Consider the following 72089-nt stretch of genomic DNA (forward strand, 5'->3'; position numbering starts at 1 on the left):
TTCCTACCTTACCTCCTAATCCTATAACATTCTTCCCCATGTCACACTTCCCAACAACTTCAATCTCTCTTCCCAATTACCCTCTTCACCACTCACATCCATCCACTCTTCCCTATAAACCCCACCTACCTTTAAAATTCAAAAACATTTTCCCACCCAAACCCACCCTACATGGTCGAACCTACCCTCTCCCCTTTCCCTATATATACCCTTCCATTCTACTTCATTTTCACACAACACAAACCCCCTCTTCTACACCTTGGCTGAAACACCATCCCTCACTCTCATCCATATTTTCTTCTTCTTCTTCTTCTCTTCTTTCTTCTCTTGCTCGAGGGCGAGCAATATTTTAAGTTTGGTGTGGTAAAAGCATAAGCTTTTTGTTTTTCCATTACCATCAATGGCACCTAAGGCCAGAGTATCCTCTAGAAAAGGAAAAGGGAAGATAAAAGCTTCCACCTCTGAGTCATGGGAGATGGAAAGATTCATCTCCAAAAGCCATCAAGACCACTTCTATGATGTTGTGGCAAAGAAGAAGGTGATCCCTGAGGTCCCTTTCAAGCTCAAGAAAAATGAGTATCCAGAGATCCGACATGAGATCCGAAGGAGAGGTTGGGAAGTCCTAACCAACCCCATGCAACAAGTCGGAATCTTAATGGTTCAAGAGTTCTATACCAATGCATGGATCACTAGGAACCATGATCAAAGTATGAACCCGAGTCCAAAGAATTATCTCACAATGGTTCGGGGAAAATACTTAGATTTTAGTCCGGAGAATGTGAGGTTGGCGTTCCACTTGCCCATGATGCAAGGAGATGTACGCCCCTACACTAGAAGGGTCAACTTTAATCAAAGGTTGGACCAAGTCCTAATGGACATATGTGTGGAAGGAGCTCAATGGAAAAGAGACTCCAAAGGCAAGCCAGTTCAACTAAGAAGACTGGACCTCAAGCCTGTGGCTAGAGGATGGTTGGAGTTCATTCAACGCTCCATCATTCCCACTAGCAACCGATCTGAAGTTACTGTGGATCGGGCCATCATGATTCATAGCATCATGATTGGAGAGGAAGTAGAAGTTCATGAAGTCATCTCCAATGAAATCTACAAAATAGTCGAAAAGCCCTCCACCATGGCAAGGCTAGCTTTTCCTCACCTTATTTGCCATCTATGTTACTTAGCTGGAGTTATCATAGAAGGAGACATCTCCAATGAGGAGGATAAGCCCATCACCAAGAAGAGGATGGAGCAAGCAAGAGAGACCCTCCACGGATCTCAAGAGATACATGAGGAAGCTCATCATCAAGAAATCCCTGAGATGCCTCAAGGGATGTACTTTCCTCCCAACAACTATTGGGAACAACTCAACACTTCCTTAGAAGATTTGAGCTACAATGTGGAACAATTAAGGGTGGAACATCATGAGCACTCCATCATTCTCCATGAAATAGGAGAAGATAAAAGAGCAATGAGGGAGGAGCAACAAAGGCAAGGAAGGGACATAGAAGAGCTTAAGGACATTGTTGGTCCTTCAAGAAGAAGACGCCACTAAGGTGGATTCATTCCTTGTTCTTATTTTTTTCTGCTTTTTGTTTTTTATGTTGTGTTCATTTATGTTTTGTGTCTCTACTTCATGATCATTAGTGTTTAGTAACTATGTCTTAAAGTTATGAATAATTCCATTAATCCTTCACCTCTCTTAAATGAAAAATGTTTTTAATCAAAAGAACAAGAAGTACATGAATTTCGAATTTATCCTTGAATTTAGTTTAATTATATTGATGTGGTGACAATACTTTTTGTTTTCTGAATGAATGCTTGAACAGTGCATATTTTTGATCTTGTTGTTTATGAATGTTAAAACTGTTGGCTCTTGAAAGAATGATGAACAAAGAGAAATGTTATTGACAATCTGAAAAATCATGAAAATTGATTCTTGAAGCAAGAAAAAGCAGTGAAAAGTAAAAAGCTTGCGAAAAAAATGGCGAAAAAAATAGAAAGAAAAAGAAAAAGCAAGCAGAAAAATCCAATAGCTCTTAAAACCAAAAGGCAAGGGTAAAAAGGATCCAAGGCTTTGAGCATCAATGGATAGGAGGGCCCAAGGAAATAAAATCCAGGCCTAAGCGGCTAAATCAAGCTGTCCCTAACCATGTGCTTGTGTCATGCAGGTCCAAGTGAAAAGCTTGAGACTGAGTGGTTAAAGTCGTGATCCAAAGCAAAAGAGTGTGCTTAAGAGCTCTGGACACCTCTAACTGGGGACTCTAGCAAAGCTGAGTCACAATCTGAAAAGGTTCACCCAGTCATGTGTCTGTGGCATTTATGTATCCGGTGGTAATACTGGAAAACAAAGTGCTTAGGGCCACGGCCAAGACTCATAAAGGTAGCTGTGTTCAAGAATCAACATACTTAACTAGGAGAATCAATAACACTATCTGAAATTCTAAGTTCCTAAAGATGCCAATCATTCTAAACTTCAAAGGAAAAAGTGAGATACCAAAACTGTTCAGAAGCAAAAAGCTACAAGTCCCGCTCATCTAATTAGAATTAATATTCATTGATATTTTGAAATTTATAGTATATTCTCTTTTTTTTATCCTATTTGGTTTTCAGTTGCTTGGGGACAAGCAACAATTTAAGTTTGGTGTTGTGATGAGCGGATAATTTATACGCTTTTTGGCATTATTTTTAGGTAGTTTTTAGTAAGTTCAAGCTACTTTTAGGGATGTTTTCATTAGTTTTTATGTTAAATTCACATTTCTGGACTTTACTATGAGTTTGTGTGTTTTTCTATAATTTCAGGTAATTTCTGGCTGAAATTGTGGGACTTGAGCAAAACTCTGAAAAAGGCTGACAAAAGGACTGCTGATGCTGTTGGAATCTGACCTCCCTGCACTCAAAATGGATTTTCTGGAGCTACAGAACTCCAAATGGCACGCTCTTAACGGCGTTGGAAAGTAGACATTCATAGATTTCCAGCAATATATAATAGTCCATACTTTATTCGGGAATTGATGACGTAAAGTGGCACTCAACGCCAAGTACATGCTGCTGTCTGGAGTCAAACGCCAGAAACACGTCACGACCCGGAGTTGAACGCCAGAAACACGCTATAACTCGGCGTTCAACTCCAAAAGAAGCCTCAGCTCGTGGATAGATCAAGCTCAGCCCAAACACACACCAAGTGGGCCCCGGAAGTGGATTTATGCATCAATTACTTACTCTTGTAAACCCTAGTAGCTAGTTTATTATAAATAGAACTCTTTACTAGTGTATTAGACATCTTTTGATCACTTTAGATCTTAGGATCATCCTGGGACGATTAGTTCTCAGATCATGGGGGCTGGCCTCTTGGCCATGCCTGGACCTCTCACTTATCTATTTTCAACGGTGGAGTTTCTACACACCATAGATTAAGGGTGTGGAGCTCTGCTGTACCTCAAGTTTTAATACAATTACTACTCTTTTCCTATAAACTTCATTTATTCCTGTTCTAAGATATTCGTTGCACTTCAACTTGATGAATGTGATGATCCGTGACACTCATCATCATTCTCACCTATGAACGCGTGTGACTGACAACCACTTCCGTTCTACCTTAGACCGGGCGCATATCTCTTGGATTCCTTAATCAGAATCTTCGTGGTATAAGCTAGAATTGATAGCGGCATTCATGAGAATCCGGAAAGTCTAAACCTTGTCTGTGGTATTCCGAGTAGGATTTCGGGATTGAATGACTGTGATGAGCTTCAAACTCCTGAAGGCTGGGCGTTAGTGACAGACGCAAAAGAATCAAGGGATTCTATTCCAACCTGATTGAGAACCGACAGATGATTAGCCGTGCTGTGACAGAGCATTTGGACCTTTTTCACTAAGAGGATGGGATGTAGCCATTGACAATGGTGATGCCCTACATACAGCTTGCCATGGAAAGGAGTAAGAAGGATTGAAGGAAGAAGTAGAAAAGTAGAAAAAGAAAGGGCACAGTATCTCCATACGCTTATCTGAAATTCCCACCATTAATTTACATAAGTATTTCTATCCTTTTTATTTATCTTTTAAATATCTAATCCAAATACATTTGAATCCGCCTGACTGAGATTTACAAGGTGACCATAGCTGCTTCATACCAACAATCTCCGTGGGATCGACCTTTACTCACGTAAGGTATTACTTGGACGACCCAGTGCACTTGCTGGTTAGTTGTGCGGAGTTGTGAATTGAATTTTAGACACCGTGATATTGAGCACCAAGTTTTTGGAGCCATTACCGGGGATTGTTTCGAGTTAGAAAAGAATGAATCATAATTTCGTGCACCACTACCAAGAGGTCTTACGTCAGTGAGAAAAGTTTAGATTTGACTAGGACTCGTCCTCCGAGTCATTGCTGAACCAGAGGCATTTTGGACCCATGGTTGACTCTGGATGAGGCCCAAGCGCATTGACACATGTTTCCTCACTGTAGAAGCTAGAGCTTGGGTCCAGATCTTATCTCACTATGTGCTACCTAGCACCCACAAGTTGTCCTTCACGGCGGATCTCGCTTTGCTTGTCTGGTGTGTTCTCACGGAGAGACCAGTGAACATTCCGCTTCTTGTCAAGCAAGTGATGGGTCAACTCCACGCCCGAGGCAATTTGCCATTTCCAGCATTGGTATCTGATTTAGTTGCTACTGCGGGTGTTCCTTGGGAAGCCATGGACACGAAGGCTATAATTCCGGCTAAGGGCGATGTGGTCCCAAGCGGAAAATACTTACATCTTCCCATGAACAACCCAAGCCTTAACATATCCCTTCCATCTATTATTCCTTCCACCTCATCATCACCACCGCGGCAAAGATCCACCCATCAAAGGATAGAAGATCTACACCGGAAGATTGATAGATATGAGCAGTGCAACCAACGCCAATACACTTACATCAAGAAGTTTCTGTGTTGTGTTACCCCTAGCATGGAGGAACCTGAAATATTCACATCCACCTCAAACCCAAGTGATGGGAGCTCTGCTGAAGGGGATAGTGAAGGTTCTGGTCCCAACCATCCTTTGTACATTGTTGGTAGCACGGAGGACCGTGCTAAATTCTAAGTGTGGGGAGGTCGTTCGACTGATCTCCATGGGTAACAATCTCTTCCTTTCAACACCCATGGATTTATCTTTTGCTTAGTAGTTAGTACATTGCATGTGTAGTTAGTCTTGCTTGTAAATACCCTTTGCATGATAGTTAGTCTCTATAGAGTTGCTTGGTCAAATAATAACTTCTTCCCCAAGAAACTGTGTTTTGGGGTACCCTACCAATTTTGAAAATTTTTTTGCAGAAAACTTGCTTCAAGAATGTATTTTGGAACATAGTGATTGAGCTAAGAACACAAGCATGTAAGTTTTGAGCCTATTGTGTGGTTATGTCTTCGAACCACCATTTCCCATTCTTGTTTGCATTATTCTCTCTCTATGATTGTAATCCTTGCTTTGTCTGATTCTATATGTCCATTACTTTATGTATGAATGCATTTACATGATTGAGGCCATCAATTCAATAGTCACTTTTCCCAAACGGCCTTAACCCTTTTATCTACCATTGCTAACCAATTTTGATCCCATGATAAACCCTCTTTGTTCTTAATTAGAGCACATCAACAACCCTAAGTGATAAATAATGAATGTCCCTAGATTTGGATACTTGATTAGCTTAGGTAAGTGGAGGGGTGTATCATTCAAAGGGAGGGTGTGCTTAGGAACTTAGGTAGATGTAAAGAGGTGTATTGTAATTATAATTGGAAATTTTGGGAAGTGGGAAGATACTCATGTATTGAATGATTGAGCCATATGTATTGAAACTTTTATACATAAAACCCCAAGAAAAAAAGGGGACCAAAAAGAAAGAAAATTTTATGTGTGTATATGAGAATGTAAGAAAAAGAAATAGAAAAAAAATAAATATAGAAGAAACAAAAATATAAAAAAAACACCCCAAGACAAAGTAATAATAACAATGCATATGGGATGTGAATTGAAAAGAATGCATGAGTATGCGAAAAAGTGAAACGCAAGGGCAGCTAGGTATTGTATTATAGTTGTATGGGTTGTTCTATATGTCTAGTGGGATCTTAGTTTAATCAAGGATTCAAATTTTAAGCTCACTTGACCATATGCATCTCTACCTTCACCCTAGCCCTGTTACAACCCATGAATAAGACCTCATGATACTTGTATGCATGCATTAAGTAATTATTGATTGTTAGATGAAAGACAAATCTTGGAAAGCATGATTAGGAGAGGATTGAGTGACGAACCCTATACACTTGAGCGAATAGAGCGGATACACTTCTGGTGAAGGTTCGATGCTCAACTCCTTGTTTTCGGCTTTCAGAAGCGTTCATCTAGTAAGTTATATGCACTTCATAGTAATGTTCAATTTGGTAGGATTTATGAATTACATATCACTTTTACCCCGTATGCTCATATGTGTTCTTGGAGGATAGATTTACCCTTGACCAAGTAGATAGATGATTTTACATTAGTTGCATGCATTCACTTAGGAAATTTACATTTCATAAACCCTTTCTTACTATGATCTTTGGTCTTTTTATTTTTAGCATGAGGGCATGCTTGGTTTAAGTGTGGAGAGATTTGATAAACCCCAATTTTGTGGTTTATATTGTGTAGAATTTGGGGGTTTTGTCAATATTTTTCACACTTATTCACAAGAATTGCATAGTTTTGTGTTCCCTTCCTAATATTGCACCATGATGGAAAATATGCTTCTTTTCCCTTAAAAATGCTATATTTTGATCCTCTTTTAATACCATTCGATGCCGTGACGTGTTTGTTGAGTGATTTCAGAATTTATAGGGCAAGAATGGCCTAGAAGAGAGAAAGAAAGCATGCATAAGAGGAAGGAACACGAAGATTTAGATTTTGGGAATTTCAGCATGGGCGCGCACGAGTGGATGTGGACAGCTGGAAGCGGCGCGCAAGGATGGACGTATCCGCGTAGATTAGGAAAATCCACACCAGCGCGCACGCGTACGTGCCGCGCATGCATGGATCACAAAAGCAATCGGCGCGCACGCACGCATGGCGCGTACGCGCGACAAGATGCACGTGACCTCATTAAAGAAAATCATGCCTGGCGATTTCTAAGGCTGAAGAGGCCCAAATTCAAGCTGTTTCTGCATGGAAAAGACCCAAGGATGCTAGGGGAGAAAGGAGGGATCAATCATTTTACACTTAGACACAATTTTTTAACTAGTTTTTTGTTCTTGTTATTTTAGAGAGAGAAATACTTTTTCTTCTCTAGATCTAGCTTTGATTTGATCTTCTCTTGTTGAATTCTGAATTGGATCTTGCTAATTACTAGTTTTGATTGCTTAATTTGAATTTCTTAGCATAATTTTGTTTAGATCTTGTGTTAGATTTATGTTTTCTTGTCAATTGTCATCTTATACCCATCTCATGAATCTTGTGAATCTTGAATTGCTAATGTTACATAGATGATTCTCATGGTTAATTGTGTTGTTTGAGTGATTGTATGTTGATAATTGTTAGTGGGTACTTGCTAATTTCAATTTAATTGCATTTTGAATATGTCCTTTAGTAATGCTTACCATGTGTTTGATGAAATGTTTCCTTTGATTATGGAGTAGTTTTCTTTACTCTTGGCATAAGCTAAAAGAATTGAGTGACCTTGAGTCATTGGGTCTCATTGAATTAGTGATTTGAGAACCCTAGGTGATCAATTTGATACCCATTGACACCAACCCACTACTAATCTAGTTAGTAGGTAGGTTAGGACTTATGGGTTGATGTGATCAAACCTATTTAACGTACTTCAAGCCTAGGAGTAGGCAATACATACTTAAGGCTTTTGAGAAGTAGACTTAATGGGTTGGTACCTCATAATGATCAATATTCGATATGTAGACAAGGATGGCAATCTCAATTCCCATGCTTAGCCAAGAGTTGCTTTTATCATTCATATTTGAAAACCCAAAAATCCTAATTGCTTTGTCTTAATTATAGTTATTTGTTTAGTTTTAGAGTAAAATTCTATTGGATGTTATCTTACTAGTTTGGAATTGCTCACTTCTTGCTTAGTTATTTGAATTAGTTTCTTGCATTTCAAGATTACTTGCGTATTAAGATTCCGAGTTTAATTTCTTGTTTATGACTTGCAACCCCGGAATTCTAACCAATGTGGATGCATATGTTTGCCCATTCCTTGTGAGATGATCCGAGGTTTGAATACTTCAGTTACTTTATTGGGGTCGAACTTGTGACAACCAATTCCTTCTAAATTTGATTTGCGAATTATTTGCCAGTTGAGGACAATACTTACAATGCAAAAAATCTTGTGAAATTCCTTATCGACGGTATCCGTGCCCATCAAATTTCCAGGTCGTCTCCCAACGAGTTGCTAAGAGCGTGATATTTATTGGTCAAGAGTTTTTCATGAAATTTGGAGTTTGGGGAATGGGCAAATAAATGATTATAAATTAAAGAAGTGGAAATTAAAAAGGGATTTTATATAATTAAAATAAAAGCCTTGACCAGGAGAAGATTAATCGGAAGTTCTATCCTTGTTGGATTTTTCCAAGAGTAATAGTAACAAGTTATTGTTTTTTACTTAGTTAACCCTTACCGAATAAGGGAAAGTCAAGTAATTGAGCCAACTCTTATTCACAAGTCCTAATCCTCTCCCTTGGGAAGAATTAGCGTTAGTGACTAGAGAGCCAGCCAACAACTTCCAGTTACCAGTTAACTCTTGAGTATTCCAGCTTAAGGGTCTCCTATTAATCAACGCCAAAGTCAAGTTGAGAACCTACTCCATTAACATGGATGCCATTTTTGCATGCATGTAAAAAGAGTAGGAGGAAGACATGATAATTAAACTTAATTAAAAATAATCAACAAATAATGAAATTAAATAGAAAAGTATACTTGCATTAATTAATTCCAAAATCGAAGGTATCCATATAACTCTAAACAAAGTAAGTAGGAAATAAAAAAAGAGTAAAGGAATAGGAAACAAACTAGAATGATAAAAACTTCACGGAGGTAGTAACTCTTCTCAATATCCAACTCAAAAGCATAAAACTAGAAATCTCTAAATGTGAAGAACCCTGTAGGAAGTAGTAATTTCTCTCCCAGATTCCTCAAAACTAAAACTAAAACTAAAAGCTTGAGAATGTGTGTATGTCTGTTGAGTCTCTGCTGTCCCCTGGCTCTAGTCTGTGTCTCTAGGCCGAAAACTGGGTCCAAACTCAGCCCAAAATTGCCCCCAGCATTTTCTGTGAATTCTGCACATGGCACATATCACGCGTACGCGTCGATAATCTTCTGCGCGTGGCACGCGTATGCGTGAAGTATGCGTCCGCGTCGATATGGAATGAGCCAAATTGCGCGCGAGCGTGATGCATGCGTGCGCATCGATTCTTGCTGGTCAGCTCCTTAGTTTCATGTGTTCCTTCCATTTTTGTAAGCTTCCCTTCCATCCTCTAAGCCATTCCCGCCCTATAAAACCTAAAAACACATAACACACAGATCATGGCATCGAATGGTATAAAAGGGGGTTAAAAATACACAATTTGAGGGCTTAGGAAGCAAGTTTTCAACCATAGAACAAAATTGAAAAGGACTTGTAAAACTATGCAAATTGTATGAATAAGTGTGCAAAGAATTGATAAAGACCACTCAATTAAGCACATGATAAACCATAAAATAGTGGTTTATCAAGGATCTAAGGTCATTATTTATACTGACCATGCTACTCTAAAGTATCTACTCACTAAGCAGGATTCTAAACCCAGACTTATAAGATAGGTATTACTCCTGCAAGAGCTTGATATAGAAATTAGAGACGAAAAAGGGACAGAAAATCAGGTGGCTGATTACTTGTCCCGGATTGAGCTATTAGCAAGGACTTTTTCTCCCTCCACTGACATATCTGAATCCTTTCCATATGAGCAACTCTATGCCATCCGAATAGTACCTTGGTTTGCAGACATTGCAAACTACAAGGATATATGGTTCATTCCCAAGGAGTTTACTAGGCAGGAAGCCCGAAAACTCATGCATGATGCAAAATATTACCTATAGGATGAGCCATATCTCTTTAAGAGATGCTTGGATGGAATAATCTGACGCTGTGTGTCTAAAGAAGAGGCATGGAGAATTTTATTGCATTTCCATGGCTCTGACTATGGAGGATACTTTGGAAGTGAGCGGATAGCCACTAAGGTACTTCAAAGTGGCTTTTACTGGCCTACTCTCTTTAAGGATTCTAGAGAGTTCATTCGTAACTGTGATAGTTACCAGAGGGCTAGCAATCTTCCTAATGGTCACAGCATGCCTCAGCAAGGAATCTTAGAGATTGAGTTGTTTAATGTATGGGGCATAGATTTCATGGGACCATTCCCGCCTTCATACTCAAACATCTACATCCTTGTGGCAGTAGATTATGTGTCTAAATGGGTTGAAGCAATAGCAACACCCACCAATGACACAATAGTAGTAATGAAGTTCCTCCAAAAGAACATCTTCAACAAATTTGGTGTTCCTATGACACTAATCAGTGATGGAGGAACTCATTTCTGCAACAGACAGCTGGATTCTGTCTTATTCCATTATGGAGTTTGCCATAAAGTAGCAACACCGTATCATCCCCAAACAAATGGGCAAGCTGAAGTCTCAAATAGAGAACTAAAGCGAATCCTAGAAAGGACAGTAAGTGCCTCTAGAAAGGATTGGGCTAGAAAGCTTGATGATGCTCTGTGGGCATACAGAACAGCTTTCAAAACCCACATTGAAACTTCACCATATCAGTTGGTATATGAGAAGTCCTCTCATTTGCCAGTGGAACTAGAACATAAAGCCTATTGGGCTACTAGATTCCTCAACCTTAATGCTAAAGCAGCAGGGGAAAAGCAGCCGCTCCAACTAAATGAGTTGGACGAATTCTGCCTAAATGCATTTGAAAATGCAAAAATCTATAAGAAAAAGGCAAAAAGGTGGGATGACAGGAAGTTATCTTCCAGAGTCTTTGAACCAGGACAAAAAAGTCCTGCTCTTCAACTCAAGACTCAAAGTGTTCCTTGGGAAACTCAAATCCAGTTGGACAGGACCGTTTGTTATTACTAATGTATCACCTTACGGGCACATAGAGCTTCAAGTTAAAAAAAGAAGGTTCACTGTCAATGGACAGAGAATTAAGCATTACCTTGAAGGAGATATAGATCCAAGAGGCTCAACATTGCTACTAAGTTAAGTACAGTGAAGTCCAACTAAAGACATTAAAGAAGCACTTGTTGGGAGGTAACTCAATAATCACTCATACTTTATTGATTTTCTAGTTGTTTCCGTTTTAATTAATTTTCTTTTTAATTAGTTTTTGATTATGTTTTAAGTTAATTTTAATGTTAGTGATCATGTACAGTGCTTAAACAGAGACAAAATGATGCAAAATAGCAAGCAGAATAGGGTGGCAATTGGGCGTTCAAATGCGCTGAAGGGAGCATCATCCTGGCGTTAAACGCTAGCCAGGAGGCCCTGGCTGGGCGTTTAACGCCCATAAGGGAGTATATGCCTGGCGTTTAATGCCCAAGAGGGAGCTCTACTCTGGTGTTAATTGCCAGAATGCTAGCATTCTGGGCGTTTAAACGCTAGCCTGACAGCATGGAGATAACCTCAATTTTTCAAACTCATCTTGGTTCAACTCATCTTCATCCAATTTAATTTCAATCTAATTTCAAAATTAAAACATTTTTTTCAAAATTGTTTCAAATCCATTTTAAAATTTAATATCTTTTCCAACTTATTTTCAAAATCTTTCAAAATCTTTTCTTATCTTTTTCATATCTTTTATTAACCTTTCAAATCCTTTTCATACTCCATATCTTGTCTTTAATGCCTTTTCTATCATCTTTAGATCTTTTCTTATCTTTTAAATTTAACAACTTATCTTTTTTTTCCTTTTTTTCAAAAATCTTTATCTTTTATTCATGATTATTTTCAAAAATCCCCCCTTCCCTATTTATATGTGTGTCGTGTCTCTCTCCCTCATTCACCACCTCTCATTCAAATTCTCCCCTCTTTCCCACTTCTATTCTCTTTTCTACTTCTTTTCTAACTTTTTGCTCGAGGACGAGTAAATTTTTAAGTTTAGTGTGCCAGGAGTCCTATTTTCTCATCAAGAATTCAATCCCATGGCTCTAAGAAGTGGCAAGACCGCCCCAAAGAACAAGAAAGAAGACAACTCAACAGTTGTTTTCAAACCTGTTCGATTCTTCACCAAGCAACATGAGGAACATTATCATAAGATAATGAGCATAAAGCCAGTAATCCCTGAAGTGGGATTCAACCTTGGAGAAGAAGAATACCCGGAGATCCAAGAGCAGATTCGAAGGAGAGGCTAGGAGATTCTAAGTAATTCCGAATTAAATGTTGGATACAACATGATCCGGGAATTCTATGTAAATCTGTGGATGACAGATAAGCAAAAGAAGGATCGAATAGCCATCCATACCTTTCGCACCATGGTCAAAGGGAAGATCATGTACTTTCACCTGGACAGGGTGAGAGAGGTCTTCATACAAAGGGATGACCGTGAGTCATACAACAAAAGGGTTGTAGCCAACCAAAAGCTGGATCAAGTCCTAGAGGACATATATCTTCCTGGAACCCAATGGATTAAAAACACCAAAGGGGAGCCATGCCAACTGAAAAGAGCGAACCTCAAGTCTGTTGCTAGAGGATGGCTAGACTTCATTGGGCATTCTATACTCCCCACAAGTAACCGCTTTGAAGTCAATATTGAAAGAGCAGTAATGATTCACTGCATCATAATGGGAAATGAGGTGGAAGACCACCAAATAATCCCCTATAAAATTTACAAGCTATCAAATAGAGATTCCACTCGGGCCATGCTAGCTTATCCAAATCTCATCTTTCACCTATGTCAAGAGGCTAAGGTTCTGATCCAAGTGGATAACTTTATTCCAGTGGAAAAACCAATCACCAAGCAGGTGATGGAGAGTTCCAAGATAGAAGATGATAACCTAAAGAGGAAGGAACCCGAACATTCCCAAGAGATCCTTCTATTGGAATACTGGGAACAGCTGAAGGCGTCATTAATTCACTTACAGAGCACGTTGGATCAGCTCAGAGAAGAGCAGAAAGATCAGACTAACATGATTTTCAAACTGATCAAGGTGCAAGAGAAGTAGGGGTGTGAAATTGAGGAGTTGAAGCGCCAGAAGCTCTCCCCTAAAGAGCATAGTGCACCTCAAGTTAAAGAGCCATGTGTCCCACATCCTGAAGAAAACATCCCCCAAACTGAAGGTTCTTGAGTTTCAACTCTGTGGCTATTCTAATTCCTATTCTTCTGTCTTAAGTTTTTCCATCCTAATTTAGAGTTGCATGATCACTAGTAGTAATTAAGTTTTTTATTTTGTATTTTATTATGTCTTTAGTTTTTTTAGGATTACATAAATATTAGTAGTAATTAATTAATTAATTTTTATTTTTTTAATTAGCTATAAATTATTTCTCTTACCATCACTAAACATGAATAAAATAGTAGATTTATTAGAAGAAATAAAGATGCATAAATTTTCGATTTTTCCAATAAAAAATAGTTAAATTATTTTGATGTGGTGGCATTGCTTTAGTTTCTGAATGCATGAATAAATAGTGCATATTTGAAGTTGAACTTTATGATGCTAGCTCTTGAAAGAATGAAGAAAAAGGAAAAATATTATTGATGATCTGAAAAATCCAAAATTTGATTCTTGAAGCAAGAAAAACTAGCAAAAAAAATGCTTGCATGAAAAAAAAAGTGACGAAAAAATAGAAAGAAAAAAAAAAGCAAGCAGAAAAAGCCAATTGCTCTTTAAACCAAAAGGCAAGAGCAAAAAGCCAATAACCCTTTAAACCAAAAGGCAAAGGTATAAAAGGTTCTCAAGTCTTTAAGCATCAGTGGATAGGAGGGCCTAAAGGAATAAAATCCTTGATGCCAGGGCATCTAGGCCAGTTTCACTGACCTTTTCTTTACCATTTTAGGGTAGTTTCATGCATTTTCTTAGGAAATAAGCAAGTTTTGGATGAAAATTACATTTACACCTTGATTCAAGCAACTATTGTGAATTTTACATGATTTCATAAGGATTATGCAAGGATTGAATGACAAATTGATGATGCATAATCTCATGACTTGGACTAGAACTTTGATGCACTTTATTTGCTTGATTTCAGGACAAAGGAAGCAAGGAAGAACCACATTAGTAGCCACGTTAATCTAATTAACGTGACCACTAACGTGGAATGGGAATGAGCTTGCAACGTTAATGAGAAAAGTGATCGCCAATAATGTCTTCGAAGCCATCATAGCCAATGTTAATTGCCACGTTAACTACATTAACGTGGTAGTTAACGTGGAGAAAAAGGGGGCTCCAGCGTTAGTGGTAAAAGTCAATACCACTAACGCTCCAAATTGGCAATTGGCGACGTTAAGAGTCACGTTAACTTAGTTAACATGAACTCTAACGTGGAAGGGGAAGAGAACGCCAACGTTATTGACATTCACCTTTGTCACTAACGTTGGATTAAGCTAACATTGCCCACATTAGTGGTCACGTTAAGACTATTAACATGAGAGATAACGTGGAGCTAAGCATGATGAGCCAACGTTAGTGACACTCACCTTTGTCACTAACGTTGGAGATGGCATTCACTACCACGTTAGTGGCCACGTTAATCCAATTAACGTGAGCTCTAATGTGGGAAGGAGGGGCGTTTGGAGCGTTAGTGACAAAGGTAAGTGTCACTAACGCTCTCGAAGTTTAGGCATGCCCACGTTAAAAGTTACTTTAGTTATACTAACGTGATCTCTAACGTAGGGAAAGGGGGCACAATGCAATGTTATTGGAAAAGGTGATTCCCAATAACGTTTGCAAAGAACCATGAGGCAACATTAGTGGTCACGTTAGTGCCACTAACGTTGAAGTTAATGTGGACCATTTTGGGTCGGAACGTTAGTGAAAAAGGTGATTGCCACTAACGTTCTCGAACCCACATTTTCACTTAACGTTAACACCACTAACGTCCTATCTAATGCCCATGCCTAACTCACACTTTTCTGCAAGTTGAGCCCATCGATGATTGTAACTGCTTCAACTCAAGATCTAAGGCCCACATCTAAGACTTGAAGAACTCACTAGAAGATCAAGAAGAGTAATATATATAGGAGTAGTTTTGAACTATAAAAAAGCTTGGCACTTTGGAGAACTACCCTCTGTCTATTTACTTTTCTGCATGAATTCTTTACTACCATTTTCCATTCCCAGAGCTATGAACAACTAAACCCCTTTCATTGGGTTAGGGAGCTCTATTATAATTTGATGGATCAATTATAGTTTTTATTCTTCTTCCTCTTTCTTTTCTCTTGATTTACTAGAAAGCTTTCGATCTTAATTCAATTGGTTAGTTGTCTTGGAAAAGAAACTCTCCATAATTGGATCTCCTCTGAGCCTTGGAAAAGGGATGAGGAGATCATGCTAGAAATGCTTTCTCATGTTGGACCAAATTGGGGTTTGGGCGGATATAGTGACATGTAATCCTCCCAACACTTTGATTTGGAAATACATGTGGTATAATCAGTGACCATACTTCATCTCTTCCTATGAGCACTTAAATCAAGGAATTGGATAATTGTTCAAGCTTAGAGAGATTGGATTGCCAAAAAATTGGGATCCAATCACTTAAGATTGCCAAGGAGATCAATGAATGCATTGATTGAGGAAGAGATGAGAATGAACTTGATCCGGAGTATACAACATCTCCTAAGCCCAATGAATTCTCCATCTTTGATCTTACCCATTCTCTTTACTTTCTGCCATTTATTTCCATGTTCATCTTCCCAAATCCCCATTTAAGATTCTGCACTTTATTTTCTGCAATTTACTTTTCCGCCATTTAATTTTCTGTAATTCTCAACTACATTCTGTTTAGCTCAACTAGCTTACTCTTTCAACTAAAGTTGCTTGACCAATCAATCCCTGTGGGATTCGACCTCACTCTATTGTGAGTTTTTACTTGACGAAAATTCGATATACTTGTCAAAAGGAAATTTGTTGAGAGACAAGTTTTCGTGCATCAAGTTTATGGCGCCATTGCCAAGGATTGATTTTGTATCAACAATGATTAAGTTGGAAGTTCACTAGATTAAGAATTTTTTTCTCTTGTTTGTTTATTTTATCTAATAATTTACCTTCAGTTTATTTAGTTTCTTCCTCGTCCCCTCACCCCTTGTCATTTTCTTTTTTTCTTTGTTATTATCTATAATTCTACTCGCTAACCCACTAACTGTTTGATAATTTGCACCACTCACACTAACAGCCACTCTAACAAGAATAACCTCTTCATTTTATTCCCTGCTATGTGCTCTGTTAGTTGTATGACAGGGAGAAGAAGCGGAGCTTCAACTTCCTTTGATTCAGAACCTGAGAGGACCCTCCGTAGATTAAGGAGGGAAGCAAGAGGAAAAGGAGTTGTTGGTGCTGAGGAAGAGGAAGAGTACTTTGAAACAAACATAGAGGAGAACTTGGAAAACAACCATGAAGGAGAAGCTCATAACCATGCCAGAGAAGGTCCTGTGAATCATGCTGGGTAAGAAAGGAGAGTTCTAGGCTCTTACATCAAACCAAACCCAGGAAACTCAGGAAACTGTGGAAGTAGCATCCAAAAGCCCAACATACATGCCAACAATTTTGAAATAAAACCCCAGCTCATCACTCTTGTCCAGAATAACTGTTCATTTGGAGGAAGTGCCCAAGAAGACCCCAATCAACATCTAACCACCTTCCTGAGAATATATGACACTGTGAAGTCTAATGGTGTTCATCCAAATGTCTATAGATTGCTTTTGTTCCCCTTTTCACTCAAGGACAAAGCATCTAAGTGGCTGGAATTCTTTCCGAAGGAAAGCTTAACAAATTGTGAAGATGTGGTGAACAAATTTTTGGCAAGATTCTACCCTCCTCAAAAAATTAACAGGATGAGAGCTGAGGTGCAAACTTTCAGGCAATAAGATGGGGAAACTCTCTATGATGCATGGAAGAGGTTTAAGGACTTAACAAGAAGATGCCCACCAAACATATTCAATGAATGGGTTCAACTTCACATTTTCTATGAAGGTCTTTCTTATGAGTCAAAGAAGGTTGTAGACCATTCATCAAGAGGCTCTCTGAACAAGAAGAAAACCATTGAAGAAGCCATAGATGTCATTGAGACTATCACTGAGAATGACTACTTCTATGCTTCTGAAAGAAGTAACACTCGAAAAATAATGGAGCTGAACCACATGGATGCATTGCTGGCTCAAAATAAGATGATCACCAAGCAGCTAGCAGATCTTACCAAGAAGGTAGAAGAAAACCAAGTCACAGCAGTCATCACCTTATCACCAGCTCAAGAAGGAATGAATGTAGGAGAAGAAGGTGACTGGGAACAAGCCAATTATATTGGAAACTCACCCAGACACATCCATAATCCATACTCCAAAACTTACAATTCTAGATGGAGAAATCACCCTAACTTTGGGTGGGAAAATCAACAAGACCAAGGCCAAGACTAGAGATGCCACAACCACAATCCCAACAACAATGCAACTCACCAATATACCTCATAGAGATCCTATCAACACCCACCTAATCACCCTTTTTAACCACCTAATCTCAACCCACCATCACCAACAGAGGATAGGCTCTCCAAAATTAAGATTCTACTCGAAGACATATGTAAAGAAGTCCAAGACAACAAAGTATTCAAGGATGAAGTGCGAGCCAATATCAAACAAGGGGAAACCATCAAGAGGCTGGAGTCCCAAGTGGGATATCTATCTCAACAATTTTCCAAACCCACTGATAGTTTCTCAAGTGACACAGAGAAGAACCCAAGAGGAGAAACAAAGAAAGTAAGGTGGGAAGAATGCAAGATGATCACTATAAATAATGAAAGGAGTGTGGAGGAAGTACACACACAAATAGAACATACCCGAGATATTCCAAAGAAAAATTATGAAGAAGGAAACCATGCACCCTAGCCCACGTACAGGGAGGAGCTAAAGAAAGGGAGGACCCTGAACCCATATGCACCCTTTCCCCAAAGGCTCAAAGGCGGTGTAGCAAGGAGAATATATTCAAGATTCCTCGACATGTTTGCATCTCTTGATGTAAATATACCATTCATTAAGGCCCTCCAGCAAATGCCCTCCTACATCAAGTACATAAAGGAGCTGCTGGCCAAAAAGAGTTCATTGAACGATGGACAAACAATAAAGATGAATAGGGAGTGTAGTGCTCTCATTCAAACAGAGCCACCTACAAAGAAGAAGGATCCAGGGAGTTTCCACATTCCCTGTGCCATAGGAGAGACAATGATTGATAAGGGGCTCTGTGACTTGTGAGCAAGTATCAACTTGATGCCTCTGTCCCTCATGAAAAAGCTTCAAATCAATGAGCTAACACCCACAGACGTAATCATCAAATTGGCTGACAAAACTCAAAAACAGGCCATAGGAGTGGTTGAGAATGTGTTAGTGAAGGTTGGGAACTACTTCCTGCCCACGGACTTTGTTATCCTGGAAATGGAAGAGAACTCCATCCATCCCATCATTCTGGGGAGGCCATTTTTAGCCACAACCAGGGCACTTATAGATGTGGAGCGAGGAGAGCTAATATTAAGGATACACGATGAACTGCTCACCTTCAACATTTTTAAACCCTCACAAGAAGCAGATCATGATAACAAAGAGTCAGAGGAAGATCACAATAAGGGGCTGATAGAAGAGACAAACATGGGAACACAAGCACCACACCTGAAAATCCCCATTGGTGACAACCAATATGATCAGAAGGAGCAACAGCCAAGTGTAATCCAAGAGGAACTAGACCCACTAGAGTCATATGAGACAAGCAACAAAACCCTCCTAAAAGAAGAAACCACAAGGAGCAAAGTGACATCAAGGAACACAAGGAAAAAGGCCCCAAGGGGATGGAGAAACAAGAAAATCCCTACAGAAGATTTCTCTCCAGGAGATGAAGTAGTCTCTGCCCACTTTCCATCTATACCACCTCATCTCCGCACCATTCCATCTCAGCTGCCTCCAGTGTACACCATCAATAAAATCTTATCCTTAGAACATGTGGAGCTTCTTAACAAAGCCAATGGAGACAAATTTACTGCAATGGGGGAAGATTTGAAGCACTACCAACCATCCTGACAAAGGCCAAACGTCAAGCTAATGATGCTAAAGAAGCGCTTCATGGGAGGCAACCCATGTTCTATACCCTTTCTTTTTAATCTCTAATATTAGTTAATAAGGCAAAGTTCATGGATCCTAAATCAACTTTGACGAACACTTAGAAGAATTTTTATATACAACATATAGTGAACAATAAGTTTGGTGTTCAAGGCATACTAAGATGGCTTGAACACAACCCATATCATGTTAATCTTAGAGTCTTAATTAAACCTTGTTGCACCATACGACCACAAACAAGTTTGGTGTACCAACGTTGCATGCATGGGTAATTGGATGGTCGGTTGATTTACATTCGTGAATAGCATTTAGTTATTTAAAAAAAAAACAAAAAGATTTTTTGTAGCCATTTCATATTTTAATTTTTTCCGCCAAAAATTCAATTGACTTTTGCATTCTTTTGCCTTGTATAGGAAATCAAAAAGGGGATTGGTGGAACTTGATAGGACAATCAAAGAAGGGAGGTTCGGCCACTATACCAAGGGAACTACACACTTGTCTTCAAAGGGTGTACCCTTGGAAGTGCTGCCATGCAACATTGGGAGTAAGATAGCCTTGGAGATCGAATTAAGACCCTCATAAAAGAAGTGATCCTCGTGCCCATCCAATGCAAAACCCTAGCCGTTCACCATTAAGTCATGCCATCAATCCACGCCCTTCAAACACCCATCATCTTTCTATATAAATGATTCCTACTTTACACCTTTCCATACACAATTGTCATTCCCATCCATCTCTCTCTTCCTTCTCTCGAACACACACACTCCATCCTCCACCAAAGGTTTCATACACACTCATAGCCACATCCTGTGAGCCGCAAACATACCAACCATCACTCATGGCGTCGTCGAGCTCTAAAAGGAGAAGAGGGAAGGAGCCTATGGAGCAGCCTCCTTTCGATACCGGGAGATTCAAGATCGCCTTCCATGAGCTCCAATATGAACGGATCAAAAATAAGAAAATATTGTCAGAGTTGACATTCCAGTTCAACAAGGATGAGTGCCCAAAGATTAGAGAGAAGATTTTACAGAGGGGTTGGCAAAAGCTCACGAACCCAGAAATAAAGATAAATGCGAACCTCATCAAGGAGTCCTATGCCAATGTGGCCAGAGAAGACAGTACTAGGGCCCTCACCTTCAAAAGCTACGTGAGAGGAACAGAGGTAGACTTCAACCCCAATGCTATAACAAGGACTCTTCAGCTGAGATCGCCACATTTTGATGAGATCAGTTATCAAGTAAGAATAAGCAATACCTCTGACAAAGATGAACTTGAAGAAATCGTGAATGATATGTGTGTTATAGGATCTGATAGGGAAAGATACTCAGATAAGAGGCCGCGGTTCATTAGGAGAGGAGACCTAATCCCGAAAGCCATGGGATGGTTTGAGCTTGTAAGGAGGTCTATCCTTCCAGCCGCAAATAATTCTGAGGTCAATATTGCTCGAGCTACCATGGTGCATTGCTTAGTAAAGGGTGGGGACATCAATGTGCACAAAATTATAGTTGAAGGAATCCAGGATTCAGCTGAGAAGAATGATACGGGTGCTAGACTTTGGTACCCCAGCACCATCCTTAGACTATGTATGAAAGCCAAGGTAGTATTCGAAGACAACAATCCAACATGGGTAAACCCTGGGAGGTTAGTTACGCTCCAGCATATAAACTATGTGGCACCTGCTCAACAATAAAGAAGGCCTTAGATAAGGAAAAGAACTGCACAAGAAGAGTCTCACCAAGAAGAACCCCAACAAACAGGGTACCAGCAAGAAGAGCAATATGATCCTACCAACATAAATCTGTTTCACATTCAAAGAGCCATTGAAGATCTGGCAAGGAGCTATATGAAGGGACAAGAACAACAACTGTGGGTTCAATCTCAAAGGATGGATCATCAAGAAGAACTACTCTCTAATTGGATAGATCAACAAAGGGAGTGACAGAAACAACAAATGGAGTTACAATAGGAGCATTATTCCCAACTCACCCAAGCCATCAATCAAGTGACCGAAAGGCAAAAGCTCCAAGACAAACGACTTCAAGAACTCAACCAACGTCAGATAGTTCAGATGAAAGCATTCAACGAGTTCAGCGTGCTCAACGAAGGACGGCAACTGCATAGGGAAGAGTTTAGCATAAACACTCAGTCCAAGTTAACTTATGTGACTGGGCATATGCATAACTTGCACCCTGCCATCCCAAGTTATGATGCAGTCCGCAAAGACTTAACAGAACAAGAAGAGGGAAAGGTGAAACAACAAAAGGAAGCATTAAAGAAGAAGATGGAGGTTGCTGGTTTTTGGAAGAAACTGATCGGGAAGCGCAAAGGAAATGGGGACTCAAGCAATCAAGGAGGATCCCAAGACAAGGGGACATGAGCATTCTGATAAGTAAAAGGTGGTGGAGTTCCCTCCCAGTTTTATCTTTTGCGAGTTTTAAATAAGGAGAATCATGTATGAAATAGAACATGCTTCCATAATAGTTTAGGAATTTTCAATTCTATCTTTAAGATTTAGTTGTTTAAGTCTAAATGTGTTGGTCTAGTCCCTAGCTTTTACTTTCATCTTTATATATATATATATATATATATATATATATATATATATATGTATGTATATATATGCTTGTCCTTTAAGTCAATCAAAAAGATGTTATGAAAAGAACAAGAGTAGAGTTATCTTGTGAAGTAAATTCTGAATGTTTGTGGTAGGGTGATTAATTAGCTAAGTTGGTTCACCCACAAGGTAGGAAGGCAACTATCTGTCCTGAATCATATTCTTGAAACACACCCCATGAGACTAACTAATTAATAAGATCCTAATAAAAAAAGAGAAAGAGAAATGAGAGTTGAAAAAGAAAGAAAAATAATAAGACATAATGATAGGCACCAAGGGTTTGAATGTTGAGGCATGTGTCTGTGGTGTTCCTGTGCAAGGGATATGCTTGGATGAATAAGCTCTTAGGGGTGCCTTATCACTTGGTAACTTGGGTTAACTAATCCGGGATTACCAGCTAAAAGTCCACTATCAAGAGCAACCTTTGCTACAGAGCACTTAGTGACCCAAAGAGGTGCTGGACACCAAGGTCTCAAGAAAGAAAAATAACAAACCATGTGCCGTGGTGTGTATGTATGGGGGAAAGAGACTTGAGGGAGTAAGTCCTTGGAGGTGTCTCAACACCTAGCACCTTGAACCAACTGGTTCGGGAGTGTTGGCTGAAAGCTTATCATAAAGAGTCACCCTCTTACAGAGCACTTAGCCTAAAAAGGAATGTAATAAACTTAGGAAAAGAAGGAAGGATCAATAATAAGAAGTCTCAAGGGATACAATCAAGCAACTATTCAAGGGCATGATAAAGGCCTGGAAACTAGTAAAGGAATGAACCTAAGTTGCTATGCATAAAATCCCATAAAACCAAGGACTTGACTTCCACAATAATGACTCATTTCTCTTAACATTTCATTCATCATTCTCATGTGTCAGTACTTGCTTAGGGACAAGTAAGCTTTAAGTTTGGTGTTGTGATGCCAGGGCATCTAGGCCAGTTTCACTGACTTTTCTTTACTGTTTTAGGGTAGTTTCATGCATTTTCTTAGGAAATAAGCAAGTTTTGGATGAAAATTACATTTACACCTTGATTCAAGCAACTATTGTGAATTTTACATGATTTCATAAGGATTATGCAAGGATTGAATGACAAATTGATGATGCATAATCTCATGACTTAGACTAAAACTTTGATGCACTTTATTTGCTTGATTTCAGGACAAAGGAAGCAAGGAAGAACCACGTTAGTAGCCACGTTAATCCAATTAACGTGACCACTAACATGGAATGGGAATGAGCTTGCAACGTTAATGAGAAAAGTGATCGCCAATAACGTCTTCGAAGCCATCATAGCCCATGTTAATTGCCACGTTAACTACATTAATGTGGTAGTTAACGTGGAGAAAAAGGGAGCTCCAGCGTTAGTGGTAAAAGTGAATACCACTAACACTCCAAATTGGCGATTGGCCACGTTAAGAATCACGTTGACTTAGTTAACGTGAACTCTAACGTGGAAGGGGAAGAGAACGCCAATGTTAGTGACACTCGCCTTTGTCACTAACGTTGGATTAAGCCAACATTGCCCATGTTAGTGGTCACGTTAAGACCACTAACGTGAGAGATAACGTGGAGCTAAGCATGATGAGCCAACGTTAGTGACACTCACCTTTGTCACTAACGTTAGAGATGGCATTCACTACCACGTTAGTGGCCACGTTAATCCAATTAACGTGAGCTCTAACGTGGGGAGGAGGGGCATTTGGAGCATCAGTGACAAAAGTAAGTGTCACTGACGCTCTCGAAGCTTAGGCATGCCCACGTTAAGAGTCACGTTAGTTCTACTAACGTGATCTCTAACGTAGGGAAAGGGGGTACAATGCAACATTATTGGAAAAGGTGATTCCCAATAATGTTTGCGAAGAACCATGAGGCAACGTTAGTGGTCATGTTAGTGCCACTAACGTTGAAGTTAACGTGGACCATTTTGGGGTCAGAACGTTAGTGAAAAAGGTGATTGCCACTAACATTCTTGAACCCACATTTTCACTTAACGTTAACACCACTAACATCCTATCTAACGCCCATGCCTAACTCACACTTTTCTGCAAGTTGAGCCCATCGACAATTGTAACTACTTCAACTCAAGATCTAAGGCCCACATCCAAGACTTGAAGAACTCACTAGAAGATCAAGAAGAGTAGTATATATAGGAGTAGTTTTGAACTATAAAAAAGCTTGGCACTTTGGAGAACTACCCTCTGTATATTTACTTTTCTGCATGAATTCTTTACTACCATTTTCCATTCCTAGAGCTATTAACAACTAAACCCCTTTCATTGGGTTAGGGAGCTCTGTTGTAATTTGATGGATCAATTATAGTTTTCATTCTTCTTCCTCTTTCTTTTCTCTTGATTTACTAGAAAGCTTTCGATCTTAATTCAATTGGTTAGTTGTCTTGGAAACGAAACTCTCCATAACTGGATCTCCTCTGAGCCTTGGAAAAGGGATGAGGAGATCATGCTAGAAATACTTTCTCATGTTGGACCAAATTGGGGTTTGGGCGGATATAGTGACATGTAATCCTCCCAACACTTTGATTTGGAAATACATGTGGTATAATCAGTAACCATACTTCATCTCTTCCTATGAGCACTTAAATCAAGGAATTGGGCAATTGTTCAAGCTTAGAGAGATTGGATTGCCAAGGAATTGGGATCCAATCACTTAAGATTGCCAAGGAGATCAATGAATGCATTGATTATGAGAATGAACTTGATCCGGAGACTACAACATCTCCTAAGCCCAATGAATTCCCCATCTCTGATCTTACCCATTCTCTTTACTTTCTGCCATTTATTTCCATATTCATCTTCCCAAATCCCCATTTAAGATTCTGCACTTTATTTTCTGCAATTTACTTTCCCGCCATTTAATTTTTTGCAATTTTTAACTACATTCTGTTTAGCTCAACTAGCATACTCTTCCAACTAAAGTTGCTGGACCAATCCATTCCTGTGGGATTCGACCTCACTCTATTGTGAGTTTTTACTTGACGACAATTTGGTATACTTGTCGAAGGAAAATTTGTTGAGAGACAAGTTTTTGTGCATCAATCCTAGCCTAAGCAGCTCAACCAAGCTGTCGCTAACCATGTGCTTGTGGCGTGAAGGTGTCAAGTAAAAAGCTTGAGACTGAGCGGTTAAAGTCATGATCCAAAATCAAAAGAGTGTGCTTAAGAACTTTGGACACCTCTATTTGAGGACTCTAGCAAAGCTGAGTCACAATCTGAAAAGGTTCACCCAATTAAAGTGTCTGTGGCATTATTGTATCTGGTGCTAATACTAGAAAACAAGGTGCTCAGGCTCACGTCCAAGATTCTGAAAGCTATGTTCAAGAATAAAAAAGAACTTAAATAGGAGAGTCAATAATATCATCTGGATTCTAAGTTCCTAAAGATGCTAGTCATTCTTATTTTCAATGGATAGTGAGATGCCAAGACTATTCAGAAGTAAAAAGCTACTAAGTCCCGCTCATCTAATTGAAACTGAGCTATACTGGAAACTCAGAGATTTATTGCATCCTAATCTTCTTTTCATTCTATTTTATTTTTAGTTGCTTGGGGACAAGCAACAGTTTAAGTTTGGTGTTGTGATGAGTGATGCGTGAGCATCTTACCTATTTTTTCCTAGTGAATTTGCATCTAATTTGTGGAGTTTAATCAAGAATTAATTATATTTTAGTCACTATGGATGCTATTTTGAGTTTTGTGCAATACTGTTTATTTTAGGTAGCATTCGGTTGGATTTTGATGGAGTTTCTGCAGCACAAGAATCAAAGGAGATGGCAGCGAGGAGTGACGCGCACGGGTGCCTGACGCGTGCACGTGATTTGGAGGTATCCATGGCGACGCGTACGCGTGACTGATGCGTACGCGTGATTTGGAGCTTTCCACGGTGACGCGTGTGCGTGACTAACGCGGACGCCTGACTTGAAGAATTTCTCAGCGACGCGTGCGCATGACTAACGCATACGTGTGACTCGCGAAAAATACCATCGACGCGTACACGTGACTGATGCGTACGCGTGACTGACGCGTACGCGTGACATGCGCCACGTGTAGAAAATGCAAAAAAATGCTGGGGGCAATTTCTGGGCTGTTTTGACCCAGTTTACAGCCTAGAAAACACAGATTAAAAGCTGCATAATGGACAAAACAAGTGGTCCCCACCCATCAACTGAAGACTTGTTAATTAATTCAAATTTAAATTCAAATCTTATTTTTAGGAAAAGATATCATTATTTTTAATTTTAATTTTTGAAATTAGATTTTAAAATTTTTAGGATTAGATATAAAAGGGAGAAATTTTCCTTCCCTAGAGAACATTTTTCCATTCCAATTTACAATCCTAGTTTTCTTCTCTGAACCATGAGCAACTAATCCTTCATTGTTAAGGTTAGGAGCTCTGTCTATTTGTATGGATTGATTTTATTGCTTTTTCTATTTTAATTTATGTATGAATTTATAATTTAAGAATTGTTTTCGCTCTTTATCTTATGAATTTGGGTGGAACGGAAGTATGACCCTCTTTCTATTTGAATTCTTGTAAAACTTGGAAAAGCTCTTTACTTGAACAACAGCTTGAAAACAATTTCTCCTAAATTTTAATTATTTGGATTTAACAGGATACGTGACATATAATCCTCTTATTTTTGGGTAATTTAAATTTTTGTGGCATATAAACTGGAATTTGAACTTCACCCTATAATTGGAATTAATTGACCAAGGCATTGGCAGTCGATAAATTTTAGAAGAGACTAGGAAAGTCTAAGGAATTAGGGTCTAGTCACATATAGTTTGCCATAAATTAAATCCTACAGGATTAAAATAGTTAGTAATAAAAGTTAATCCGGAAAAATAGATAACTTTGAAACCTTAACTGCTTTCTCCATATTTCATTCCCAACTCAATTACTTTACTATTTTAATTTCTGCACAATTATTTAATGCTCTTTGAACACTCAACATACTATTCTGTTTATCTAACTGAGTAATTTAATCAACCATTATTGCTTGATCCATCAATCCTTATGGGATCGACCCTCACTCACCTAAGGTATTACATGGTACAACCCGGTGTACTTGCCGGTTAGTTTGTGGATTGTAAAATACCGCATCAAATTTTTGGCGCCGTTGCCGGAGATTGATTGTGATTGACAACTTCTCGTTGTTTGATTTCTTAGATTAGATAATTTTTCTTTTAATTAGTTTTAACCTAGTATTATTAATTTTTATTTTCATTTTTTTCCTTTATATTTTTTTCTCTCCCCGTGCTTTTTGTTTTGTTTCCCCTGTCCCCGTTTTTTTTATTTTTTTACTTCCTTTTAAATTTTATTTATTTATTTAAATCTCATCATTTTTTATTTTATTTTATTTTTCTTTTCATTTTTATTTTTTTCTTTTTTTTTCTCTCCGTTTTACTTTGTTTCTTTTTTATTATTTTTTTTACTTTTTATATTCTATTAGTTTTATTTTATTTTTGTATTTAAAAAAAAGAAAAAAATTAAAAAATTTTAATAGCACTAATATTTTTAGTAATTTCTAAAATTAAGTTTGGTGTTTCTTAGTTTAGGTTACCTCACCGGGAATTCTCTGCACTCTGACGTAGAGAGTTCCAATTTTTCTTGTCTTTTGTTTGTTTATGCGCAGGAACAGAGACAAAGAACATCTCTTAGACTTTGATCCTGAACCGGAAAGGACTTTCAGGCAGCGTTTACAACAAGCTAGACTTTGTAAGGGTGCAGAATCAACTATGGATTCTAATGATGATGATAATGCCAATGTGGCCAATCCGAATGGGAATGAGCAACAAAGGAGAGTACTTGGCTCTTACTCTGCCCCTACTACAGATCTTTATGGAAAAAGCATTGTGGTGCCTCCTATAGTTGCGAACAACTTTGAGTTAAAACCACAACTGGTCACCCTGGTACAACAAAACTGCCAGTATCATGGTCTTCCCCACGAAGACCCAAATCAATTTATTTCTAGTTTCCTACAAATCTGTGATACTGTGAAAACAAATGGAGTAAAGCCAGAGGTGTACAAACTCATGCTCTTCCCGTTTGCTCTAAGGGATGGAGCAAAACTATGGTTAGATTCTCAATCCAAGGAGAGTTTGGATACTTGGAACAAGGTGGTTACTGAGTTTCTCACTAAATTTTTCCCACCAAAGAAGCTGACTAAGCTTAGGGTGGAGGTTCAGACCTTCAGACAGAAGGAGGGTGAAACTCTGTATGAAGCTTGGGAGAGATACAAGCTACTGACTAGACAATGCCCTCTGGACATGTTCTCCAAATGGACTCAACTAGATATCTTTTATGAAGGCTTGGGTGAAATGTCTAAGATGTGCTTAGACAATTCTGCAGGAGGTTCATTGCACAAGAAGAAGACACCGGAGGAGACTATTGAGCTTATTGAATTGGTTACTAGCAACCAATATTTATACTTATCTAACAGGAATCCTGTGAACTCTGCGAAGAAGGGTGTCATGGAAGTAGACGCTCTTAATGCTATTCTTGCTCAGAACAAGCTTATGTCTCAGCAAATAAGTCTACTTACTCAACACATGGGTGGCATGCAAGTCTCAGCTATCAACACCCAAAATCCACCTCAAGAGGTCTCTTATGACATGACAGGTAACTTTGTGCAAAATGATAATTATGATTATGCTGAACCCTCTTCTGAACAGGTCAGTTATATGGGGAGTGCTCCTAGAAATTCCAATAATGATCCCTATTCTCAGACCTACAATCAAGGGTAGAGAAATCACCCAAACTTTGGGTGGAGAGACCAACCCCAGAGACCTCAGAATTTCAACAATAATTCTCAGGGCGGTTTCCAACAGAATAATTATAATAACCGCCAATTTCAATCTCATCAACAACAACCACCTCCACGGCAAATTCTAAATCCCAAGAAGATTCTAATTGGGAAATGATGAGGAGTTTTGCACAGGAAACCAAAGAATCAATCAAGAATTTGGAGATTTAGATGGGTCAAATAGCCACCAGAGTTAATAAAATTGATCAGAGGACCACAAATAGCCTTCCTGGTAACACAATTCCAAATCCAAGAGAAGAATGCAAGGCTATCACCTTGATAAGGGGATAAGTGGCAAGTATGGAAGCATAAGTTGATGAGGAGCCAGTTGAAAAAGTTTGCAAGGTTATTCAACTGAGAAGTGGTAAAGTAGCTGGCTCTGAGACCAAGGTCAATGAAGAGTTAGTTGAAAAAGAAGCTCCAAAGGAGAAGAAGGGAGAAGTAGAGCACGCACCTCCAAAGCATGCGGACAACCCATTCCCAGATTCTCTTGACACTTATCCTACTTTGCCAAAGGCTCCTGAGTACAAGCCTAAAATTCCATATCCTCAGAGACTTCAAAAGGAAACCAAGGACAAACAGTTTTCAAAGTTCTTGGAAGTCTTCAGAAAGTTGCAAATCAATATTCCTTTTCCTGAGGTTTTGGAACAAATGCCTCTCTATGCCAAGTTCATGAAGGAACTGTTGTCAAAGAAGAAGCCTTTAAAGGGAGATGAGACAGTGATCCTGACTAAAGAATGCAGTGCCATCATTCAGAATAACTTACCAAAGAAGATGCCAGATCCAGGAGCTTTCAAATTCCATGCACTATTGGAAGCATAACCTTTAAGAAATCGTTATGTGATCTGGGAGCAAGCATAAATTTAATGCCCTTATCTGTGATGAAGAAGCTACAAATCTAAGAGGCATAACCCACAAAGATAGCATTACAGATGGCGGACAAATCTATGAAGCCTGCATACGGATTAGTGGAGAATATTTTAGTCAAAGTGGGTAAGTTCTTCCTCCCAGCAGATTTTGTGATTCTTGACACATGGGAAAATGAGAATGACTCTATAATTCTACGAAATCCATTCCTAGCCACGGGAAGAGCTCTGATTGATGTAGAAGTGGGTGAATTAGTGCTTAGAGTGTATAATGAGCAACTGGTCTTTCATGTCCTCAAATATATACATTCAACAGGTGAAGAAGGGAGGTGCATCCAGATTGAGCTTATTGATCCAACCCTTCAAAAATTCCCTGATGATACACAGCAGAATCTACAGCTCAAACCTCCCTTGGCAACAATCAATAAAATTCCTCCTGACATCAAACCTAAGTTTGGTGTTGGGAATGCATCATCTACCAAGGAGAAGGTTCCCAAAAAGAAGAAAGTACCTAGAGGATGGAGAAACAAAAAGATCCCCACTGAAGGTTTCTCCCCAGGAATGAAGGTGGTGTTGACCAGCAATCTAGTATGGGTTTATACAGTAATCAGAATCCTCTCTCTAGAGCATATTGAGCTACGTTATGGAGACACAGGAAGAAGTTCAAAGTAAGGGGTGAAGAGCTGAGCCCCTATGATCCTCCTCCTTAGAGGAGCTGACCGTCAAGCTAGTGACGTTAAAAAAGCGCTTGTCGGGAGGCAACTCGATAAATTTGTATCCTTAGCTATTTTTCATAGTAGTAGTTTTCCTTTTTATTTTGATTTTTATTGAGTTTTTACTATTTCTCTGATCATGCAGCTATGTTATTCCAAGAATCGAACACCTCAAGCTAAAAAAAAGCACACGACGCGCAAGCGTCGCTGACGCGAGCGCGTCAATCATGTGTGCGTGAAAAACAAAATTTGATAGAGAGTTGCGCGGGAGTGGCGCTGGACCAATGCTTGGTGCACAAACATTACCGCGCGTACGGGTACCCCACGTGTGCGCGTCGTTTGCAATTATCACCATCCACGCGTGCGCGTCATTGATGCGTACGCGTGACCTGCAAAATCGATGTAAAGGAGTGTTTGGGCCGAGAGTTGTGCTGCCTTGGGGTTGGAAGCGTGCTAGAGGCACAAATTCACTCACGCGTACGCATCCCTGACGCGTTCGTGTCATTTGCAAAAATGGTCATCCACGCGTGCGCATGCATGAGGCGCACATGTCGTATGAAATTATTGGTTCCCAAGCCATGCGAACAGAGAGTTACGCGTGCGCGTGGCTGGATTCGCGCGAATCGCATAAAACCAAGGGCACGCAGACACGTGCCTGACGCCCATGCGTCATTAAGGAAAATTTGCGACCCACACGTACGCGTACTGCACGCATACGCGTTGCCTTCGCCGCACAACTACACTTGTTTGCCGCACAGTTTTCACTTTTCTTTCTCTCTCTCCCAATCCTAATTCTCTCTTGTTATTTTATCTTTATATTCTTCTTTTCTCTCACTATTTGTTTTTATTTTCAGTTTTTCTTTGCTTGAGGACAAGCAAACCTTTAAGTTTGGTGTTGACGCTTCGCTTATGGGTTTTCTGGCACAAAAGAGAGGCGAATCATCTTCACGGAGGAGCACAACCTAAAGAATAAAGCGACCACTAGGATAACTAAGGTGATTGAGTTCCTTTCATTCTATATTCCTTCCCACTTTTACTATGTTATGTTCCGGTTTCCTACTATTTTTCCTGGTTGTTGCATGACCCTTTATTAGTTAAATTCCTAGGTTCTAGTTTAGTTTTCTCTTAATTGCTTTAATTCTGAAAAGATGTCTCATATATTACTCACTGAGCTTAAATTCAAATAAAAAAACAAAAAGAAGTGATGTATTGCATGAGAAATTGACTTTATAATTAGGAGTAGTCTTATTTACTTAAATGTGGTGGTATTTTCTGTAACTCTGAATGCATGACATGAACAGTACATATTTAAATTTGAATCAAAGAATGTTGATGTACAAGGAACAAGAATTTAGAAAATTATTATGATTTCTCTGAATATAATGAAAGTTTAATCCTTGAAGCAAAAGAAACAGCAAAAGAAAGGAAAAAAATAAATAAAAGCAAGGTCCAAGGCTCTGAGCATCAATGACTAGGGAGGTCAGACATGATTAAAAGCTCAAAGAGTTGTTTCCCTAGTCACATGCTTGTGATGTTCTTGTGTCAGGTAATCCTTGAGACAAAACATTTAGAGTTGAGATCAACTGCAGAGTACGCCAAAGGCTTTGAGCACCACTGTCTGGGAGTGACTAAATATATATATATATATATATATATATATATATATATATATATATATATATATATATATATGTATAAAGAGAGTTCCCTAGTTAAGTGTTTGTGGTGTTTCTGTGTCAAGTAAAGCTTGAGACAAAACATTTAAAGTCACGGCTAGGCTCAAGGTGCAAAGCACCAAAGAAAAAAATTGCTGTGTTCAAGGATTAAATTGAGTTACAAAAGATCAGAGAATTCATAATATTATCCAGATTCTAATTCCGAATGACAATGACATCCTTCTGATTCAAAGGAGAGTGAGATGCCAAAACTATTCAGGATTGCAGTTGTAAACCCCACTATAAGAAGAGACATGAGCTTAATTGAACTCTCATTCTCATGAAAATTCAAATCCTAAGCCTATATTAGTTTTGGTTGCTTGAGGACAAGCAACAATTCAAGTTTGGTGTTGTGATGCGTGAGCATCTTTCCTATCTTTTCCTAGTGAATTTGCATCTAATTTGTTGAGTTTAATCAAGAATTAATTATATTTTAGCCACTACGGATGCTATTTTGAGTTTTGTGCAATACTGTTTATTTTAGGTAGCATTCGGCTGGATTTGATGGAGTTTCTACAGCACAAGAATCAAAGGAGATGGTAGCGAGGAGTGACGCGCACGCGTGCCTGACGTGTGCGTGTGATTTGGAGGTATCCATGGTGACACGTACGCGTGATTTGGAGCTTTCCACGGCGACGCGTGTGCGTGACTGACGCGGACGCGTGATTTGAAGAATTGCTCAGCGACGCCTGCGCATGACTGACGCGTACGCGTGACTCGCGAAAAAGACCATCGACGCGTACGCATGACATGCGCCACGTATAGAAAACGCAGAAAAATGCTGGGGGCGATTTCAGGGCTATTTTGACCCTGTTTCAAGCCTAGAAAACACAGATTAGAAGCTGCAGAATGGACAAAACAAGTGGTCCCCACCCATCAACTAAAGACTTGTTAATTAATTCAAATTTAAATTCAAATCTTATTTTTAGGAAAAGATATTATTATTTTTAATTTTAATTTTTGAAATTAGATTTTAAAATTTTTAAGATTAGATATAAAAGGGAGAAACTTTCCTTCCCTAGAGAACATTTTTCCATTCCAATTTACAATCCTATTTTTCTTCTCTGAACCATGAGCAACTAATCCTTCATTGTTAAGGTTAGGAGCTCTGTCTATTTGTATGGATTGATTTTGTTGCTTTTTCTATTTTAATTTATGTATGGATTTATAATTTAAGAATTGTTTTTGCTCTTTATCTTATGAATTTGGGTGGAACGGAGGTATGACCCTCTTTCTATTTGAGTTCTTGTAAAACTTGGAAAAGCTCTTTACTTGAACAACAGCTTGAAAACAATTTCTCCTAAATTTTAATTATTTGGATTTAACAAGATATGTGACATATAATCCTCTTATTTTTGGGTAATTTGAATTTTTGTGGCGTTTAAACTGGAATTTGAACTTCACCCTCTAATTGGAATTAATTGACCAACGCATTGGCAGTCGATGAATTTTAGAGGAGACTAGGAAGGTCTAAGGAATTAGGGTCTAGTCACATATAGTTTTCCATAAATTAAATCCTATAGGATTAAAATAGTTAGTAATAAAAGTTTATCCAAAAAAATAGATAACTCTGAAACTTTAACTACTTTCTCCATATTTCATTCCCAACTCAATTACTTTACTATTTTAATTTCTGCACAATTATTTAATGCTCTTTGAACACTCAACATACTATTCTGTTTATCTAACTGAGTAATTTAATCAACCATTGTTGCTTGATCCATCAATCCTCATGGGATCGACCCTCACTCACCTGAGGTATTACTTGGTACGACCCGATGCACTTGCCGGTTAGTTTGTGGGTTGTAAAATACCGCACCAATGAGCAGATATTTTATACGCTTTTTGGCATAGTTTTCATGTAGTTTTTAATAGGTTTTATTTTGTTTTTATTAAGTTTTTACGGGTTTTAGTGTTAAATTCACATTTTTTTATTCTACTTTGAGTTTGTGTATTTTTGTACCATTTCAAGTATTTTCTGGCTGAATTTGAGGAGCAGGAGCAGAAGTCTGATTCAGAGACAGAGAAAGCACTGCAGATGCTGTCCAAATCTGACCTCCTTGCACTCGGAAGAGATTTTCTGGAGCTACAGAACTGCAAATGGAGCATTCTTAATAGCTATTAAAAGATGACTTCTAGAGCTTTCCAGCAATGTATAATAGTTCATACGTTGTTTCGGATTAGAAGGTCCAAAACTGGCGTCTAACGCCAGCTTCCTACCCTCTTTCTGGCATCCAGCACCCAAAGAGTAGAGCCCAATGTCTAAACGCCCAGAGAGGACTCCCCAACTGGTGTTCCACGCCCAAAATACTCACCAAGTGGGCCTCAGTAGTAGATTTTATCACTAAAAAGACAGTTTTACCCATACTAGTCATTAGTTTAGTATTTAAGGAATTTAATTCATGTTATTCGAACACTTTTACTTTAGTTTTACCATCATACACATTTATCATTGTATTTTACCTCAGTATAAGTTTCTAAACCTCATAAGTTAAGAGGAGGAGCCCTGTTGAGCCCTATGAATTAATAAAAGTATTACAATTTCTTCACCGATCCGTGTTTGATCTATTTCTAAGATGTATATCTGATCTTCATCGTGGTGAATAGGATAATCTGATAAATTAGCTATGTTCATCACATTAAGACGAATATGCCTGACAAACACCCGCGTCTACTTGGGTTTGTGTGAATACGTGACTGGAAAGCACGAGCAATGACTATGTTTATATATCTCTCAGACGGTTAATCCACGATTTCGTTGGGGACTTCTCGAGACACCAGTTTAGCCAATTTCCAGGGAGATTATGGTTTTTGTGGTATAGGCTAGAATCCAAAGAAGCAGTGTTCTCTGATCCTGAAGATTTGACCTTGTCTGTGACATTTTGAGTAGGATCGCCAAGAGAATGACTTGCTAGCGCTTCACCCTTCATCAGATTGGATGACCACGGCCAATGGCTTTCAATCTGTAGCAGAGGAGATCAATGACCACGGCCTATGGCGTTGATCACATACAGCCTATCATAGAAGAGATCACTCACAAGTAGAGAAGATAGTACTACCAGAATTAATTCAGAAAGACTAAGCAACTCCAACCCTTACATATTCTCTTTTCATAGTTTACACGACTTCTGAGTTCTAATTATCCTGTTTATTTCTTCCCTTTTCTCTTATGCAATTAAAAATATCATACCAACATCTCCTACTCTTTCATCTGCTTGACTAAGACCTGCAGGATAAGCATAGCTTACTTCAAACCACAATCCTCGTGGGATCGACCCTAACTCACACAGGTATTACTTGGACGACCCAGTGCACTTGCTGGTACAACAGTACGAAGGTGTGGGGATTCGTGCTACCAGCCTCCCGGGGTTAACGACCAATCCGAAGTCATCGCATCGAGATTCAACCTCGTGAAATGATCTGGCCAGTCATATGGTCGAGAAATGACAGGCTATGTCAAAGCGATCTGTGTGTCATCGTAGTAGTTCATCTCTTCTTCCTTGTCACCATCATCAGGAATTTCAGGTGGTTCTTCATCAACATCATCTCCGTCATTTGGGTTAACTTCATACTCATCCATCGTCGAATCTCTTATAGCAGAACCATCATGACTTTCAACACCATCGTCCATTAAGTCAACATTATGAACTTCAACATTAGACCCCTCCTTACTACCCTCAGGTGGCATATGTAGATCCACCATAGTCTTTCTGATAGTTCGTCTAACAGCTCCACTCAATGGACTATCATCGATAGTATCTACAGATGATCCTTGGCCACCCACCTCAACGAGATACACGAATAATTTCAACAGATGAACATTTGTCCGTCGGTTGTGCGACGACCTTCTAAGCCGTACATCCTCATCATCGCACAAACGGTACCTAATTTAAGACAACAAAAATATTTCTCACAACCATGGTCTGATAAATATAATATTGATAGAGACAATACAATTGTAATATACCTTTTATAAAACAAACTCCCATCTACTTCGGTCGGATATCTGTAGTAAATTTTTTCATCCTTTTTGCCTCTTGATGCCCGACGGAATACACTATCAAATTCTTCAAAGCTGTTAGACTGTCGACTTCCGGTGTCATATAGATAATTATCGGTTGCTCCGATCTAAAAATGATAAAACCTTCTTCGTCATACACTATTTCACCATCGTAATGAATGGATAACAATGAATTTCTTGATATCGTAGAGAAAATGTCTACAGTAAGAGAAAGAAAATGAACAAGGATATTGTGCTTTTCTGATTTACTCTCCAACCGGCATATACGATGAACTTGCCCTTATTACAAAAAAAATCGTATTCTAAAAAATAAAGTTAAAATATTTTGTTTGGAAAAATAAATAAATTTTTATTTTATTTAAGAAAAAATCCAATGTTATGGATAATGGGTAAAATCAATTAAAAACAACAATAGTTAATAATACATGTATTGACAAATAAGATCTACTTAGATATATTAAATAAAAGTAGAAAAATTGAAAATATCAATTTTCAACAAAACATGTATTAAAAATATGAATAAAATAAAAAATATAAAAATTCAAAAAAAAAATAAAAAAGTTACCAAATCAGAAGTCAAAGACTGAATTTTAAAATATAACTATTGATTGATTACATTATTCATTTTCTCAAAAAAAAGTTCTTTTATTTTTAGAAATTCAATAAATATTGAGTTCTCGTTGGTTAGAGAAATTTTTTTTTCATATTTGAATATTTTTATCAACACTTATATTTTTCAAAAATATTTTTATGGTTTCAGAAAATAAATTAAACTTCTGCAATGAAGGTCATTAATAAATTATTCTTACTATCGTCGTGGTCGTCGTCGATCATTTGGTCCTATTCATCTAGGAAATCATTTTTTTTTGTCTAAGTGGATTGGATGGTCCTATTCATTTAGGAAATCATTCATTTTTTTTTGTCTAAGTGGATTGGATAGCTTCCAATCCTAAACATTACACCTATATATTACACACTCACACAATCTACTCACACACTACATGAGAGTACACACAAATAATTCAATATTCTTCCACTAAGATTTGAACCCGGTACAACTCAATGGGAGGCAAATAAAATTGCCATTTGACCCAGGCCTCGACTGCCCACGGAATCATTTTAAAAAACATGCATGATCCTATCTGTTGTTTTTGGTTATATGCATTCATTAAGTGCTCTTAAGACCCTTGAGTTAAAAAAAAAAATGTGAAGGCTTAGGGGTGTAGTAGCTCTAGTGCTACTGTTGTGGGCCTAGTAGGCCTTGGGTGATGTTCAATATTGTTCATCCTACAATATTCGCACTATTCCGAAAATGCCCTTCCATTAGGACCCTGGACTACAATTTCTTTCACGTCTCTGTTCTAAAATGTAAAATCCTTCGTGGTCACCATCTGAAAGACTGAAACTATTATATAACCATTTTAACAACCCCAAAATTGTAAAATTCCTGCCTCGTATTAATATTTTCTTGATCCTAACAGAAAGTGGTGATTGGCTAATTTGGCGTTTGGATTTTTTCCCAGCAATGGCAAAAACTTGCAAGTCGCAAGAAGAAATCGCGAACGATGCGATCAAGAACGCTTTGAAGGCTCTACGGAAGCGGCATTTGCTCGAAGAAGCCGCTCATCGCCCCGCTTTTGAAGCTCTCTCAAGACCCATCGCTTCCCAGGTCCCTCTTCCCCTTTCTCAAATTACTCACTTTAAACAATTTTATTATTAATGCTTATATTAGGGATTCTTGAATTGGTCATAGAGTGAATTGCAATTTCGAATTTCCTATCCCTAGTTATATTTTACATATTGTTCAGTAACAGCTCTGAAAAGTTGTTGACTTTTGATAATTCACAATTATAAGCACAGCATTTGTCTGTTAATTTTGTTGCTTGGATTGTGTCCTGTGTGCGTTTAATTGTTTGAGTGATTTTGTGAAGTTGAATTTGGTTATGTATTTGTTTGTGTGCCTTTTGAAGGGTTCTGAGTGGAAAGAGAAAGCAGAGAGTCTTCAGTTAGAACTTCAGCAATGCTACAAAGCTCAGTCTCGGCTGTCCGAGCAGCTTGTTGTCGAAGTAGCCGAGTCTAGAGCTTTGAAAGCTTCGGTCCAGGTGAAAGAAACTGCAATTGCCGAAATGCAAAAGGAGTTGACCGAAGTGAGGTTGCGCGCGATATTTCTTCCTTGTTTTAACAGCCATTGATACCTTATTTTCTTCTTATAAGTTGTGCTGTTGTAGAAATTGATCACTGCTTAACTTTGCAGGGAAGAGCGCTCTCAATTAAAGTTGGACTTGGAACAAAAGATTAAGGCTCTTGAATTGGTTATGAGTGAGAATTCGGAACTCAAAGCACAACTAGAGCAGATGACTACCAAAGCCAACAAAGCCGAAGCTGAAAATAAGATGTTGATTGATCGTTGGATGTTAGAAAAGATGAAGGATGCTGAACGCCTCAATGAGGTACAATACAATATCTTCCTATTCGTCATATGTACTTTATGGCATTAGATATTCAGTATTGCTGTACACACTCTATGAGGATGAATATGACTTTGGCATGACCTGATACTCAAGATTATACTATGTCATGATGTCACACTGTCAAATTTGTGCTAAATGTCATGTATACATTGCATGTACTTTTTAACTTACTTTCCAATTGCTTGAAATTTGAACCTCTTCCAGTAGTTTATTTTCTTTTAAAGGAGTTAAAATGTATAGAAATCAAATTAATTCTGGTTGCTCTATGATTCTAAGTCCTTGCTTTTTGTCAATTCAGCTAATAATATATTACTGTATGTAGGCTAATGCGCTGTATGAAGACATGGTTCAGCGGCTAAAAGCCAGTGGTTTAGAACAACTTGCTAGGCAGCAGGTGGATGGCATAGTTCGTCGAAGCGAAGAAGGTGCTGAATTCTTTTTAGAGTCGAATATCCCTTCCACATGTAAATACAGGCTCAATGCACATGAAGGTGGTTGTGCTGCCATATTGTTTGAGTATAATTCTAGTAGATTGATCACTGGGGGACAGGATAGGTCTGTTAAAGTGTGGGATACAAATACAGGAACTGTAAGTTCTAATCTTCATGGCTGCCTTTGTTCTGTGTTAGATCTCACTATCACCCATGATAATCGATCTGTCATTGCTGCAAGCAGCTCAAACAACTTGTATGTTTGGGATCTCAATTCAGGCCGAGTCCGTCATACCCTTACTGGCCACACCGAAAAAGTTTGTGCTGTTGATGTTAGCAAGGTTTCAAGTCGTCATGTTGTCAGTGCGGCTTATGATCGTACTATAAAAGTTTGGGACTTGATGAAAGGCTACTGCACTAACACAATCATTTTCCACAGCAACTGCAATGCTCTTTCCTTCAGCATGGATGGGCAGACCATATTTTCTGGACATGTTGATGGTAATCTTCGGCTATGGGACATTCAGACCGGCAAGCTACTTAGTGAGGTTGCTGCACATTCACTTGCTGTCACATCAATATCCCTTTCTAGAAATGGAAATGTTGTATTGACCAGTGGAAGGGATAACTTGCATAATTTGTTTGATGTGCGATCATTGGAAGTTTGCGGCACTCTGAGAGCCTCAGGTAACAGAGTGGCTTCTAATTGGAGTCGCTCCTGTATTAGCCCAGATGACAATCATGTTGCTGCTGGATCTGCTGATGGTTCTGTCTATATTTGGTCGATATCTAAAGGCGATATTGTCAGTACTCTGAAGGAACACAGTTCTTCTGTTCTGTGTTGTAAGTGGAGTGGAATGGGGAAACCCCTAGCTTCAGCTGACAAGAATGGAACTGTTTGCGTCTGGACATGATGGCCTTTCATTCACTCCTTGGAATACACTAGCAGAATATGATCCCAACCACAAACAAGGAGTAAAAGAAATGAAGCTTGCATATACATGTAAGGGATAGTGATAAAGCTCAATAAGTTTTGATATTTTCTGGTTCAATTCTTTATTAAACATTTATATGTGCACACGGGTTATACCATCAAAATTGGCAATGATGCATATAGTAATGTTTAACAGAAAACAATTACAACTAATCTCTCGATATGCTAATTGGAGCTTGAAATTTGATTATATCACTGTTGTAATTTGAGATTGATGCAATTTATCTGATATTACACAGCTTTCTTCCTAACTGTTAATAGAAGTTTATTTCTTTTTATCAATGTTAATGTTTTTAGCACAATTAATAGGAAGGAATTATATATGATCACTTAATGAGTTAATACTCAAAATGGCCCATCAAATTGGACCCCTGACTCAATTAGGCCTTCCAATTTCCAATTGACTCATTGTATCCCCGAAACTTGAAGGTGTAACTCAAAGTTGGCTCTTTAGTATCTCCGTCACCGGAGAAATGATATGGCACATTTAGTTGACACTTGGTACTTTCAACGGTTATATGATGTGGCCAAAATCTTAGAGGCATCAATTTAGCTCCTAACGATTTGAACATAAAAACCTAGCAAGAGTCCCACATCTCCCAAATTGAAGTCATTTCTGGTGTTTTGGGGAGGATGTTGGGGAGAAGTAGGAAAGCTTCTGGGAGCTCTAGTAGATCTCGTTCGCATGGTAGTTGGGTGAGGAATGCACATCATGTTAGAGATAGGAAGGTTTCACATTGGTGTGGTTGTGGGTTGCGACCCGTTCTTTGTTGGTCTAGGATGGATACGAATCCAAAGAGATCATTTTATAGATACCTTAATTATAATGTGAATTGGTTGAATGCTTGCTACTTGATTCTGTGTCTTATTTCCTCAATGCTTCTTAGTTTGGTAATTGTTCTTTTCCTCAATGTCTTATTTTGCTACTTTCACGGTGTGTTTCTGTGTAGCGTGTAAAGTAGCCAATTATGCTGATCCAAAATGACGGTTTCGATTCCATTTTTGGCCAGTTCTGGAACGGTTGCTGGTCCATCATCTGTAAAAAGTCTCACTTTATCAGTAACTTCATTGACAGCAAGCAGAATTTTGTTTGAAGAACTAGAATCCTTATGTATTACAATCCGAAGCGGCTGATTTGCTCCAGGTTCTTGAGATGCAGCAGGTATGGATATGTTCCCACTGAATAAGGAAGAGGAAAGTATCACTGCATCATATTCTTGTAATAAACGTGAATAATATCCACCACGTTCTGTAACTCCATCCCCAAGTAAGTTCAAAAAATTCCCTTTGACAGAAAGAGAATATCTGCAAAGCAGAAAAGGCAATGCTATGAAATGCATATCATTATATGCTAAAAACCAAAATTTCAATGTGCACCAACAGAACAAACGTGCCTGAATGAGTGTGTTCGGAAACATGTTTGGACGGGCTAGAAACAATTCTAGAATTGATTTTTGAAGGAATCAATTTTTTTACAATAGCTTTCAGAGAAACTACCAAATATAAATCACTTTTATATCATAATCTGTTTTGCAGAATTAATTCTACCTAGATTCAACTCTAGAAAAGTAGAACCAAAACCATTGATGATAAGCAAGAAGAGGATTAAATTACCTCAATGTAAGGAGAGGTTTTCCGGTTAACATGCGATGAACAATGTCCTCGTTAAGGCTCTTGCATAACTCTTCCTCTACACTGACAACAACTTCAATACCTGCATCTCTCAATCTAGCCAACCCTTTAGATTCCACAAGGGGATTTGGATCTACCATCCCAGCCACCACTTTTTTCACTTTGGCTTTGATTAAAACTTCAGTGCAAGGTGGAGTCCTTCCGAAAATGATTACAGGGTTCTAAGTTCACATAGGCCGTGGCATTCTCCGCCAAATCACCAGCATCTCTCAAGGCAAACACCTGAAAATTCCCATCTACTTTCTCAGCATAATCATCACCAAAGGCATTCACTTTCTAAACTTTGAGCTAGCCATTGTACCCGACTTTTCTCGACTTTTTTGGCCACTAATGGTGTGTGGAGAATTTCTCGGATCAAGCTTCTATTGTTGCATTGTTGTCAAACTCTCGAGTTAACTCGTAAACTCGTACAAGTTTACGAGTTTAGGTAGTGAAATTGAGTTAACTCGGATACAAACTCATTTTTTAGTAGACTCGGGTAGAATCGGTAGAATCGTGTAAACTCGGTCAAAATCACGAGTTTGAGAGCGAGTTTGCGAGTTTGCTTTCAGTGCTGGTTTTGGCAAAAAATGACGTGACTTCGGCCCAAAAAAAAAAAGAATAACGTTATATGTTATACTAATCCAGTAACACATAACCCTAAATGACTAAATCCCTAATCACTATTCTCTCAGCTTTCTCCCTCTCCGTAGTTTTTTCACTCTTCAATTTTCACCGCTGTTCGCCGTCGGTTGCTTGCGTCCCCGAACAGTCGTACGTTGCTCTCTACTCTCTCCTCTCAGTGCTCTGCTTCTCTTTACCATCACTGGATTTTGATTTGATGCACTAGGAGCCTCTGCCATCCACCGCACTGGTTCGTTCGTCTCATTGTCACTGTTTGTCGTGTCGTCTGCAGCTCTACAGTCCATCGTGCTGTCGTGGTTTGTTCGTGCACCGTCCGTTCGTTCATCCACCGTTCGTGCATAACTCCGCTGCAGTGCCGTTTTGGCTTGCTCCTCTTACCTCTATTGTGCTTCGCTGTTGCTCACCGTTTCTCACTCTCTGGGTTTGCATCGTGACTCCATCTCTGCACTACACGAACATAATTGTGCTGCATCTCTAGGTTTACAGATAGCTGTTGTGGTTTGTTCCATTCAGGTTTTTTTTCTAAATTTTATTGCTTGCCTTTTATGTAGTTTAAAGATTTAGGCAGTTAGTAAATTACAGTGCTTTGATTATGGTTCAACTTCAATGTTCACAGTTGTTATTTAGGGATAACATAGAAAATGAAAAGTTAATAACAACATATAATTGATAACTAAATTAGGGTGATAGTGTTTATTTAGGGACAACATTGATAATTTGATTATTTGATATTCTTGCTTTAGGTACCAATATCTGAGAATGTTGTTTAAAGAAAATGATAAATGATGATTTTGATGAAGACGATGAAGATGTTATTGATGTCATGGAAGATGAAGATATTAGAGGATTTCAATTTAAGTTTATTAGAAGTTTAGAACTTTTAGTTGTGTGTGTTGTATGTTATACTAATTACATAAATATAATTGTAATGGATTTGAACTTGTGTTCTAAAATACTTGTGTGCTACTACTTTAGTTTATTATGTGCTTTAAATTTGATATTGTTAATTTTAAATGATATATATATTTTGAAAATTTTTTGTAATAGGTAAACTCGTACGAGTTTACTTAGACTCGCGAGTTTGACAACCTTGTATTGTTGCCCCTGACTTGTTGCTGGCCAACTTGAAGAGGGCGTCAACTCAGATATTGCACTCCTGAGCTATATGTCGGACCTTTGTCTTCGGAAATTGAGCTAATTGTTCTAGTGTTTCTTCTAAATACCTCTTCATGTTAGAATTTTTAGCCTAATAGGTCCATTGACTTGAGAGGTTACCACTTGAGAATCACTAAACATAATCAACTTTATTGCCCCGATCTCTTTGGCTAGTTTCAAGCCACAAGGTAATGCTTTGTACTATGCTTGATTGGAGGCCAAAAACTTGAATTTTAATGAAAGCTCTATCCCAGTTCCTTCTTCACTCTCCAGAACGACTTCTACTCCACTTCTAATTTTATTGGATGATTCATCCACATATAAATTCCAAATTGTAAGACTTCTTTGGGTTTCGGTGTACTCGGCTACGAAGTTGACGAGGTATTGGGATTTTATTGCTGTCCAAGTCTCATACCTTAAGTTGAATTCAGGTAATTCTATCTCCTATTATAGCATTCGACCTACAGTGTCTGTCTTTTGGAGGATATGCTTCATGGGTTGATTAGCTCGGACTTTTGTGGTATGAGTTTGGAAATAAGGTCAAAACCTTCTAGAAGTAAGCACGAGGGCATACGCGAACTTCCCTATTTTCTGATAATTTAGTTTTGTCCCTTGTAAAGCCTTGCTAATAAAATAAATCAGTTGTTGCCCGTTCTTATCTTCTCAGACTAAAGCTAAGGCTATGACTCTACTTGCAACTACTAAGTACAACACGAGTTCTTCCCTTGGAATAGGTCGGGTGAGTATTGGTGGCTGACTAAAGATGTTTTTGAAGTCTTGAAAAATTTCCTCGCATTCTTGAGTCCATTCAAATTTGCATAATTTCTTAAGTATTGAGAACAGGAGTAGAGACTTCAGCGCTAATCATGATAAGAATATGGATAGGGCGCTAGCCTTTCATTTAATTGTTGAACTTCCTTGAGATAGGTCGGGCTTTTCATCTTGAGAATTGCTTTGCATTTGTTTAGATTGGCTTCAATGGCCCTTTGAGTGAGCATGAAGTTTAGGAACTTCCCGACTTCTACTACAAAAGTACATTTTGGGGAATGTAGTCTCATCCCATGTTCTATAGTTGTGTTGAATACTTCAGACAAGTCGGACAAGAGGGTGGCATCTTCCTTTATTTTGACAAACATGTCATCAACGTAGATTTCTATCAGCTTACCAAGGTGGGATGAAAACACCTTATGCATTAGCCGTTGATAGGTGGCTCCAGCATTTTTTAATCTAAAAGGCATTATTATATAACAATAGTTGGCCTTTGGGTGATGAATGAGGTATTTTCTTGGTCCGACTTATACATCAGAATTTGATTGTACCCCGAATATGCATCCATAGAAGACAAGTATCGATATCCTAAAACTAAATCTACCAAGGTATTAAATGTTGGGAAGTGGGTACGGGTCTTTAGGACAGGCTTTATTGATGTCGGTATAATCGACACACATTTTTCACTTTCCGTTCGGTTTTTTCACGAGTACCATATTAGCCAACCACAAAGGGTATTTCACCTCTCTTATGAATCCAGTTTCTAATAAAGCTAGTACTTTTTCTTCCGCGACTTGTGCTCTTTAAGAACCGAGCTTTTGTCGTCTTTGTTGAACAGGTCATGAGGTTGGGGTGTATCCCAAGCATGTCGGAGGTTTTCCAAGCAAAGAGGTTAGAGTTTTGTTTTAAGAGTTTAACGAGATCTGTTTTTAATTCTTTATTTATCCAGGTTAGCTCCTATGCTTGTTTTCTCTGCCAGATCTCTGATTTGAACCTCTTTGGTGTTTTCACCAGGTTGAGGTCGTAGTCCTTCTCGAGCTCGGACACCACCCAATTCAATGGTGTTAACTTCATTTCCTTTAATACTTTTCTGTGAATTCAAGCTCTCGTTATAGCATTTTCATGCCAGCCTCTAATCTCCTCATATGGTAGCAATTCCTTCTGAAGTCGGGAATTTCATGTTGAGATGAGGAATGAAAACAACCGTAGCTAGTCGGTTCAAGATTTTTTGACCTATTAATGCATTATATGCTGATGTCATGTTGACCACAATGTAGTCTAAATTCAAAGTTCTGGATATAAACCCTTTACCAAAAGTGTTATGCAAGGAGATGAAGTCGAGAAGTCGGATGGATGTGTCTCCTAACCTGAAAAGATTATCAGGATAGGTTATTAATTTTCTCTCTTCTAGTCCTAGCTTGTCAAAAGTAGGTTGGAATAAGATGTCGGCTGAACACCCCTGATCTACCAGAGTTCTGCAGAGATTTGCATTGGTAAGTATCTTTATGTTCACAGCCAGATCATCATGCCCTGGGGTTTCTCCTTTAATGTTTTCTTTGGTGAATGAGATTGTGGGTAAATCGAAACCTTCGCATTCTTCACCGACTTGATAAACTTCTTTTTTATGCCTTTTATAGGAAGACTTGGTTATCCATTTTCCAGCAAATCCTCCAACTATCACGTGGATATGCCTTTCAAGGGTTTGTGGTGGCCAATCTCGTCAACCCCTGTATTTATCACCACTCTTCCTTTTTTTTGGATCGTCCAATCTCTCTGCAAGATATCTTTCTAACCGACCTTCTCTGGTCAGTTTTTCTATTATATTTTTCAAGTCATAGCAATCATTCATGGAATTCTCATATAGTTTGTGATACTCACAGTATTATGTCCAACTTCCAGCTTTCTTGTTCTTGATAGGAAGAGAGGGTAGGAGATTTTCAGTGTGGCAAATCTCTCTATAAATATCGACAAGAGAAACTCAGAGCATGGTGTAATTATGATAGGCTTGTCCAAGTTGTATTCATCCTTTTTCTTTGCTTCTTTATCTTTATCTTGAACTTGATAAAGAAGGGTTTGCTTTGGACTCTCTGAGTTGAGAATTTTTCTCCATATTGATGTACTTTTTCGCCCGTTCTTGTACTTCGTATAGAGAGGTCGGATGTCGCTTAGATATAGATTGAGAAAATGGCCCTTCCCTGTGGCTGTTAACCAAACCCATTATCACTACTTCTGTTGGTAAATATTGAATCTCCAAACAAGCTTTGTTGAACATTTTCATATAAGCTCGGAGAGTTTTCCTGATTTCTTGTTTAACCCCTAAGAGATTTGGAGCATGCTTGACTTTGTCCTTTTGAATTGAGAATCTGGTAAGGAACTTCTTTACTAGATCGTCAAAACAAGTTACTGACCTAAGTGGTAAGCTATCAAACCACTTCATCACCGCTTTGGTTAATGTCGTTGGGAAAGCCTTGAAATGGATCACATCAAACGCTTTGGCCAGGTACATCAGACATTTAAACTTACTCAGGTAGTGTCTTTGGTCGGTCATTCCGTTATAAAGGTCCATGTCAGGGCTTTTAAAATTCCTGGTGAAATTAGCCCGCATGATCTCTTCTATGAATGGATCTTCTCCTCCAAAAGGGCTTTTCTCCCAATCCGCACGGTTTCTCAGACTTCGAAGATCAACCTCTAGTTTCGAGAGCTTTTCTTTTAACTCTCTTCTTCAGTGTACCTCCTTTCGCAAATCTCTTTCAACTTCTCTTTGTCGCTTGATCTCCTATTCAAGTTGCTCTAATTGGCCATGGTGCCCCGTGTACGAGTCTCATCCCATGATCTCGGTTGGATGCGGGAGCTCTTCATTCTCTGGAGAATGTATTTTTGAATTGATTCTCCTAGGTGGAGGATTTTTCAATGTTCCTTCCCCATTAGGACCACTCAATATATTATGTCATGGAGGTATCATGAGTGCTTGGTCATCATTATGAGATTCTGGTTCTGATTCAGATGCCGTATAACTGTCTTCAAACTGATTTTCTGCCATGATTAGGTGTAGACCTCCAGGTGTCCCTGGCAACGGCGCCAATACTTTAAGGGTTACCTGAAACTGGGTTGCTTTTCGGCCTAAACGTAAGGTCCAAACTCCTTTTGGCAGCGTCTAACTTCTATTGGTGTCGAGGTGCCGCCGTCCAGTTCCTCGTGAGGAGGTAGAGGCTGGTACCTGCAAAAGACTCCGATGCTTAAATTAGCAAGGGTTTTATGCAAATTTTTAATAAATTGGGTTCTAAATATACCTGAGGGTGTCAATGTATTTATAGTAGAATAAATAACCACATTTTAGAGTAGTTCCACCTTTGATGATGAATGATCATTCTCTTTTTCTAGGGGAGTTGTTGAGATATCCCTTCTAGACAAGTAAGAGATATCTTAGGAGTTGATTACTTATTTAGATAAGTATGATTGTACTGCTGTCGCCATATCTGACCTCTATGAGGTCGGGTAAGAGTGAATGAGGTCAGTCCTCTTAAGTGGGCCGTTATTCATTTTAGCCTTGGAAATATTTATGGGTTAGAGTATGAACACAAATTTAGTGGTTATAGCTAATAAGTAGTGTTATTTTTTTATTTTACGGTATTCCCCAATCTAGTACCGGATAGATCATATGTTATTGCTTTTACCAAATAAAGCCATCCATTTTAACCTTTTTTTTGCCTAAATTTTATATTTGAAATCCATAGTTTTGAGACAGATTCATGCGTTTATGCAATGGATGCAGAATGGCTAATCTAGTAGTGTCCATTTACCCCCTCTAGCTCGCTTTGTGACAAGCAATGGCAAGGATGGTAGTGGCAATCCACCACTAGTACCCTCCAATTACGAGTGGATAGTACACACGGGATATAAAGCTTTTTTTTTTTAATTCTCGCTTTGTTTTATTCAAAGCTTTTGATTTTTGTAACAGTGGCATTTAGTAACTGTTCTATTTTTTTTTAAGTCCCTAGTTTTGAGTATTGTTCGCGCAATTTTATCATTTGAATTTTGATTTAACATTGATGTCGTTGTTGATCATATATTTTAATTTCCTTTCTATAATTCACATAACTCTTGTTTTGGTTTACTTTATTTTGTAGCTTCATTGTATACGCACTCTTGCGCATTAAAATAAAATTTCTTAGGGTAAAATTGAATTGAATCGATCATATATTGTTCTAAGGCATATTCTATTTCTAACAAGATATATATAACAACATTCAAGAGATGTGGCCAATTTTCATTATGGTGCTGCCAAAGGAGCTTTGTCCAGCAATTTTGCTGTATGTTTTAACCAATCTTTTTACATTTGGCTTTTCAATTAGTCACATTATCCACCTTGAAGTTATATAAATATATATGGTCTATATTTAAATTATAAATTATAGTCTATTAAAATAGAATTATACTTGAGTCACGTCTTAAAGTTTCATAATACAATTTGGGACAATTAAAAATTGAGGAGCCAAATTGAGTTAGGGATCTATTTTCAGAGGACATTTTGAGTATTAATTCTCACTTAATCATGTTTTTCCTTAAATTACCCCAAAAAATAGGATTATCTATGTTTAGTATATTCATTTTTGATAGATATTGCTTCATATCAGTTGAGAAAGAAAGCTAGGAAGCTTTGCTAAGTATGGGTATTTAACATTAATGAAAAAAATGAATAAAATTAAACGTTAAAAATATTTTTGAACAAAATTATTAATATTAGAGACTAAAAATATACTAGTAGTGCCCCCGCACGATGCGCGAACGCTCTGAATAATCGGCAAGAATCATGGTAATTGAATTTGTAGGAAAAATAAAAGCTAATTATTGAAAAAAAAAGAGAAACATTAAGAGATAATAATTTCAATTTACAACTATGCATTCAAGGTATTTTGATAACATACTAAAGTTTATAAGTTTAGATAGTATGCCTAATAAAAAACAAAATACAAAGTGTAAAAATACAAATTCACATAGAGAAAATTTTTTCTTCCTCTTGAGTCTTGTTCTAAATCCTGAAAATATCAAAAGTTAACATTATTAGAAAAATGATTTATTTTTATAATGGAACATTTTTTCATAGTTTTGGTAATAAAATTTTTATAGTAGAATATAAAACTGCTGAAATAAGTTATTTAATTCCTAAACAATTAGTATGATAAAAACAATTTAGTTAGTTGTACCAATACCGATGGAGTAGGTTGATATTGAGAATTGCAGATGAAATCAAATATTTCTAAATATTTCATGATAAATTATATTGTTTGTTCAATGCAGTTGGTTGAGTTATCATGATATATAAGAATTTTGAGCTTATTCTTGCTAGTAATGGCATAAGAGAGCATTAAAGAAAATTGCTTGCGTTGGAATTTGAATGACAATCTATTATCTGATGGAGTCAATCTCATCCTAGGAATGTAAATCTTTTGACCAGTGTTGTTCTCTAATGAGATCTTTGCTTCAATGACCTTGTTTTTAAATGTTGTAATGATTAATTTAGTTTCGTTACATAACTTGGCAGAATGATCAATATTTCTGATAAACATAATAGAATAATCTTGCTTGAATTACAATTCATGATTTGGAAATCTAGAATATTAATGTTGCTAAAAGTTTTGGAGTATGCATGCTAGTATAAATGTTATTATTTCCTTCTTCAAAGCAGGGAATCAGAACTCAAGTATGTTTTGGCATCATTTTTTATTCAAGGAAAGCATGTAATTATTCACTTCTTCAACAACATTAATAGTTGGAACTAAAATTGCTCAACCTTCTAAATGGCACAAATTTGTAGAGTTATATAGATAGTCACTATAAATAGTGTGAGCAATTGCTTCAATCGGATCAATGTAATTAGTGATTAAAGGTTCTTGAAGTATAGCAACTAAACTAAACCCATCATTAGTTTCACCTAGTTTTCCATTACCTAAATCTAAAATCCATTTTGAAAAACTCTTGAGCTCTTCAGTATTTTCATGTTGACTAGTAGCCTTAGCCTTTAATCACATATTTTGAGTTAACTTCAACACTTTATAATGACCCCGTAGATAATATGCGTTTCTTGAAGCATTAACAATTTCTTGTCTAATTCCTTTTGAAATTACTGGAAAAATTTGTTTGAAATCTTCACCAAAGTTAAATGCTTTTCCTCCAAATGGTAGCGTCATGCTTAATTCACTATGGAATCATAGTAAATCTCTCATTATTCTATCTAATATTTTAAAACAAAACTTATTCATCATAGGAGCTTCATCCCAATGATTAGTTTTGCTTTTGAAATAAATTTAACTAAAACTTCCCTATTTTATATTGCAGGTTGGGTATCCATCAAGAGTCAAAGGAATAGCAGACTTGGAATGAGCATTTCTTCCTCCAGGTAATAAAACAGATGTTATACCAATTGAAACAACAGTTAACACAATTTCGCCTTTTGATCTAATAGCAGCTAATAGAGTCTTCCATATAAATTTTTTTTCTATACCACTATATCCGTATTTGCTGAGCTACTAGCTATAAGGATTTCATCTTAAACATCCCTTTGTTCAGTTGTTAGCTATGAAAGTATTGGTTGTTAGCTATGAAAGTATTGGTTGTCAATTTTTAGCAAATCGATGGTGGTTCAATTCTAATAGTTTGGGAGCGAAACCTACTCTTTTGCAGGTACCAGTTTTCTATAAGTGTATCAAAGTGTCTCGAATTAGACGAGTATTGAAATAAAAGGTAAGTTAAAATTTGTAAAAGAATAAAAGAAGTGAAAAACAAAGCATTCGAAGAGTAAATTGACTGAAATCGAAAAAGGTTGCGTTAAAATTTAAAGCAGTAAAGGTGCCTTCGACTGTGTCAAAGGACTTTGGGCATGAAAATTAAAGGTACTGGAATATAAATTGCATTCAAAAAATAATCATTTGCTTGAAACATAAATTTGCTTGAAAAATAAACTTGCTTGAAAGATAAAATTTACAGGAAATTTAAATGAAAAATAAAGACATGTGGAAGGAACCCTACAGAGAATTAACTCGAAGTAGACTCATAAAGTCTCTGGGATGTGAGTGTGCGTGAGTAATTTTTGAAGCAAAGTTCCAACCCTTATTTCCTAAAGCTTTCTAATATTTATAGTCTACTTCTGTAACCGGTCATTAATGGCACGGTGCTGTCATGTATGCGCACTCTTAGGTAACCGTTCCCGCTCCTTTGCTAATAAACGTTACCCATAAATTCTTCACATGGTGAAAGCCTTCAACTTCTCTCCTCAATGTAACCGTCTGATTTTCCTTTCGAACTCCGACTTGATTTCTCATTCAAATGCTTGCTCGACCATGCTTGCTCGATTTAATAAGGTGTCCAATATCGAGTCTGTGTCGAGTAACTCCCAATTAATGCCTGCACGTGCACTTTTTCGACATCGGCTTCCATTCCAATTATCTTTTCAATATTTCAAATTAGCTTATCCTAGTCGAAAATATTTTTCGACTAACAAATTGCCCCCTTGGATTAATGTGTTTGTCTTCGAAATCGTTTCTTGGAAGATAAAACACTTAATCTAAATTCAATCTTCAATCTCCTGAATTAACAATAATTACCATTTAACTTCCCCATTAAAATTGACCCATTTGACACGTCTCCCACGATTTGCACTTTCTCTCTCCACCACTTCGCCTTCTTCACAAAGTTACCTTCTTTTCTTTTGAATTCCATTTGTGATAACAACTACAGTGAAATCCCCTTTAAATTCGACGTTTTCGTCTTTTTGAAACTTTCTCAATGTTGAATCAAGTCAGTGATGAAGTCATTGACAACCCACACCTTCAAACCAATGATCCTGGAATCCTAATTCCCTTCACGGTAGGTGGAGATGTCCATTGTTTCATTGAACCTATCAAAAACCTAAAAAGGGCGAACAGGAAACTACCTGTCTTCCCTAGTACTCAAGGGGAAGATTTGTTGATCAACCAAGACCTCGATATCTCTTTCTTTATCAGCCAAAACCCCTTCAGGAATAACCCAAAGATTAATGCTCGAGGGACTGACTTCACGGCCTGGTACGAGCGCCTTGCTCCCACAAAACGCGCCACTTGGGGGGCTCTCGGGATCCAGGACCTTCTGAGACTCTCCCATTTCTCACTTTTAATGCTCCCTTGGATGATTGGAGTTGTAACCTTCTTTTGGAATAGGACTACCAACAATTTCCACCTTCCTTGTGGAATGACTGGTATGTCTCTTTTGGACGTAGCTGCTATTACAGGACTCCCGATAAGTCCTCCAGCCTTCACCTCTGACATGCAACCCAGACAACAATATAACATTGCCCCTACAAATTCTTACAGTGACTTTATTGTTCATCACATGGGTGCAGAAGGCACTACTGTTACAGATGATGAACATGTAGTCTTTCTGTTTTATTGGCTAAATGCAGTCCTCTTCTGCTCCCGAAGTGTCCAAATGTCAAAACTTTTCCTTCCTTTTGCTACTCTGCTTCATGAAGGAAACAATCTTAATTTGGACAAGCTTCTTCTAGGGCATATTTTCGAAGAACTTTGCCAGTTTGTAAATTATCTTCGAAACAATTACTTAATCAGTACAGGTGGCCCTCTTTGGCTTCTCCAACTATGGCTTAATCCATTTTTTAAAAATATATGATAAAGCCTGGAGGTGGTGCCACCGATAAACAGCACATCGAAGGCTTTCGACTAGCTGATTTCAAGCCAGACTTCCCAGAAACACAATCGGATGAAGACCGATTTTGGGTTGCTTTTTCTCTCTTCCATTTTTATAAAGACTTTCACAATGAGGACCTCAATTTCACCCCCTTTTTGGGTCAAAATTGCGGTCCTGCCTAGCTCGAATGCCTCATCTTCCCCAATGATGCTGAAAAAAATGAACTTGCTAACAAGAATTAGGCCAATTTACTGGCTGTACAAGTGATTCCTATAGGGTTACCTCAACACAAAAAAGAACGTTCCAAGATAACTCTGCATGCCCCCTCATTACACAGCCAGGCAACTTAGATTATCACAAGCTATCCCAACTCCACTTCCCCGAAACAGCGGTCCATTTGTCATATTACCTTGACTTCTCAGAAAGAGCTTGATATTTGCCTCTTAAAAAATCAAAAACAAAAAGAGGGCTATAATTTCCTGGTTTACGATCGAAGCTCATACATCACCAAGTCTTGCTTCGATTGGTGGACTACTTACTACTCTAGGTACAGTCGTACCTTAGAGGAGATCAAGCACCCTGCTGTTCAAACGGCCCCTGCCGCTGAGGGTTCTCCAAGAAGAACTCAAAAAAGAAAAGCTGAAACCATAGCTTCTTCGCGCCAATCATTAAGGAAAAGTCGACAGACACCCTCGAAAACTTCTAGGAAGGTAACTATATTTATATGATTATTTCTAATTTGAAATTCTTTGATAATCATATTTACTTACAACCCTTTTAATGTCAACTTTCATTTAGTTACCGTTGTCATCGTCAAGTGAGAGCTCTGATGAAAGTGAGCAGTCTATTCAGCACATCCTTGCTGCATCCTCACAATCGAAGGATACAATTGATTTAGATTCAGGCTCACAATTGATTCGAAGAACAAGGCCCATTCCGATAACCTTATATCATTTTCACTTACATATTTCGATTGAGTTAAAATAAACTTCAACTTACAATGATATACCTTGTATTTTAGCCCGTAACTACTGCACAATCAATCACCTCATCTTTGGCACCAGATCAACCACAACACAACAACAACAACAAGATCTAGGACAAACCACATCTCACTCATCAATCTAAGCCATAGAGTCTGTTCAACCTCTCCAAGTCGCTTTTCCAGTTACGACTGGGACACAGGTAATTGACTTAACAAAAGAGCACACTCAGCACTCTCCGACACAGACTCGGATCCTTGGATATGTCTCTCCAACCAACCAAGCTACACTTTCTGCTGAATACCAGATAGCCCCTGACTCTGACTCTCTCTCTCTCGAGTCGGTAAAACTACTGCTTCAGATTCTCCTTCATCCAAAGTCTTGGAAACCTTTCTTTCTCCTCAGAGAACCTCCAGTCCTCCCCAATAAGCTGAATTTCAAACTCCCCTTGGTCAAGGATCTGGAAATTTGGGTGTTTCTATTGAACCTATAAGTGCTACCCTGGCCAACTTGGTCTCCATCCTAAATCAAGCTATCCAAGAAGACGAAGTACCTATTTCTGTCCTTATACTACTTGGTCCTTCTACATCTGGTCCTCCATCCGAACTAAATGTTAATGCTCGAGAACAACTTCTATCACTCCTCAAACTCTTAGACCATCCACCTATTGACTGGATTAATGATGCAGTCCTCAACAAGCTTTTGTCCGATCTTTTAAACTCTACTTTTGAACTTCTGGCTCCAACCCCACATTCTGCCATAGTCCATCAATTCAAACAAATTGCCAATAAGAGCGTAGCTACTCAGGAAAAACTCCAAGAAATCAAAGAAGAAGAGGCTAAAATCAGAACTGAAGCAGAAAGTTATATTGCAGCTCTTCAACCAATCAAAGCTTGCCGTGAAGAGTTTGATTTGAGAATCTCTCAAGCTATATCTATCCAAGCCCACTATGATAAAGAAGAGAACAAACTTGAAGCAGAACTGGCTCAAATTAATGACAAGCTTGCTAGAATTTGGAAGAGAAGAGCTGATATAGCTACACCTCTAGCTACTGCCCAGCAAGAGCAACACCAACTCATCCAAGAAATCATTTCTAATGAGGCCAAACAAGAAGAATGTGAGAAACAACTCAACAAGGCCCAATATGAAAAATTTAGGCATGCTGAGGCACTTTCAGTTCTGGACAATGAAAGGGTAAAACTACGCTCAGACTTGGCAAACCCCATTGCGCCTCACATTTCTTCACCTTTGATTTCAGTATTTGTAATGGTTTTCCTTTCTTTCGAACGTATGCATTTTGACTTTAATTTAGCAAACAATAATATTGCTTTAAGTACTTTCTGTTAACCGAGTTAATTATATTTCTCGACTCGATATCTTTGATTCGGTATGCATTTCCCGAATATAATCCTATCACTTGGAAAGGATCTTCCAAAATATGGGACCATTTGCCAAAAAATCTCAATTTCTTTTCTATTGGCAAAATAACTTTCAAAACCAACTTGCCTATACTGAAGCACTTTTCTCTTATTCAACAATTATAATTTCAAGCAACACCTTCTTTTTGTCGAATCATATTCTCAAGTGCCAATATTTACTCTGAGTCTAATTCATTTAACTCATCAAACATAGCATTCTAATAATCATCGACTAGCAAGTCATTCTGTTTTGATACCCTCAAAGTATTCAAATTGATTTCCAATGGGAGCACAACATCATGACCATAAACTAATTTATAAGGCGACGTACCTGTCGACCCTCTTGGTGAATTTCGATAAGCCCATAGTACTTGACTCAACGTTTTATGCCAAGTTTGAGGTCTATTTCCGATTTGTTTTTTAATCAAACCTATCAGAATCTTATTCGCTGCCTCAAATTGCACATTGGCTTGTGCATAATAGGGGTTGAAGTAACCATATTGATATTCCTCGAAGCTGTAAAATTTTTGATGCACTGACCAGTAAACATAGTCCCTTGATTAGTGCTCAATGTCTGAGGAATCCCAAATTTTTCATTTTGACCAACTTCTATTAAAGGAACTACTTCAACCCACTTTCTGAAATAATAAATCAGATCCAAAATAAATTTATGTTGTTTCGATGAAAGAGGGTGAATTAATCCAATCAGATCTAAAACCCAACCTCTAAATGGTCATGGCTTTATTATTGAATGCAACTCAGATGCTGGGATCTGTTGGATCGAACCATGTTTTTGACATTCCTGAAACGTCTTTGCATATTCGATACAATCTTTGATCATAGATGGCCAATACACGTGATTGCGATATAACATCCATTTCATCTTCCTCCCAACCTGATGAGCACCACATATCCCTTTATGGACTTCACCTAAAGCAATGTCTTTATCATCTTGACTGAGACACCTCGACAAACTTGCATCGATTCCTTTTTTATACAACTCGTCAGTTATTATGACAAAATTCATTGCCTGCAATTTTATCTTTCTCTCAACCAGGATATTGGGATTCTTTAGATACTCAACAATAGGCTTTCTCCAATCATTATCTTCCCATTCGCCTATACACAAAGCCTCCCTTTCATCTGCAGGCACTAAAATTTGATGAATACTAACTAATTTCTTTAAAGTTTCTGGGCCGATTATATATCTCGAAGCAATTTGAGCCAATTTGGGCCGATTCTATATCCCAAGCTATTGCCAAATATTTTTGCAACTTCTCATTATTACATTTAAACGCCTTCGATAATTACTTCAAGACTAACTGAGAATCCCCTAGTATCTGGACTTCCAAAGCCCCTTTACCGATTAATATATCAAGACCCAGAATTAAAGCTTCATATTCTGCCATATTATTCGAGCAAGGATATTTTAACTCGAATAGGAATTCTGATGGAATCCCTTCTGGCGAGATAATAAGAATTTCAACCCCTGCACCATCTTTGTGCTTCGATCCATCAAAATATAATTTCCAATAATTAACTTTAATGTCGAGTACATTTGCCGCCTGGTTATTCAGATTATTTGAATTATCAACTAGAAAATATGCAATGATCTGAACCTTCACAGCTTTGGCCGAGACATATTGTAAATCAAATTCTGTCAAAGCTAGCATCCATTTCCCTAAACGTCCTCGTAACATCAAAAAACTTAACATATATTTGATGAGATCAGTTTGTGCTATAACTTTCACCAATTTAGCCACCATATAACATTTCAATTTCATACAAGTATAGTATAGGGACAAACACAATTTTTCTATCGGGAAATACCTTGTTTCGATATCAGTTAGAACTCGACTAAGGTAATAAACTGCCCGTTCATGCCCATTCTCATCATTTTGGGTTAGCATACACCCAATTGTGTATATAGATGCTGCAATGTACAATTTTAAGAGCTCATGTAGACGAACATTCGCCATAATCGAAGCCTTAGATAAATAAACCTTTATTGAATCGAATGCTTGTTGATGCTCGTTTGTCCATTCATACTGTGAATCATTCTTTAGTTTTACTAAAGGTTTAAACACTCGAGTTAAATAAAGCTGCGGATTTAATAGCACGGGCTGCAACAAGAGCTCGGTGTCATTATGTTAAGACGTGCTCAATTGGGTGAAATTTTTGAATTAGATTGTGCCACTTTGAAATCAAATGGTGTTATTTTGTCCACTAATAATGGACAAATTGGAGTATTACCAAATCATGCACCTATTGCTACAGCTGTAGATATAGGTATCTTGAGAATATGCCTTAATGACTATATTCCTTAATTGCCCGGCTATAAATTTTGCAAGAATATTAGGATGTCCATAAGGGTTTGCACTTCTTGTAATAGCAATGTTCAGTTTTTGGTTCACACAATTGAGTTTTTTTGTAAATTCATCTGTAACTCTTTTATTCTTCCAGGCTTACCCGATTCGAAATGAACTTTCGGAGATAATTCACTTTTTCCAGAAAAGATTGCACCTCTTTTTTCGATTTTGGCGCAGACAATGCTAATGTTGCATCGGCCTTGCCTTTATCGATTGCAATTCCTTTTTTATGAACAACAAAACCTAAGAAATTTTCAGCCGATACACCAAAGGCACATTTTACAGGATTCATCTTTAATCCTTTCTTCCTCATGGTGACAAATACTTTTCTTAAGTAATCAATGTGTTGATTCACCGAAATCGATTTGACTGTTACATCATCAATATACACTTTCATAAATCTCCAAATATACTCATGAAATATAGCATTCATCGCCCGCTAGTAAGTTGCACCAGCATTTTTCAAACCGAAAGGCATAACCACCCATTCATATGTGCCTAATGCCCCGAGACAACGAAAGGCAGTTTTGGACACATCATCTTCTGCAATGAAGATTTGGTTATATCCTGAATATCCATAAAACTTAAAATTTCATTTTTCGCTGCAGAATCAATCAACATATCTGCAATTGGCATAAAATACTCATCCTTCGGAGTAGTATTATTCAAATCTCAAAAATCAATGCATACCCGTAGTTTTCCATTTTTCTTCATTATAGGCACAATATTCGAAACCCATTCAACATACCATGCAGGTCAAATAAACTTCGCTTGAATCAAACGTTCTATTTCTTCATTAATCTTTTGATCGATTTCTAGAGTGAAACGACGTGGAGTTTGCTTCACAGGTCGAGCATTTGGTTTTAATGCTAATCGATGTTCTATGAGAGAACAATCGAGACCAGGCATCTCATGATAATCCCAAGCAAAACAATCTTTAAATTCATGTAAAAGATGGAAAAGTTCGGTTCGAAAAGGATCTACAAGACCCTTGCAAATATAAGTAATTCGAACATTCTCAAGAGATCCTAAGTTAATTTCCTCTAATGGATCCTGAGATTCAAAACTTTTGAAATATTCATCATCTTTCACTGAATGCTTTTCGAAACCCAAAGGTTCTAAATCATATATGTAATCAAAAGAGAAATCAACAGATTCATTAGAAATAGAATGAACTTGATCATTTATTGTATTAACATCAACTTGATTTTCAACACAATGTACCTCTGCTATTAAATCAGCAGTTTGACCTGAAACACCACTTGTATTATATAAAGAAGAAAAACTAAAACCACGACTAAACTCAATCGAAGACATCAAGTTGTTACGACTAAGAAAAGAACTTGCATTCCTAAATGATTCTACTCATTATAGGAACCACCTTTATTTTCTATATAAGGAAAATTACTTAAATAATTATTTAAAGTTACCAGGTAGTCCGAAATATCCTGAACCTGGTCCATGGAGCAATCCTTCATCAAACCTTAAGATAGACAATCCTAGCCAGTCGGGCTCACATTCAAATGTGGATGGCGCAGCTTTACTGTTAAACCTTTCGAAGACAAGTAACAACCTTCGCAATTATAAGAATTCAACGCCCTGTCAATATTCAAAGGCTTCAACTTAGGGTTATACATCCTGAAATTGACATGCAATTGCTCTACATAGAGATTCGAATCTGCCTTAACAATTTTAGGTTTGCCATCCTCTATCCAAAGAAGGACACTTTGATGCACGGTAGATAGTACAACTCCAACATCGTGGATCCAATCTTGCCCCCAATAAAGCATTGTAACTTGCTTTTAATGGCACCACCACGAACACAATGTTTCGTTCGGATGATCCAACCTTCACCCCCAAAGTAACAAGACCTTTTGTTAGTGTAGAAGAACCACTAAAGTCTGTTACAGTAATATTAGTGGGAACCAGGTCATCAGGATGCTTTCCAACCTTCATCAGCATCCTCTCTGGTAAGAGGCTTATTACTGCTCCTCCACCAATAAAAACTTTATTTACTTTAATCCCACTTAGAGTAATAGTAATATGGAGTGGGCGGAGATGAGATTTCTACTTTTCAATGGGCCTCAGGAAGTAACCTGGCTCATCTTCATATCAGATGAAAGGGAAAGCCTCTTCAGTATCCATGTCGAAGACCTCTTTTGGGTCACCTTCATACTCACCCAAAAACTTAGTTGGAATAATCAAAATAGTTCCAACCATCTCATCATCTCCTTCTTCAAAGTATTCCTCATCCAAATCATCCTCTTTACCTTTATCAACTCCTGAAGAATGAGCTATTGCCTTACTTTTCTCCAACTTTGTAGGAGAAAGATTCCCCTTTGGGCATGTCTCTCCATCAGTAGGAAAAGCTATTCGGGAATGCACTGAAGGTGTTGCCCCTTTCCTCTACCCCTTGGGTATCCTCTGGCTCAACCACGATAATGGGAATATTCGTTTTGAGGAGGCCCTCGATGTTTCCACCGTGGATTCCGCCGATAGAAAGCATCTCGATTCTGAAATTCTTGCCAATTCCAAATCCATTGGACACCTATAGCCTAGGAACGGCTCAACGGCGCAACAACATTGGCTGAGGGGTCTTGAAACTTTGACTCTCTATACGCCGAATTGGCTGCCTCTGACGAGCTTGCTCCTCTCTATGAGCTAACTCCTTCTTCATACTCTCTTTCTCGAAAATTGCTGCAACTTCAGCATCAAATACAACATTATATCGTAGACATAAAGATACGTCTTGATCTTTAATCTTTTGTTATACTAAGAAATCTAGTAGGCCATCTCCTGCTCAAGGATATACCGATCGAACTTATGACTCGAAATCATCTAGAGCCACATCAAAGTCGTAAGACATACCAACCATATTCAATCTGAAATATGGTTCAATGAAACTAGCATCCGCATTGAAAGTATCAACATCCACTTTCATTTCCTTCTTCTCATCATCAAACTTCAAACACCCCTCCATTATAGCCTCCTGAATTAAGTCCCTGAAACGAACACAACTATTAGTCGAATGACTGGTTGCTTGGTGAAATTTGTAATAAGATTTCCCTTTTAAATCTTTCACCGAAGGTAAGGTTTTACCGTCAGGCAAAATTAATTATTTATCTTTAAGCAACACATTAAAAATCTGATCAGATTTTGAAATATCAAAACTATACTTTTTCCCACTCTTCAGTTTTGAATCATTCAACTTTTCATTACTAGGGAGCTTTCTAAATAAAGAGAAAACATATGGAGGACCCTTCTTAAGTTCAGCCAAATCAACCTCTGTATCGAGATCGAGTTCCTCTTCTGAGGACTCCATAGTCACATAGGTGACTTTCTCCTTTTGAGCAAAAGGCTTACTCTTTAACTTCTACTCATTCCTATGTTTCTCCTTTATTTCTTCATAAGTTCAACCTGACGAACCCTTTCGGCCAAATGGGCTAACTCAGGGATATGCACATTGAGCAACTTTCGATGCATATAAAATCCTAACCTCATAACTGCTATTTTCACCACTGCACTCTCGGGTAATGACACACAGCATCTACTTCTAGCATTTTTGAAACGTATCATATAATCATCAATGGTTTTACCATCCTCACGTTTCAAAGCAACTAGATCAGTAACTGCTACGTTCAATTCCCCTCGATAAAATTAAGCGTGAAAAGCAGTTTCAAACTGATTCCATGTCGATATCAAATTTGGTCTGAGATTCGAAAACCAAGTAAACACATTCTTCATTAACAAAGAAGGAAAAAACTTCATTTTCAAATTCTTGTCGTTGGCTAAATTCCCAATCTCAATCAAATATCAAGCGACATGTTCAGTGGTTGACTCTCCAACTTTCCCTGTAAATTTTGTGATTATTTTTGGATTTTTTATCCCTCTTGGCACTTTAGCCATTTGAATAGCTTGAAGAAAAGCAGACACAAAATGAGGTCGATTTATAAAACCAACTCGATTGAGTACTTCGTCCACAATTCTTGTGACTTGATACCGTTCACCACCATGATTAGCACGTAATCTGGCTAGAACCTCATCAGCATCTTGACCATGGAGAACTATATGAGGATTTTATCTATTTAAAACATTGTTTTCATTTTAAAATATATTTTTTGAATCCTTCATTATTTCCCCTGGCATCATGCCTTTTACCTTCCTCATAATCCATGATTCAAGCAATTCGTTCGACCTGTCTAGCAAGGCATTCAAATTTCGATTCGTGATCAGCTATCATAGGATTTAGAATTGTGGTCATTTGTTGAGTCAACAAGTTGACTAAGTCATGATGACTTTTCTCTACATGTTGTCGATATACTGCCATGGAATTAGAAGCATTCGATGAAGAGTCCACATTATAATCACGAGAGTACTCAGAATGCTGTTGGGGGTTTTGTGGATTATTTACTCCACTCATACTCCCGAAACAAACAGAAGGAGCAAAACTACTCACTGGTGGGGTATAACCAAGAGGTAGACCATAAGGAGGCCATCCAGTGGTTAATGGAGGCTGGATTGGTGGTAAATTACCACGTGGACGAGTATTACGTCTGACACTTCTAATTTGTACGATAGTAACCGCTATACTTTCACTTCCAATTACACCTTCCGAACATGAAATCACGTCCGCAGATTGCATAATTACTGGTATGCTGTCATTGGTGGATGAACCACCATTTACATTTGATAATTCATTAGCCATGTGAATGATCTTTCCACTTCTCAATCGCATACACCAAATGACACCAAAAACTATTTGACACACTTCAATTTAAAACTATCCCACCGGGTGTGCCAATTTATTTTGTCGATTTTTAGCAAATCGATGGTGGTTCGATTCTAATAGTTTGGGAGCGAAACTTACTCCTCTTTTACAAGTACCAGTTTTCTATAAGTGCATCAAAGTGTCTCGAATTAGATGAGTATTGAAATAAAAGGTAAATTAAAATTTGTAAAAGAATAAAAGAAGTGAAAAACAAAGCATTCGAAAAGTTAATTGAATAAAATCGAAAAAGGTTGCGTTAAAACTTAAAGAAAGCAATAAAGGTGCCTTTGACTGGGTCAAAGGACTTTGGGCATGAAAATTAAAGGTACTAGAATATAAATTGCATTCGAAAATTAATCATTTGCTTGAAACATAAACTTACTTGAAAAATAAACTTGCACTACAACAAATATGGGCTTTGGCAGCGCCAAATTTTGCAACGCCTTAAAACCGTTCTCTTAGATAGTTTTAGACAACGGTTTTTTTAGTGTTACCAATGAATTCAATTTTTCATTATTTTATAGCAATAAACTAAAACCGTTCTCTTTGGCTATTTTAAAGAACGGTTTTATAACCGTTACCAAGATTTGTTTTTAAGCAACGGTTTTTTATTGTTTAAATAATTGTACAAAAGAAACGCATAAAAACCGTTGCCAAAATGCTACACTTTAAAACCATTCTATTAGATGGTCTTAGACAACGATTTTTACAGTGTTGCTGTTGAAGTTCAATTTTTCATTACGTTATAGCAATAAAAAAAAACCATTCTCTTTGACTATTTTAAAGAACGATTTTATAATTATTACAACAATTTTTTATCAATCAATAATTTTTTAATATTATTTAAATAATTATTCAAATTAAAAGATACATATAAAAATAATTATAAATAATCATATAAATTTAAACAATTTTTTCTATAAATACTATAATTTATAGAATACTCAAAAACTATTGTTATAAATATATAACAAATATTACTTTTGAAAAAAATAAAATTAAAATAATTTAAAAAAATAAAGTTAAAATTAATTTATAATAAATATTATTGTTTTTGTTATAAATATATAACAAATATTATTTTTAAAAAAATAAAATTAAAATAAATTTATAATAAATATTAAATATTTTTTGTTTAAACTCCCTCTAAATCCTAACATAACCAAACTTGGAGGAACTCTCTTTACTAAAAAATAATTAAATATATACTGAATCTAAAGTAATTAGGAATGATATGTAATTTTTTATAATAATTAAAATTTAAATTAATTAAAATTTTTATATAATATTTATTATAATTGGATATTTGGTATATTTAAAATTATAATTTTAGTAATTAAAAAATAAAAAAAATTATATAATTTAATTTAAATAACTTATATTATAAATAATTTATGATTTAATTTAAATTTTTTATTTTTAGAAAATAATCTATTAAAAATGATTAAATTAATTTTCATAAATATTTTGAACTTAAGTTAATTAATATTTTTGTGTAATTTTATTATAATTTATTATTTTATATAATTTAAAATTAAAATTTTTATAATAAAAAATTATATAATTTAATTTAAATAATTGACATTTTGAATTTAAACGATAATTAATAAATCATAATTGACATGTTTATTTATAATTTAAATTAAAAATAATTATTTTTATTCAATAATATATTAATAAATAATATTTTTAAATAATTATAAATAAAATATATTTAATTTTAAAATTATTAAATATTCAATAATTTTATTAAAATATCTATTTTATCTATATTATTTTATAAAAATTTAAATAATTTTCAAATTATATTGTTTTATAAATTATAATTTTTTATAAATTATATTAAATATTTTATCTATATTGTTTTATAAAAATTTAAATGTTAAATTTTCAAATTAAATAAAAGATTTTAGTTCCCAAATTGAAAAAGGCACCACTCACATAAAGTTGTCAAAAACAATTTTTTCTAAAGACGCCTACGTGGCAAAATCTAAACCACATATCTTAAAACCACACTTTTAACTACATAACACTTCAAACCGTAGCCCTTTACAAGAAAAGCGTCACCTAATGGAAAAAAGTAAATTAGAAGATTTAAGAGAAAAAATAATTAAATTATCAAAATTAATAGATTAAAAACTAATGATTTTAACTAATGTTAATTGTAATGACACCGAATTCTTAAAATCAATACAAAATGATTTTTCCCAAAATCTTTATTTTACTATAAGTTTTATTGAAGGACTTAAAAAACCTGAGAAAACTTATATTTCGCATGGAATTTCTAAAAACTGCTACTATGGAAATGATTCCCTACATCTCTATCATACTTTCAATCCATAATTAAATTCTATAGTAGATATGCTTGAAGAAATATTAGTAGCCATAAAATTTCAAAGAAATAAGAAAAAAGAGGAACCTAAAATAAACGAAATTAAACAAATATTAAATAAATATTTTCAGAAAGAAAATCCCAAAGAAGAAAAAATTCAAAATATAGACAACATAACAAAACTAAAAGTAAAACCACTATTAAAATTATGAACATTGATGAAAAATTAGAAAAAGTTACAATGCTTTTTAAACAATTAAAAATGGCTCAAGAAAATAATATTATGGAACAAGAATTTCAAATAGAAGAAGAATTAGTAAATTCTGAAAATATAGAAAATGAAGAACACATCCTAGATTATTCAAGTGACGAAGAACCAGCAGTTCCAATACAAGTAAAAAATGAAGCTGGAACATCTAAGGATAATCAATCTCAATTTAAATGGGAAACAGGTTTTGAAAATTATGCTTTTAAAAAAGGATTTATAAATAAAAATTCAAAGTATACAAAAATACCATCAAAATACGTTCCTAAAATCCAGGAAACTGAAGGGGAAAGAATGCTTGATTTAGACTGTAAAAAGAATGAAAAAGAAATTTTCGAGAACTGGTTGAATTCCTTCTTATTAGAAGCCTTTACTAATCCAAAACTTAGTGAATTATCTGGAGGAGATATCTGGAATTATATAGGGTTTCATACTAAAGGAACTGTAAGAGATTATATGACATCAATAGAAAACTAAATAATAGAAGAATTAGCGACAAAAACAACAGTTTACGATAAGATATTACATATAATGATGATTCTGTATAAAGAATTTTTTGGAAAAAATATTATAGATCATAGACAAGAAGTCTATAACAAAGAATATCAAGAAGCAAAAAACCATTTAGCTAATATTCAAATATATGATTTATGCAATGTGGAATCTTATATATGTGAATACAGAATACATTATTATAAACTAAAAGAAGAAGATAAAAACCATTATCTTAGTATGTATATAACAAAACTTCCATACCCTGCTAATGAATTTATAATGGGAAGATTTATAAGAGAAATAAATAGAGGAACAATTGAAAATAATTTTGGCGGAGCAACTTCTGCAATAAGAGAGGAAATAAAAGAACGTTGTATGCAAGAAGCAACTCAAAAAAGATTTGAAAATATAATTAGAATTTGCTGTCAGGATAATGAAGAAATACCTCAAAAATATGGTCTTAATAAAAATTTTCAAAGAAAAAGAAAATATCAATTTAGAAAAAGAAAATACTATCCAAACTGGAGAAAAAAGAGGTATTTTAGAAAAATAAATAACAATAAAAAAAAATAACTACTGCCCAAATAAAAAAGAAAATTGCAAGTGTTGGTATTGCCAAGAAGAAGGACACTATGCAAATGAATGTCCAAAAAGGAAAGATAAAAAAGACCTTACCAAACAATTAGAAATTGCTAAGTCTTGTTTCATGGAACCATTAGAAGAATCAGATGATAACTTAGACTATATTTTTGAATATGTCTCAGAAACAGACTCAGAGACTGAGCAATAATGCCACATTTATTACTATAAAAATAACAGAAAAGTTTATAAATGCTTTCATAGATACTAGAGAAACACAATGCTTTGCTAATACAAATATAAAACTTGAGTGGAAAAAATTAAAGAAACCATTAAGAGTTAGAATAGCTGACAAATCAATACATAAAATTGACCAAAAAGCAGAAATGGTTGAAATATTTATTCAAAATTATAGGTTTATTGTTCCATCCATATACATGATAGATTCTGGGATGGATTTTATCATAGGAAATAACTTCTTAAAACTATATCATCCTTTCATTCAAGAATTAACATATATAGTTTTAAAAGCTCCACACGATTCTTCAATAAATCAAAAATCAAAACGTATAAAGATACCAACTACTACTATAGATAAGATTTTAAAATTTAAAATATTTTCTATATTAGAAATATGCTATTTGAATTTATATTTTCAGATAAATATCCCAAAAAATAATCTTGAAATAAAGATAGAAGAACTTTTGGATGAAGTTTGCACTGAAAATCCTTTAGATATTAAGAATACAAATAAGGAATTAGTAAGCATTAAATTAAAAGATCCTATAAAAGAAATAAATGTTCCAAATAAAATTCCTTATTCCGCAAGAGATAGAGAAGAGTTCTCATTAGAATGCAAAGATCTTTTAGAGAAAGGAATTATAAGATTAAGTAAAAGTCCTCATGCGGCTCCAGCCTTTTACGTCGAGAACAATAATGAAATTAAAAGATGAAAACGAAGAATGGTAATAAATTATAAGAAAATGAATGAAGCAACTGTTGGTGATGATCATAAACTTCCTAGAAAAGATTCTATTTTAGAAAAAATCAAGGGAGCAACTTGGATTTCATCTCTTGATGCAAAATCAGGATATTGGCAACTTCGTTTAGATGAAGAAACAAAGAAATTAACTGCTTTTACTTGCCCAACAAAAGAATCAACAAGTGTGTTGCTCTATGAATGGAATGTTTTACCATTCGGATTAAAACAAGCCCCATGTATCTATCAAAGATTTATGGAAGAAAATCTAAAAGAACTAAATGAATTTAATTTTCACAAAACAGGATAAAGAAGATCATCTTCAAAAATTGTTAATAGTTTTAGAAAGATGTAAAGAAAAAGGATTAGTCCTTAGCAAAAAGAAAGCAAAAATTGCAAGACAAGAAATAGAGTTTCTTGGGTTAATTTTGTCCACTCAGGGAAAGCTAAAACTTCAACCAAATATTTTAGAAAAGGTAAATTTATTTTCTAATAAAATAGAGGATAGAAAACAATTACAAAGATTTTTAGGGTGTATAAATTATATTTCTGATCAAGGATTTTTAAAGAATATAACAGAATACACAAAAAACTTATTTCCAAAAATAAGTACTAAAAAAGAATGGAAATGAGAAGAAAAAGATAGTATGTAAATTCAAAGGATCAAAAAATTATGTGAAAAGCTTCCGGAACTCTATATTCCAGTAGAAAACGACTACTTAATAGTAGAAACAGATGCTTCAGACATAACCTGGTCAGGATGTCTAAAAGCTAAGAAAGCTATAAAAAGTTTAGAACAAGAAAAAGAATCACTAGATTCTAAATATTCCCCAAAGGAATTACTTTGCAGGTATATTTCAGGGACTTTTACTCCAACAGAACAGAGATATACAACTCATGAAAAGGAAACTCTAGCAGCAATTAAATCTCTTAAAAAATGGAAAATTGATTTATTACCCAAAGAATTTACATTAAGGACAGTCTCAATTTACCTAACAGGTTTCATTCGATACAATTTAAAAGTTGATTATAATCATGGACGATTGGTAAGATGGCAATTATTTTTGTTACAATACCCAATAAAAATTGAATATATTAAGGGTGACAAAAATATTATTGCAGATACATTGACAAGGGAATGGAGTTCGTCTACAACGCATTAAATTCAAAAATATCAGCAAGAACTCGAAGAATGCAAGCATTGTCTGCAAATAAGGGCACATATCCAATCCCTCAAGAAAGCCATTCAAGCAATGGAATCAACACAACAAGCAAAACCATCAGAGTTCAGCCAGCTAAGCATGGTGGACAAACCAGGTGAAGAAAAAATTTTAGAAAAATAAAACAATTGCTGAAATTATTAAAAAATCCACATAAGACAAAAAATATTATGTGATTTATAATGGCCCCATGAAAGGAGTATATGATGCCTGGAAAAAAGTAGCACCATTTACACATCAATCAAAGATAGTTTATAAAGGAGGATTTTCAACACTAGAAGATGCAAAAGAATCCTTCAGGGAATATGAAGCTCTTCATCCAGAACAAACCCTAAAAAGAGCAGATAAAACTCCGATTCAAGCCCAGAGAACAGGAATAATGAGAAACATTCCTACAAGAGCTGAAATCAAAGAAAAGAAAAGGGTCTGTAGATCAAATCTCAGAGAAACCCTTAATATAGTCCTAAATTGGATTGAAGAAAAAAGGGCAAGTTTGGGATACTATCCTATTGCCAAAGAACAGCTAACAAAGCTGGTTATTTTTCCAGAGGCTTCCCCATCTGACACTTATCAATTTTTCCAGTATAGATTAATTGATACAGTTTTAATTTTTAATGATCTAAAAATTATTAGTGAGTTTCCTGTAGGATTCGTTGATGCAGTGAAGAGATTTAAAAATATGATTGACAATGTAAATCCAAGGGATATATCCCTAAAATTTACAAATAGTCAACCTATTTTTAATGAAGAAGAAGAGTGCTTAGTTCTAGCACACCAAGTAGTATTCATGTCCGTCTTCCCAGGAAACTTTCAACCAATTGATCAAATTCAAGATTTAGCAATCTACAGTCATGAAGAAAGACTAGCCAGCACATTAGCAAGGGTTTTTGAAAGAACTCAAAAAATAACGAGAGAATCTCATACAAGAATTAATTATAAAAGCAGAAATACTCTGCTTGTGTCCAGTAAAAGAAATGAAATTGAAGAAAGAGAGATGAGACTCTTGGTGAAATTTGAATCTGCATTCTATAATCTATCCGGACTCCTAGAAAAACTCCCTGAAGGGATAAAAAGGAATCTCTGCTATTTGATAAAAGACAGAGAAGACCACAAGTGCCAGCTATGTGCCTCAGAAATATCTGAAGAAAGCAATAATGAAATGGAATCCATCCACATGATAAAAGAAGAGGACAGTACATCCACCCACATGATAAAAGAAGAGGACAGCGCATCTGAAGCATCCCTCAATATTATTGTATAATGACGTAAGCGCTTAAGTCATAGAGCACCAACAATGTAGCTGGTGCAAGATAATAAAACAATGACGTAAGCAATGACGTCATAAGAAGGGTAAGGATGGGAATTGCCCATCAGACCCAACCATTATAAATAGAGTGCTTAGACAATTGAAGAAGTATCAGAAAACAGAAAGCAGAAGGCTAAGAGTACTCATATGCTAGGAGAGCAAGGAGGAAGCTGCCGAGGCGATTCTGTAGTCTGACAAAAGAATTCCCTTAGGAAAAAATAGTTTTAAACTCCCCTCTGAAGTTAATATCTATAATCTCCCATCTGGAGATAAAAACATCTTATGTAAAATATACTAAATAAAGGAAGTTTTTCTCCATAAAGGTACGCCTTTATCCTAATCTCTTAATTATGAATTATTTAGAAAGCTTAGAATTAACGGAAGAATCTGATTATTATAGATTAACTGCTTTATTAGATAATGAAAAACAGGCTGTTCTAAAAACAGAACTAAATCTCAAATCAAATGAAAATTTTAATAAACAAAATCTCTTAAAAGAAGTTTTTAATAGAAAAAATATAATATACTATGGAAAAATTCAACTTGAAGCCCCTGTAAAAATAAAATCTGCTAATGGAGAACTTGAAATATCCTTGATAAATGATGAAGAATTAAGTAAACAGATTGAGAAAATCAAGGATCAACAGAAGAGATCTAAAATTGGATGGATTCATATTAGTACTATACAAGTTTTAATTAAATCTACATATATGAAAGGAATTAATTCACCAATAAGTTTAGCAATCTGTGATAAAAGAATTACTGATGATCCAATAGATCAAATAATTAGAATTGTTCATGGAAATTTGGCAAATGTAAATGTTAAATTTAATGCCCATCTTGGATATGCCATACCTCTATCAACCGAAAATCTTGGTAGATCTATAAGTTTAGCTTATAATTTTCATAGAAAAAGTTTAATGGAACAAGATGATGAACCATTTTCAATTACATATGCAATAAATTATGCTTTAACGAATAGTCATCATAGTATAATATTTAAAAATAGAGAAAGAATTTATGTTGATGAATTATTTCAGAAAATTGTAAAAACAGAAATACCAAAATATAAAGCTATTGAAAACCCAGTTCTATTATTAAAAGAACCATCAAAAAGATCGGTTTCATCAAATTTTCAAATAAGAGAATCTAAAATCAATAGTCCTTTAAGTTTATCTAAATTAAAAATTAAAGAAGAAAACTCTGAAATAAAAGAATTAACAAAAAAAGTTCAAAAAATTAAATGAAACCCTAAATACTAAATTATGACAATAAATAAGGAAGAAATATATGTAACTTATCAAGATAAGAAACAAGAGCTTTTTGAAAGAGAAAATCGTTTGAATTATTTACAGTTTTCTGAAATAAATCAAAGAGCATTTAAAGCTCTAAAAATAATCTATAACAAGTTAAAAAAGGAAGTTGAAGAGCTAGAAAAATTAATAGAATCTCTAGAAAATAGTGATGAATCAATGATAGAGTTTGCAAAAATTCTAAAATAAATAAAGATAAACAAGAAAAAGTGTAAAAATAAAAGAAATTTTGAACTAGTAATAGATAATCATTTAACAAATACAAGAGAAATGATTAAATACTCTAGATTATGAAGTTGCAAATTATTACAAATTATAAATTTATTCAAAAAGTTAATAAAAATTTTGTAAAAAATTGGTATCAGAACCAAGTTGATAATTAAAGATAACACTTTCTTTTTAAACAATACTTTTAATGATACAACACAAGATAAAAAACGTCTTTACAAAAAATTAAATTGACAACTTTACCGTAGCATCCACCAATCGAAAAAAGTAACTTTAGAACTCCACCTCTCCTGAGAAAAGAGAAACACAGAGAGAAGAGAGAAAGTTAAACCCCACGAGGAAGAAGAAGGGAAGGAGAGGGAGAAGAGCGCACCGACGTCGCTCCTCACCGCCATGGAGCCCATCACACGCGTCGTCGCCGTCATGTCACCGTCAATCTGACCGTGCGAGGGAGAGAGCTGCCGCTGCGGGAAACGCGATGGTGGAGAGGACGCCGCCAGCTTTGTCGCGCCTGGTCGCTGTCGAGCTTGCCGTCGAAGACGCCACCACCGTCACTGTCGAACCCTAGCCGTCGCAGTCGCCGTCAACGCTGTGGCAGAGAAGGAGGAAGGATGCGCGAACAGAAGAGGGAGAAGGAAGCTGCGAAGCCGTCGCCGTTTCTGCTCGGGGTTATCGCCGCTGCTGAAGAAGACGCGTCCGAGAGAGAGAGAACCAGGGGAGTGACGCGCGAAGGATGCTCTGACGGAGAAGGAGGAGAACGAGGCTGTCTCATTGCCAATGATTAGAAGTTGCTACTGTTGATGGGATGAACAGAACGTGGAGAGGGAGGAGAAACTCGCAGAGGAGAGGGAGGTTTTGTCGCTGCACCGCTGGTCGCCGGGGAACACCGCCATTGACGCCGGAAAATGCCACTATTGGAGCCACTGTCCTTGCTCGGCCCCTGTTTCTGCTGCTGTTTACGCTGGTTCAGCAATTGCCGCCA

At 36.8% G+C, this 72089-nt stretch overlaps 2 protein-coding genes, 1 long non-coding RNA gene, 1 other non-coding gene and 1 pseudogene across 7 annotated transcripts in view; 2 read left to right on the plus strand and 3 right to left on the minus strand.

Moving 5' to 3' along the window:
- Window positions 1-17037: 17037 nt before the first annotated feature.
- LOC112712223 (small nucleolar RNA R71) lies at window positions 17038-17144 on the minus strand. The gene has a single exon (XR_003157726.1). It is a non-coding gene; the product is annotated as a small nucleolar RNA R71 (small nucleolar RNA).
- Window positions 17145-37232: 20088 nt separating this feature from the next.
- Window positions 37233-41301, plus strand: LOC112804105 (autophagy-related protein 16). Of its 3 annotated transcripts, none has more exons than XR_003202738.3 (5): window positions 37233-37710; window positions 38012-38193; window positions 38296-38491; window positions 38835-39946; window positions 40888-41301. XR_003202738.3 is itself a non-coding variant. In XM_025847522.3 (4 exons), the coding sequence occupies exons 1-4, from the start codon at window positions 37567-37569 to the stop codon at window positions 39855-39857; spliced, it is 1545 nt and encodes a 514-aa protein (XP_025703307.1). In that variant the 5' UTR covers window positions 37233-37566; the 3' UTR covers window positions 39858-40127. The 3 variants fall into 3 exon arrangements, 1 of the variants encoding a protein (XP_025703307.1); XR_003818642.2 differs by having other exon boundaries at window positions 40948-41301; XM_025847522.3 differs by lacking the exon at window positions 40888-41301 and having other exon boundaries at window positions 38835-40127.
- On the minus strand, window positions 40867-42537 carry LOC112726759 (riboflavin biosynthesis protein PYRD, chloroplastic-like; annotated as a pseudogene).
- A 14023-nt stretch (window positions 42538-56560) lies between these two features.
- Window positions 56561-59584, minus strand: LOC140182882 (uncharacterized). The gene is made up of 6 exons (XM_072230670.1): window positions 59325-59584; window positions 59053-59174; window positions 58405-58872; window positions 58076-58189; window positions 57723-57991; window positions 56561-57376 (listed from the first exon to the last, which is right to left on the minus strand). The coding sequence occupies exons 1-6, from the start codon at window positions 59582-59584 to the stop codon at window positions 56561-56563; spliced, it is 2049 nt and encodes a 682-aa protein (XP_072086771.1).
- Window positions 59585-71318: 11734 nt separating this feature from the next.
- LOC112804128 (uncharacterized) overlaps window positions 71319-72089 on the plus strand; it is a 4033-nt gene continuing 3262 nt past the window's right edge. The window contains exon 1 of one of the 2 annotated variants that reach the window (XR_003202748.3): window positions 71319-72089. This exon is cut by the window's right edge and continues 39 nt beyond it. This is a non-coding gene — a long non-coding RNA (uncharacterized lncRNA). The other variant, XR_003202749.3, reaches the window with a different exon arrangement.

The sequence above is a fragment of the Arachis hypogaea genome, chromosome 1 (genome assembly GCF_003086295.3).
Source record: "Arachis hypogaea cultivar Tifrunner chromosome 1, arahy.Tifrunner.gnm2.J5K5, whole genome shotgun sequence".
Lineage (NCBI taxonomy): Eukaryota > Viridiplantae > Streptophyta > Magnoliopsida > Fabales > Fabaceae > Arachis > Arachis hypogaea.

Bases quoted from the DNA above. Each gene is read 5' to 3' on its own strand.
- LOC112804105 (XM_025847522.3), top strand. From the start codon at position 37,567: ATGGCAAAAACTTGCAAGTCGCAAGAAGAAATCGCGAACGATGCGATC. The intron at 38,194-38,295 runs GTTGCGCGCGAT...TTAACTTTGCAG, and splicing joins AAGGAGTTGACCGAAGTGAG to GGAAGAGCGCTCTCAATTAA. The intron at 38,492-38,834 runs GTACAATACAAT...TACTGTATGTAG, and splicing joins ATGCTGAACGCCTCAATGAG to GCTAATGCGCTGTATGAAGA.
- LOC140182882 (XM_072230670.1), bottom strand. From the start codon at position 59,584: ATGCTGATGAAGGTTGGAAAGCATCCTGATGACCTGGTTCCCACTAAT. The intron at 58,190-58,404 runs GTTTGATTCAAG...ATGGATATTCAG, and splicing joins GATTAATGAAGAAATAGAAC to GATATAACCAAATCTTCATT. The intron at 57,992-58,075 runs GTGCAACTTACT...ATGATGTAACAG, and splicing joins TTTCGGTTTGAAAAATGCTG to TCAAATCGATTTCGGTGAAT.